We start from the raw sequence: 62,235 nt of genomic DNA on the forward strand, positions 1-62,235 counted from the left end.
GCAGATGGGTCGAGTCTCTGATATTTATTTAACAACAAGGGGCAGGCAAGAGGCAGGTCGAGGACAGTCATAAGTTCATAAACCCGGTCAGAGTTCCAAACGGTACAGGGCAGCAAGCAGGCTCGAGGCCAGGGCAGGCTGAATGGTCAGGCAGGCGGGCTTAGTGTCAGGGCAGGCAAGAGGTCAGAACCAGGAGGACTGGAAAACATATCTACATAGGCGTACAGAGGCCCATTATCAGCAACCATCACTCTGGTACAACGCTGCAAATAAATGCTCTAAATGACAATATTTTTATTTGGAATTTGGGAGAAATGTTGTCAGTAGTTTATAGAATAAAACAAATATTTTCATTTTACCCAAACACATACCTATAAATAGTAAAACCAGAGAAACTGATCATTTTGCAGTGGTCTCTTAATTTTTTTCCAGAGCCATATATACAGTCGTGGCCAAAAGTTTTGGGAATGACACAAATATTAATTTTCACAAAGTCTGCTGCCTCAGTTTGTATGATGGCAATTTACATATACTCCAGAATGTTATGAAGAGTGATCAGATGAATTGCAATTAATTGCAAAGTCCCTCTTTGCCATGCAAATTAACTGAATCCCCCAAAAACATTTCCACTGCATTTCAGCCCAGCCACAAAAGGACCAGGACATCATGTCAGTAATTCTCTCGTTAACACAGGTGTGAGTGTTGACGAGGACAAGGCTGGAGATCACTCTGTCATGCTGATTGAGTTCGAATAACAGACTGGAAGCTTCAAAAGGAGGGTGATGGAATCATTGTTCTTCCTATGTCAACCATGGTTACCTGCAAGGAAACACATGCCATCATCATTGCTTTGCACAAAAAGGGCTTCACAGGCAAGGATATTGCTTGTGTAAGATTGCACCTAAATCAACCATTTATCGGATCATCAAGAACTTCAAGGAGAGCGGTTCAATTGTTGTGAAGAAGGCTTCAGGGCGCCCAAGAAATTCCAGCAAGCGCCAGGACCGTCTCCTAAAGTTGATTCAGCTGCGGGATTGGAGCACCACCAGTACAGAGCTTGCTCAGGAATGGCAACAGGCAGGTGTGAGTGCATCTGCACGCACAGTGAGGCGAAGACTTTGGAGGATGGCCTGGTGTCAAGAAGGGCAGCAAAGAAGCCACTTCTCTCCAGGAAAAACATCAGGGACAGACTGATATTCTGCAAAAGGTAAAGGTGTTGGACTGCTGAGGACTGGGGTAAAGTCATTTTCTGAATCCCCTTTCCGATTGTTTGGGGCATCCGGAAAAAAGCTTGTCCGGGGAAGACAAGGTGAGCGCTACAATCAGTCCCGTGTCATGCCAACAGTAAAGCATCCTGAGACCAATCATGTGTGGGGTTGCTTCTCAGCCAAGGGAGTGGGCTCACTCACAATTCTGCCTAAGAACACAGCCATGAATAAAGAATGGTACCAACACATCCTCCGAGAGCAACTTTTCCCAACCATCCAGGAACAGTTTGGTGACGAACAATGCCTTTTCCAGCATGATGGAGCACCTTGCCATAAGGCAAAAGTGATAACTAAGTGGCTCGGGGAACAAAACATCGATATTTTGGGTCAATGGCCAGGAAACTCCCCAGACCTTAATCCCATTGAGAACTTATGGTCAATCCTCAAGAGGTGGATGGACAAACAAAAACCCACAAATTCTGACAAACTCCAAGCATTGATTATGCAAGAATGGGCTGCCATCAGTCAGGATGTGGCCCAGAAGTTAATTGACAGCATGCCAGGGCGGATTGCAGAGGTCTTGAAAAAGAAGGGTCAACACTGCAAATATTGACTCTTTGCATCAACTTCATGTAATTGTCAATAAAAGCCTTTGACACTTATGAAATGCTTGTAATTATACTTCAGTATTCCATAGTAACATCTGACAAAAATATGTAAAGACACTGAAGCAGCAAACTTTGTGGAAATTAATATTTGTGTCATTCTCAAAACTTTTGGCCACGACTGTATATATATATATATATATATATATATATATATATATATATATATATATATATATATATATATATATACACATATATATATATATATATATATATATATATATATATATATATATATATATATAAATGATATATAACCAGCCGTATATACACTGCTCAAAAAAATAAAGGGAACACTTAAACAACACAATGTAACTCCAAGTCAAATCACACTTCTGTGAAATCAAACTGTCCACTTAGGAAGCAACACTGATTGACAATAAATTTCACATGCTGTTGTGCAAATGGAATAAACAACAGGTGGAAATTATAGGCATTAGCAAGACACCCCCAATAAAGGAGTGGTTCTGCAGGTGGTGACCACAGACCACTTCTCAGTTCCTATGCTTCCTGGCTGATGTTTTGGTCACTTTTGAATGCTGGCGGTGCTTTCACTCTAGTGGTAGCATGAGACGGAGTCTACAACCCACACAAGTGGCTCAGGTAGTGCAGCTCATCCAGGATGGCACATCAATGCGAGCTGTGGCAAGAAGGTTTGCTGTGTCTGTCAGCGTAGTGTCCAGAGCATGCAGGCGCTACCAGGAGACAGGCCAGTACATCAAGAGACGTGGAGGAGGCCGTAGGAGGGCAACAACCCAGCAGCAGGACAGCTTCCTCCGCCTTTGTGCAAGGAGGAGCAGAAGAAGCACTGCCAGAGCCCTGCAAAATGACCTCCAGCAGGCCACAAATGTGCATGTGTCTGCTCAAACGGTCAGAAACAGACTCCATGAGGGTGGTATGAGGGCCCGACGTCCACAGGTGGGGGTTGTGCTTACAGCCCAACACCGTGCAGGACGTTTGGCATTTGCCAGAGAACACCAAGATTGGCAAATTCGCCACTGGCGCCCTGTGCTCTTCACAGATGAAAGCAGGTTCACACTGAGCACGTGACAGACGTGACAGAGTCTGGACGCCGTGGAGAACGTTCTGCTGCCTGCAACATCCTCCAGCATGACCGGTTTGGCGGTGGGTCAGTCATGGTGTGGGGTGGCATTTCTTTGGGGGGCCGCACAGCCCTCCATGTGCTCGCCAGAGGTAGCCTGACTGCCATTAGGTACCGAGATGAGATCCTCAGACCCCTTGTGAGACCATATGCTGGTGCGGTTGGCCCTGGGTTCCTCCTAATGCAAGACAATGCTAGACCTCATGTGGCTGGAGTGTGTCAGCAGTTCCTGCAAGAGGAAGGCATTGATGCTATGGACTGGCCCGCCCGTTCCCCAGACCTGAATCCAATTGAGCACATCTGGGACATCATGTCTCGCTCCATCCACCAACGCCACATTGCACCACAGACTGTCCAGGAGTTGGCGGATGCTTTAGTCCAGGTCTGGGAGGAGATCCCTCAGGAGACCATCCGCCACCTCATCAGGAGCATGCCCAGGCATTGTAGGGAGGTCATACAGGCACGTGGAGGCCACACACACTACTGAGCCTCATTTTGACTTGTTTTATGGACATTACATCAAAGTTAGATCAGCCTGTAGTGTGGTTTTCCACTTTAATTTTGAGTGTGACTCCAAATCCAGACCTCCATAGGTTGATAAATTGGATTTCCATTGATTATTTTTGTGTGATTTTGTTGTCAGCACATTCAACTATATAAAGAAAAAATTATTTAATAATATTATTTAATTCATTCAGATCTAGGATGTGTTGTTTAAGTGTTCCCTTTATTTTTTTGAGCAGTATATCTAACCAGTCAACATTTTGGACACACCTACTCATTTATTTTTACTATTTTCTACATTGTAGAATAAGAGTGAAGACATCAAAACTGTGAAATAACACGTATGGAAATGTGTAGTAACCCAAAAAGTGTTAAACACATGAAAATATATGTAATAATTGAGATTCTTCAAAGTAGCCACTCTTTGCCTTTATGACAGCTTTGCACTCTCTTGGCATTCTCTCAACCAGCTTCATGAGGTAGTCACCTGGAATGCATGTCAATTAACAAGTGTGCCTTGTTAAAAGTTAATTTGTGGAATTTCTTTCCTTCTTAATGCGTTTGAGCCAATCAGTTGTGTTGTGACACGGTAGGGTTTGTATACAGAAGATAGTCCTATTTAGTAAAAGACCAAGTCCATATTATGGCAAGAACCGCTCAAATAAGCAAAGAGAAACGACAGTCCCTCATTACTTTAATACGTGAAGGTTAGTCAATACGGAAAATTGCAAGAACTTGTGCAGTCGCAAAAACCATCAAGTGCAATGATGAAACGGGATCTCATGAAAGGAAGACCCAGAGTTACCTCTGCTGCAGAGGATAAGTTCATTAGAGTTACCAGCCTCAGAAATTGCAGCCCAACATGTTCAAGTAACAGATACATCTCAATATCAACTGTTCAGAGGAAACTGGGTGAATCAGGCCATCATCAAATCAAATCAAATCTTATTGGTCACATACACATATTCATGGTCTAATTGTTGCAAAGAAACCATTACTAAAGGACACCAATAATAAGAAGAGACTTGCTTGGGCCAAGAAACACGAACAATGGACATTAGACCGGTGGAAATCTGTCCTTTAGTCTAATGAGTCCAAATTTTTGATTTTTTATGTTTTTTTGTGAGACGCAGAGTAGGTGAACCAATGATCTCTGCATGTATGGTTCCCACCGTGAAGCATGGAGGAGGAGGTGGGATTGTGTTGGGGTGCTTTGCTGGAACTCTTAACCAGAATGGCTACCCCAGCATTCTGCAGTGACATGTCATCCCATCTGGTTTGCGCTTAGTGGGACTCTCATTTGTTTTTCAACAGGACAATGAACCATTATATTAATTTTGACACATGAAATAGTATTTTCATATTAATGCAAAATTCCTGTCCTTTTCCCAAGATTTCTCCAAAAAACAAGTGTATCGCTGTAAAATGTCAACGGAGCACTGAGCGTACCACAAGTTTTTTTATTTTCAAAACATTTTACATTTAATTAAGCTTGTGTCATGCTAATTTGGCTTTGAACACAACCGCCACAACATGTAAAATCCTCAAAGTTGCTGGCTCAGTTGGTAGAGCATGGTGTTTGCAATGTCAGGGTTGTGGGTTCAATTCCCACGGGGGACCAGTATGGGAAAAAAATGTATGAAATGTATGCATTCACTACTGTAAGTTGCTCTGGATAAGAGTATCTGCTAAATGACTAAAATGTAAAATGCATGTAATTGTCATGATGGGGGTAAACATACATTTTATGCTTTGTTTTCTTCAACAATACTATATAGTGAGGTATTATTTACTGCTGCATCAAGAAGACAAATACATTTAAAATGTTGCTATTAATACAGTATTTCAGGATATGTTTAGGTTTACTCTCCATGTAATGGGAAAAGCTTTCTTGGTTGGTGCAGGAATGTGTGGCATAGGGCCTCCCGAGTGGCGCAGTAGTCTAAGGCACTGTGCCACTAGAGATCCTGGTTTGAGTCCAGGCTCTGTTGCAACTGGCTGCACCCGGTAGACCCATGGGGCAGTGCACAATTGGCCCAGCGTTGTCTGGCTTAAGGGAGGGTTTGGCCAGAAGGGATGTCCTTGTCCCATTGCACTCTAGCAACTCCTGTGGTGGGCCGGGCACATACATGCTGACACTGTTGCCATGTGTACGGTGTTTCCTTGACACAATGGTGTGGATGGCTTCCAGGTTAAGCAGGAATTGTGTCAAGAAGCAGTGCGGCTTGGTTGGGTTGTGTTTCGGAGGACGCACGGCTCTCGACCTATGCCTCTTCTGAGTCCGTACAGGAGTTGCAGCGATGAGACAAGACTGTAAGATGAATGCTTCTATTTGCAGATGAATGCTTCTATTTGCAGAAGAATGCTTCTATCATTTGTAACTGTATTATATTGTAAATGTATCATACCTGTACTAAAAAGAAATACAATTTTGGGTGTACTGTTTGCTTCTCTCTGTAGCACCTGTTATGTACATAATCATAATATTAACTGTATTGATCTTGATCAGGTATGTTCGGTGGCAATTTTAGCATGTAAATCTTGTGGGATGCATGCCAGCAAATCCACTGCACAATACAACACTAAACAATATATTAATTGCACTATAATGGTGTAAAACGGTGCCCACAACCTGTTAGGGCCTACATAAAGCTGTGCCAACAGCAGAGTTCCAACAGCAGTCCCAACACCTTACCACTGCTACACCTGGCTGTAAGCGGAGCCTTGTCTGGCAGCGAAACAGTTCATTCAGCCTCATTTACTGCCTTTTAAAAAAACATAGCTAATACGGCTGACTTGCTTAAACAAATGTGGTTTCTACTGACAATTGAGATGTATAAACTATGGCGTAAGGGGATGACAAGCGAATAAGAGGCAATCCGTAATTTCGATTAAGACATTAATGAGCGAGCTAGGACAGATGTAGTCAATATAACTATTTGTTCAGCACTTTTGAAATGTACAGCAACAGAATTCAGAACATGGGTCTTTCTTACAGTGTTCTCCCTGTAGACCAAGTCAGAACAGTTGGCAAAATTAAGAGGAGAAAATAGACCAAATTATTAGGGTGAGGTACATGGGCTACTAACAGTTTACAACACAACATACACTTAATATTACTTTCTTAGCTACAGTAAACATAGCTCCCTGGTATATTACATAATTGTTGTGTTATCAAAGTCTGCCATTTTCTGGATTTATGGTGCTTTCTGGGAATTCGAAAAAACAAGGTTGAATCATGATGACGTCAGTGATCTTCAGGTCGTAGCTCTAGAAAGAGGCCCGAGTTCCGGATTTACAATTCCGAATTGGATGAAAGTTCAAAACGTATTTTCCCAGTTGTAGCTTGTTTTTCCCAAGTTCCCAGTTGTCTTGAACTCACTAAAGTCTGATTTTGCAGTTCCGAGTTAACAGTTGTTTTGAGCGCAGTACAAATCATGCTTCATTGGCACCGATAGAGATGGCAGCTTTGCTTCTAATCCTTAGAAAACTGTGCAGTATTTAGTATTTTTATGTATTATTTATGACATTGTTAGCCCAGAAAACCTTAAGTGTTATTACATACAACCGGGAAGAGCAATTGGATATCAGAGAGACATCAACTTACCATCACAACCAACACTACGACCAGGAATACGACTTTTCCGAAGCGGATCCTTTGTCGGCACCTGCCAGGGCATTGGAACTGTTTCCAGAGGCCGACCCAAAACAACGCCGCCGGAGGAGAGGGTGTTGAAGCGGTCTTCTAGTGAGGCTTTGATGCGCGCACACCACCCACCGGTCCCAAGTATATTACTCGCTAATGTCCAGTCCCTAGTGAACAATGTCAAAAAAATCTGGGCAAGGGTTGCTTTACAAAGAGATATCCAGGATTGTAACATACTCTGTTTCACAGAAACATGGCTAGCTGGGGACATGCTGTCGGAGTCCATACAGACAACAGGATATTCAGTGCATCGCGCCGACAGGATTCAACATCTCTCCGGTAAGAAGAAGGACGTGGGTGTATGTTTCATGATTAACGACTCATGGTGTAATTGTAACAACATACAGGAAGACAAGTCCTTTTGTTCACCTGACCTAGAATTCCTTACAATCAAATGCCGACCGCATTATCTACCAAGAGAATTCTCTTCCATTATAATCACAGCCGCGCATACACCCCCCCCCCCCCTCCCCCAAGCATACACCTCGACGGCCCTGAAAGAACTTCATTGGACTCTATGTAAACTGGAAACCACATATCCTGAGGCTGCATTTATTGTAGCTGGGGATTTTAACAAAGCTAATCTGAAAACAAGGCTCCCCAAATTTTATCAGCATATTCAATGTGCAACCAGCGCTGGCAGCATTCTGGATCATTGCTACTCTAACTTCCGCGACGCATACAAAGCCCTCCCTAGCCCTCCTTTCGGCAAATCTGACCACGACTCCTTTTTGTTGCTCCCAGCCTATAGACAGAAACTAAAACAGGAAGTGCCCGTGCTCAGGTCTGTTCAACGCTGGTTCGACCAATCTGATTCCACGCTTCAAGATTGCTTCGATCATGTGGACAGGGATATGTTTGGGATGTGTTCCCGGATAGCATCGGAAAACAACATTGATGTATATGCTGACTGGGTGAGCGAGTTTATTAGCAAGTGCATCGGTGATGTTGTACCCACGGTGACTATTAAAACCTTCCCCAACCAGAAACCGTGCATTGCTAACTAAAAAGCAGCATTCCCCAAGAGAGGATGGCTTTCACTTCAGCAGTAATAAATTCATGAACTTCTTTGAGGAAAAGATCATCATCATTAGAAAGCAAATTACGGACTCCTCTTTAAATCTGCCTATTCCTTCAAAGCTCAGTTGTCCTGAGTCTGCACAACTCTGCCAGGACCTAGAATCAAGTGAGACACTCAAGTGTTTTAGTACTATATCTCTTGACACAATGACGAAAATAATCATGGCCTCTAAACCTTGAAGCTGCATACTGGACCCTATTCCAACTAAACTACTGAAGAGCTGCATCCTGTGCTTGGCCCTCCTATGTTGAACATAATTAACGGCTCTCTATCCACCGGATGTGTACCAAACTCACTAAAAGTGGCAGTAATAAAGCCTCTCTTGAAAAAGCCAAACCTTGACCCAGAAAATATAAAAACTATTGGCCTATATCAAATCTCCCATTCCTCTCAAAACATTTTGAAAAAGCTGTTGCGCAGCAACTCACTGCCTTCCTGAAGACAAACAATGTATACGAAATGCTTCAGTCTGGTTTTAGACCCCATCATAGCACTGAGACTGCACTTGTGAAGGTGATAAATGACCTTTTAATGGCGTCAGACCGAGGTTCTGTCACACCCTGACCTGAGAGAGAGGGTTTGTTTCTCTATGTGGTTAGGTCAGGGTGTGGGATGGGCATTCTATGTTTTTCTTTGTGTTGGGCCGAGTATGGTTCCTAACCAGAGGCAGCTGTCGATCGTTGTCTCTGATTAGGAACCATACTTAGGCAGCCTGTTTTTCCTTTGGTTTTGTGGGTAGTTGCTTTCTGTTTAGTTGTAAGTACCTGACAGAACTGTCGGCTGTCATTTTTGATTCATTTGTAAAGTGTTCATTTTTGCATTAAACGACAAGATGAACATATTCCACGCTGCACCTTGGTCTACTCATTTTGACGCCTGTGACAGGTTCTGCATCTGTCCTCATGCTCCTAGACCTTAGTGCTGCTTAGGATACCATCGATCACCACATTCTTTTGGAGAGATTGGAAACCCAAATTGGTCTACATGGATAGGTTCTGGCCTGGTTTAGATCTTATCTGTCAGAAAGATGTGAATGGTTTGTCCTCTGACAAATCAACTGTAAATTTCGGTGTTCCTCAAGGTTCCGTTTTAGGACCACTATTGTTTTCACTATATATTTTACCTCTTGGGGATGTCATTCGAAAACATAATGTTAACTTTCACTGCTGTGCAGATGACACACAGCTGTACATTTCAATGAAACATGGTGAAGCCCCAAAATTGCCCTTGCTGGAAGCCTGTGTTTCAGACATAACGAAGTGGATGGCTGCAAACGTTCTACATTTAAATTCGGAGAAAACAGAGATGCTTGTTCTAGGTCCCAAGAAACAAAGAGATCTTCTGTTGAATCTGACAATTAATCTTGATGGTTGTACAGTCGTCTCAAATAAAACTGTGAAGGACCTCGGCGTTACTCTGGACCCTGATCTCTTTTTTGACGAACATATCAAGATTGTTTTAAGGACAGCTTTTTTCCATTTACGTAACATTGCAAAAATCTGACATTTTCTATCCAAAAATGATGCAGAAAAATGAATACATGCTTTTGTTACTTCTAGGTTAGACTACAGCAATGCTCTACTGTCCGGCTACCAGGATAAAGCACTAAATAAACTTCAGTTAGTGCTAAATACGGCTGCTAGAATCCTGACTAGAACCCAAAAATTTGATCATATTACTCCAGTGCTAGCCTCCCTACACTGGCTTCCTGTTAAGGCAAGGGCTGATTTCAAGGTTTTACTGCTAATCTACAAAGCATTACATGGGCTTGCTGCTACCTATCTTTCCGATTTGGTCCTGCCGTACATACCTACACGTACGCTACGGTCACAAGACGCAGGCCTCCTAATTGTACCTAGAATTTCTAAGCAAACAGTTGAAGGCAGAGCTTTCTGCTATAGAGCTCCATTTTTATGGAATGGTCTGCCTACCCATGTGAGAGACGCAGACTCGGTCTCAACCTTTAAGTCTTTATTGAAGACTCATCTCTTCAGTAGGTCCTATGATTGAGTGTAGTCTGGCCCAGGAATGTGAAAGTGAACGGAAAGACACTGGAGCAACGAACCACCCTTGCTGTCTCTGCCTGGGCGGTTCCCCTCTCTCCACTTGGATTCTCTGCCTCTAACCCTATTACAGGGGCTGAGTCACTGGCTTACTGGTGCTCATCCATGCCGTCCCTAGGAGGGGTGCATCACTTGAGTGGGTTGAGTCAGTCGTGGCGGAGATCTTTGTGGGCTATACCCAGCCTTGTCTCAGTATTGTAAGTTGGTGGTTGAAGATATCCCTCTATTGGTGTGGGGGCTGTGCTTTGGCAAAGTGGGTGGGGTTATATCCTGCCGGTTTGGCCCTGTCCGGGGGTATCATCGGATGGGGCCACAGTGTCTTCTGACCCCTCCTGTCTCAGCCTCCAGTATTTATGCTGCAGTAGTTTATGTGTCGGGGGGGCTAGGGTCAGTCTGTTATATCTGGAGTATTTCTCCTGTCTTATCCGGTGTCCGGTGTTAATTTAAGTATGCTCTCTCTAATTCTCTATTTCTCTCTTTCTTTCTTTCTCCCTCTCTCTCCCTCTCTCTCTCTCTCTCGGAGGACCTGAGCCCTAGGACCATGCCTCAGGACTACCTGGTGTGATGACTCCTTGTTTTCCCCAGTCCACCTGGCCGTGCTGCTGCTCCAGTTTCAACTGTTCTGCCTGCGGCTATGGAACCCTGACCTGTTCACTGTGATTACTATTATTTGACCATGCTGGTCATTTATGAACATTTGAACATCTTGGCCATGTTCTGTTATAATCTCCACCCAGCACAGCCAGAAGAGGACTGGCCACCCCTCATAGCCTGGTACCTCTCTAGGTTTCTTTCTAAGTTTTGACCTTTCTAGGGAGTTTTTCCTAGCCACCATGCTTCTACATCTGCATTGCTTGCTGTTTGGGGTTTTAGGCTGGGTTTCTGTACAGCACTTTGATATATCAGCTGATGTAAGAAGGACTATATAAATACATTTGATTTGATTTGATTGATGGCAGCATTTGCGCAAAAATGAAAGCACAAACCACTGCTTTTAATCATGGCAAGGCAACCGGAAAAATTACCGAATACAGACAAGGATCATATCACCTCCACCCTACCTGACACCCTAGACCCACTCCAATTCGCTTACCGCCCCAATAGGTCCACAGACAACGCAATCGCAATCACAATCACACTGCAAACTGCCCAAACCCATCTGGACAGGAGGAATACCTATGTAAGAATGCTGTTCATCGATTACAGCTCAGCATTTAACACCATAGTACCCTGGGTCTCGTCCCCGCCCTGTGCAACTGGGTCCTGGACTTCCTGACGGTCCGCCCTCAGGTGGTGAGGGTAGGAAACAATATCTCCATCCCGCTGATCCTCAACACTGGGGCTCCACAAGGGTGCGTTCTCAGCCCTCTCCTGTACTCCCTGTTTACCCATGATTGCGTGGCCATGCATGCCTCCAACTCAATCATCAAGTTTGCAGACGACACTACAGTGGTAGGCTTGATTACCATCAACGACGAGATGGCCTACAGGGAGGAGGTGAGGGCCTTCGGAGTGTGGTGTCAGGAAAATAACCTCACACTCAACGTCAACAAAATAAAGGAGAAGATCGTGGACTTCAGGAAACAGCAGAGGGAGCACACCCCTATCCACATCGATGGGACAGTAGTGGAGAAGGTGGAACGTTTTAAGTTCCTCGGCATACACATCACAGACAACCTGAATTGGTCCACCCACACAGACAGCGTGGTGAAGAAGGCGCAACAGCATCTCTTCAACCTCAGGAGGCTGAAGAAATGTGGCTTGTTACCAAAAACACTGAAACTTTTACAGATGCACAATTCAAGAGAATCCTGTCGGGCTGTATCACCGCCTGGTACGGCAACTGCTCCGCCCACAACCGCAAGGCTCTCCAGAGGGTAGTGCGGTCTGCACAACGCATCACCGGGGGCAAACTACCTGCCCTCCAGGACACCTACACCACCCGATGTCACAGGAAGGCCAAAAATATCATCAAGGACAACAACCACCAGAGCCACTGCCTGTTCACCCCGCTATCATCCAGAAGGCGAGGTCAGTACAGGTGCATCAAAGCTGCGACCGAGAGACTGAAAAACAGCTTCTATTTCAAGACCATCAGACTGTTAAACAGCCATCACTAACATTGAGTGGCTGCTGCCAACATACTGACTCAAATCTCTAGCCACTTTAATAATAAAAAAATTGGATGTAATAAATGTATCACTAGTCACTTTAAACAATGCCACTTTATATAATGTTTACATACCCTACATTACTCATCTCATATGTACTGCATATACTGTACTCTATACCATCTATTGCATCTTGCTAATGCCGCACGGCCATTGCTCATCCATATATTTATATGTACATATTCTTATTCATTCCTTTACACTTGTGTGTATAAGGTAGTTGTTGTGAAATTGTTAGATTACTTGTTAGATATTACTGCATGATCGGAACTAGAAGCACAAGCATTTCACTACACCCGCATTAACATCTGCTAACCATGTGTATGTGACCAATAACATTTGATTTGATAACATGATTTGAAGTCATTTTATCTGTGGCCAATGACCTTGAGCCTTCTTGGATGGGCACTTCTAATGTAACTGTATGGCAGCACCCAAGGGGCTAGGGTGGGTTTCACCAACATGGATTAACTCTTAAACTGGGTTAAATCAAGGTTTATCTTTTTGCACCAAATTTTAAAACTAGTTTTAAATGAATCCTAGTTTAATTAAATCCTTCCTCTAATCTAAGTTTAGTTTTCATTTTAAACCTAGATTAATTTTAAGCCTGTTGCTCAATGAATAAAAAAAGATATAAACTTAAATTGGAGATTAATTCTAAACTGCCACTTGAGGTGGTTTAACTGATAAAACGGCAGCATATCTACTGTGGAGAGACCAAAACGAGTTCCTCAGAGAATAATTAGAGACAGGTTGAATCCTGTTGAGTTTTATGATAATTAACTCATTATTCAGTGGGCTACTTACGTGCCCATTTTGTACAATTGAATTGGGGCTTTTGATATGACCAGCTTTGGTACAAATGATGATGTTATGCAACATGCTGTAACGGGTCTGATAACAGTAACATATTAGTGAAGTAGCATTAACGCTAGGTTTAACGTGCATTATAGGCATTGATATTTACCAGTTATTTATGTTTACTAAATATTCGTAGGTAAAATTGTCCGTCATCATCATAGGCGTTATGGAGAGGGGCAAACTGCTGGGGAATCATCTTGCATATCTTCTGGGTGAGAAGATCAATTCCCTTGGATGGAGGCCCCCCTCCGCCTCTGGTCTGAAATAGCCCCCGCCTCTCCTCTGCCGCATCCTTTTTCGCTTTGGCTTTTAATTTTTTTCCAGCATCCTTTCATCCTTTCACTCTTCTCTTTAATCCGTATCAATCCATTACATTTGTCGCATAAAATTGCCCAGGTGTCTTCCTTCTTTTTGACAGTCGTGTTGTCTGTCTTTTAATCCTCCAGTCTTTTAATCCTCCAGTATGTTACTAAATTCCTCCATCAGCTCCGACAATAGTTTTTTCATGAGCAGAGAAATTTGAACTTCATTGACTTGCCATGATCATGTGGCTAGCAGACATATAATAAATGGCTAAATAACGTTAAGCAACGACAATAATAAATAATATTGTATGCTAGCTAGCTTGGTTTATAAACTAGCTAGCTACAGTAGCTAACAAATTAGTTTTCTGTCTAGTACTGGCAAATAACGTCTTTTATTTCAAATCCGCCAAGCCATGAGAACCTTTCCCGATGGAGTTGCAGTTGTTCTAACGTTACATTGTTATTATTTTATCAAGGAACAGCAACTTTGTGGCCTCATATGTCAAGTAGGCTAGCTACTTCATTTCAATATGTCACTAATCATAGTTTAAAACCGTTAATCATAGATTTACTGATCCAGATTTAAAATTAAGTGGTGCAACACATCTCTGATTAATTATAAACCTAAATTTACAAAACCTAGATTAGCTCTAATACTAGATTAATTTAAACCATGTTGGTACAACCCACCCTTAGATTTGGCAGTGACATAGTGTCCCCATGAGTAATAGAAAACTGAGCCAATCACGGCGCAACGCTCAATATTTTCTCCTGGCTTATCCCACCACCACAGAAAGCACTGAGCTAGGCTGAAACACCTGCATTTTGGAGCTGCTTTACCCAAGAAAACAAAAAAGAGACGATGCTTGTGTCATGTCTGCTCCCGTTCTTCCCTTTGAGGGCGCCAGATTACCCTGCATCACACGCTCCTGCCATCCATCACTCACACCTGCCCTCTCTCGACACTGGCATCAGCGTTATTGGACTCACCTGGACTCACTTGTCACATGTTATTTTCCTCCCCTATATTTGTCTGTTCCCCGCTGCTGCATTGCATTGTTTTTGTCTTTTGAATTTGTTTCTGACGCTGTTCCTGTCTCGTCTCTGTCCGTTATAATTAAATGTTATACTCCCCGTACCTGCTTCGTCTCTCCAGCGTCATTCCGCGTGACAGAATGCAGCAGCCCACTGTCACGTCTGCTCCCGCTCTTCCCTTCCCCTGGCGCTTGAGGGCGCCAGATTACCCTGCATCACACGCTCCTGCCATCCATCACCCACACCTGCCTTCCCTCTTCACTCGCATCAGCATTATTGGACTCACCTGGACTCACTTATCTCCTGTTTATTTCCTCCCCTATATTTGTCAGTTCCCCAGCTCTGTTCCCCGCTGCTGCATTGATTGTTTTTGTCTTTAGTTTATTGATGCTGTTCCTGTCTCGTCTCTGTCCGTTATAATTAAATGTTTTACTCCCCATACCTGCTTCGTCTCTCCAGCGTCAACACATGTGACAGAATGCAGCAGCCAACATACGAAGCATCGGGGAGTACTGGTGTTCCGGTTGGAATGGTGGCAGCAGCTCTGGGTCGCCATCGATGGGACCGGGGGTACCTCAGCCAGCCGGTTGGGCTTTCACGCCCTGGCTGGCTCGAGAGGTTTCGTTACCTCGGTTGGCTCGAGAGGTTTCGTTTCCAACAACATTTTTTGAAAACAACTTCCCTGAATAAACATCCCTGAATGACGGGTCACCACAGGATATGTGATTTAATTAGCTAGTTCTATACGTTCTCTTTCTTTCTCATACCCTTTATTTAGGGTTATATTCCACCGAAGTTGCATTACTTTTCAACGTTTTGTACAATAATTGTGTAGTAGTACACCACCAATACATTGGTTAATCAACCAAACATTTTGCGTTTTTTATAGAGGTTACCAAGCTTTCTTATTTTCGGGAAATGAAACCGAAAGTTCTTATATATGCTCTGCTGAAACGGAATTGGTTAGATCGGCATATAATGCTGGCATGATCTGACAGGACGTTGCTACAAAAAGTTTCAGCACCCATTTTTGATTTTAAATTAGCTCTTTAGTTCTGAAGATGTCAATATTCAATTACAAGGAGCGTTATGGTTGCCGAAAGCTGTTGGCGATGATGACAAATGATGACATATCCTCACTTCGATTTACTGTCACTAACAAAAAGAAGGATATTTTCGAGAGTACATCAGGTAGGGTCGGGAGTCCAAGTTTTTTCATCCTTCATTGAAGCTAGAATCCTTAGTTACTACATCCATATTTGGACTTATACATTAATTCTATATACCCATTGATTCATGAAGAATATAACTTAAATGCCCCATGAGCGTAGTTAATCAGAAACCAAAGTACAAGTGTGTTTTACTCTGATGTTTGTAAACGATGTAAATGTCAACAGAAACTGTATAGCCTAAAACTATCATTTGATATCATGGATGGTCAGTACTTGCATCCATAGATCTGAATTTGTGAGTGGTTACATTTCTCCGGGGTGTCAGATTTGTATTTGTTTCGTTTAACGATTCTAGCTTTAAAAACACATCTGTATTAAAACATGTGAATACATTGTTATACAATTCATTAATTTAGCCTGCAATTGGTTTTAGAACATGTGGATAAAATGTACTTTCTTAGCTCCATGTATTGAAGGTAGACTCAGCAATATCTTCATAGCAGGGTGACTGTTTGCAGACATCAACAACAGAATTCACATACGTGCCATTGCCAAGATTGCCAGACAGTTATTGTTCCCTACCTTGAGGCATACCCTATACTCACATCACCAGATAAATCATGTTTGATGACTTTGAAACCATGAGTGTGTTCAGAATGTGCCGTGTTGTAAAAAAGTATTTCCATAATATACCAATGAATATCCAGTGGTGGTGTGAAAAGCTTTATCTGTAATTGTGCTGCTCAGATATGTGATATCTCATTAGAGTCCTTTGGGTCATATTCTTATGTTACAGAATCAATGAATACCATCCTTTCAAACACAGAGAATGCAGAGGCATTCCTGAAACGCAGGAAAGTTCAACGTGACTTCATATTCAGATACCTGACGGAGGACGAGGGGGTTGTGATACCCAAAAGCAGCAACAAAGACCAGCTAGTGAAGAAGGCCCTTGAGATCTGGACTATTAAGAAGGTATTTTTAGAGCAGATACATTTATTCACTTGGGGAACTAAGAGGTAAGGTAAATAAACCACTTTCTATTGTCTCAATTATCTTCAGGTGCGTCCACAAGATGTCTGCTTCAGTGCTTTAACAAGAGCAGCAGATTCTCAGATAGGAATGAGGTTTCCAACAGCACATGTCCCCCCTCAGCCTGTCTACTCTAAGCCGCACTACACATCCCAGGTAATAATAATATCAATCCTAATCCTGTGGCATGAAGTAATGCAGTGTAAAAAGTATTTTGTATTGTAGCGAACAAAGAAATTTCACCTCAGTTCTTAGAAATGCGAAGCTTTGGCCAGAACATTTATTCCATTTTTTAAAGAGATATGTTCTTGTCTGTAGATGTTGGACCTTCAAAGCCCAGCAGCTGAGACCAATCCAGGACCAGCTGTGACTATTCTGAGACAAATTGAGACCAGTTTGAGACCAATTGGTCTGAGAACAAGTGAGAGCGTCTCTGTTTCCTCTGAGGCGACATACAGTGGTGGCTTTGACCACCTGGCCTTGGCCAGACAGTTTTGTCAGTGGTTCTTCAAGCTTCTCAACAGTCTGAACCCCTCCCTGGGCCAGCCTCCTCAGGAGTGGGGACCACAACACTTCTGGGCGGATGTGAGGCTACGTCTTCTCTCCAGCGCCGGAGAGCAGTATACAGAGGAATACGAAGGAGCAGCAATGACCAGCCTGCGTCTCCTGGCCCTGGTGAGGGACGAGAGGCTATTGTTGAGCCCCAACCTGGAGCCTAGTGGCCTGAAGGCCCTGTCCTCCCCCCACGGCCTGGCGCTGGTTGCTGTGGCAGGGACCATCCACAGAGACAGAGAATGTATCGGCATTTATGAGCAGGCGTTTGGCTTGTTACGCTCCCCACTGGACCAGAACAAATGGAAGATCAAGTTCATGGTCTTGAAGGTGAAGGGCCAGGAGGCTCTCAGGGTGGGAGAGAACCTGCTGTCTCCAATATTAACATGGGATTCCAATGACCTGCAGCTCCTCTGTAGATGATGGGGGACCTGGTGTGATCGTCAGCAGGGGTCTTCAACCGAGGGTCCGCAGGTCTGGATGCTAACTATGGAGACATTTTAAGTTTCATTTAGCTTTATAAAATGGTACAGTACATTTATTATCATGTAATGCTTCATAAGTTGCCTACTTCTAGGTTTACTCATTGTCAGAAAATGACTATTTAACTGTTTTCTAGTTTCGTACATTTTCCCCCCAGCTAATCAATCATGATACTGTAATTGACCTCAGTAACTTCTGATCTATTTATTCTAATTATTTGTTGCCTTTATTTAGGAATGAAGTCATTGAGACCAAAATCTATTTTTTCAAGGGAGTCCTGCATAGATACACATTTTACATTATATCAACAAAGTCCAAAGGCTGTGAAAACTAGGCCACCACTCCCTTTTTCATTTGTGTTCTTTCACCCTCAATCTCTCTCTCCGTCGCGCTGTCCTCTCTCACTCTGTGTGAGAGTGTAGCCCATAGGCCTGGCTCTGTGTGGTAGGGTAGAGAATGCAGCAGTGACTGTGATTTTGGTTGGAAATGTTACATGTGGGTTATTCTTGGCATTCCCTGCAAAGGAACTGAGCTAGTTAATGTCTCTGTCGGTCGGGGCTCTGCGCTTTACTGGGCCATAGTTGTGGCAGAGGAAACCACCACGGCCATTGTTCTCTGGCTGTTCATCTCACAGAAAGAATAATAACAAGTTGCCTGCCTTTATGGCACTTGGCTTCCCTCCGTTTAATAAGCGGTTTGGCCCATGGAATGGCTCTGACGCAAGAGCTTAAAAGATACCTCTCAAAAACGACACATAATTGGTTAGTAAAGACCCTACTTAGTATTTCCCACCACACTTTAGCTGAGACAGGTATTAAAGTTCTCTCTACTGCCCAATATTCTCAACATACCAGTATCAATTATTAGTCTTAAAAAAAGTGATTTGTTTTCATATATTACTTTTAGCCTTTTCATGTTGGCATAAAAAAAGTGTCCATTGATAAAAATTCCATATCTTTTGAATGAGTTATCCACATTTCAATGTTTTGAAAGGTTTTCTCATTACCATACTAACATGACGTCATAATTTGTGCTGCTAGCAGTTGCTACGGAAAGTTTCAGCACCCATTTCTGATTTTAAATGAGCTCTTTGTAGATGGCATGATTGAATTACAAGGAGCGTTATGGTTGCAGACAGCTGTTGGGGATAATGACAATGCATGACATATCCTCACTTTACTGTCACTAACAAAAATATGGATATTTTTCGAGAGCACATCAGCCAGGGTCAGTAGTCAAGCTTCGTTTTTTTTCTTGGTCATTAAAGCTGGAATCCTTAGTTTCTGTATCCATTTTTGACTTAGAAATGAATCATATCCCTTCTTGAAGAATATAACGCAGGCAGCCTAGTGGTTAGTGTTGGGCCAGTAACCGGAAGGTTGCTGTATTGAATCCCCGAGCTGACAAGGTAAGAATCTGTCCTCCTACCCCTGAGCGAGGCAGTTAACCCACTGTTTCCCAGGTACCGTGGATGTTGATTAAGGCAGCCCCCCGCATTGATTCAGAGGGGTTGAGTTAAATGCAGAAGACACATTTCAGTTGAATACATTCAGTTGGACAACTGACTAGGTATCCCCCTACCCCACCAGAACCCAAAATATAAGCAATGTTTATAAACGTCAACAAATACTGTATAGCCTCAACATGGTTAAGGACTATAATTTTGATGTCATGGGTGGTCTGTCTTTGCATCCATAGCTCTCTATGAATTTGAGAGTGGGTTTGAGGACCTTTTAACTGATGATTGTGTTTTACTTTTCGTGTATTGACGTGTTTATGGATGTCTATTATTGATGTGTATAGTGTGTGTTGATGTGTATGCAGGGCTCATCTGTAAAATAGACCTTGTTCTCAACATGACTTCTTGTCGAAATAAAGGTTGAATCAAAACAAGTAAATGGTGAGAGACTGTATGGTGGAACCATCATCCTTTCTCATACACTTTCTGCCAAACTGATGGTTTACTGGTGAAACGGAAGTTAATTCTTTAGATATAGTAAAACGTATCCTGTCTGTTTTTAACGTGGGTTGCTGTTTCATGCTGGTGTAATATATGAAATAGTATGACATTATATACCGGATAATTGTGTCCTAATATTTGAAATTATGTAATGTCATCCTGAAAGAATGAAACCGATCTTTGTTCCCCTTTCTGACTTTCAGATTGACAAAGTCCCAACATTCCACAAGGGGGCAGGCATGCTACATCAATGAGAATTTATATTTTGATCCTCAGCCAAGTCGAATGCTTTTAAAGCGATTACGTGGGGAAAGTAATCAATTCCTAAGCACAGCCTGGGCTACTTTATGTAAGCTGGCAGTGTCTTGTAGCCTAGATCGTGAACAAAACAGTCAATTTGAGAGTTTACCGTGAATTGTCTGCCATTAAATTAATAGGGTTGTAAACTATTGCCTTTCAAAGGTATGAAAACACATATTTGACTAGTTATTGAAGTGCCAGTGAAGTGGATTTATGTTGTAGAACTATAATCAATCAATCGGCAATATTTCTCAACGTTGAGTAACAAATCACATTAAGAGGTAAATTCAAAGTTTTTTTCAATGTGATTGCCGTCTTCGAAGTGCTACTCATTCAGAGCATTTCCAACATATACAAGCTTTGACAAACTATTGTTGAGAAGAATAGTATAAAAAATATAACAAACTTGTATAGGAAAAATGGGGGTTAGGGTGATGGTCAACTAAATTCTGGGCAAGGCCTCTATAGATTGACATATGATGTCACCTCTCTTCCTTTCTTCCCTTTATGTTAGCTAAATAAATGCATCTATTTACAGCTGACATACTTTTTCTGTTTCAGGGTAAATTGATGTGGACTAGATAGGCAGATATCAGAGTTTCTAACAGTGCTCTGTGCTGCGGCCCGGTGTAGTTTTACACTCACATGATTAGCTCGCATAAACACTGGAAACGTTAGACCACAGGGCAATGCACAGGATCCCAGGAAACAAACAGGCGAATAGTGAGAGGATCCCGTTGCTGTGACGGTTTAGTTTAGCATCAATTAACCCAAACAACATCTAGAACACTTTTTACAGGAAAATAACTGTGTATTTATAAAAGGGGAAAATACAGGGAGAAATGTACCTAAATAGATTAAGCTAACATGGAGGTTTCAATCAGAAGAGCTTAAAATAAACCAGGAAACAATCACTGCTCTCCATCATCCTATACAGTGGTTGAATTGGGGTGGGTGGGGCTGGTACGTTGAACCAGTAACTCAGATTTTCTACTGCTTGAATGCCAGCTCAAAATTGGTTAATCCACAATACATATCAGGGAGTATTAGTGTACAACTTTATTTTTCAACACACAGCCCTATAGAACATACAGCCCCATCCCACCATTTCCTCCATACTGCAGTGTTCCTCTCTGATAGCCAGGCCTTCACCACGTAGCGCAGGGCCCTTACGGTTCTCTCAGCTTGGCTCTAAATAGAGATGATCACGTTATCAGAGCGTTGCCAGGAGGTTGTCAGCTTGCGTTGGGCCTGCTGGCCATCCTGAACAGAGTGGCCGGTTGGCGGATGTGTGTTGATGCCAGCCTCCCAGCACCCGTCCTCCAGGACATCTGCAGCTGAGAGCTGCCTGCCCACGCTGCATCTTAATCCCCATCTCTCTCAGCCTCTCCAGCCTCTCCCTCCAGCCCTCAGCCCACTGCTCGCCGGTTTGTATTAATTGCCCTTGCCTCGCTCGCTGTTTGCTTCTGATTACACTCATTAATTTCAATTCCCAGGGAACCCAGCCGCCGATTTAGACACACACACACACAAACACACACACACACTATGACATCAGTGCCTGGACATTTGGATGCTATTAATTGTTATTAATAGCAGCAATGTTCGCTCCCCGCCTCTCTCTGTCTGAAAGTAGACTGCCAGCGTGAAGGGTGAAGATGGGTACTGACCCTATGACCTTATGTCCCTATGCCCATAGCCCAGCCTCGAGATACCCAGGAGGTGGCTCAGATCTGGACCCATGCTAAATCTATATTACCTTGAGAAGTATTCAATATCCTATATAACTACTGCTGTACACACCTTTTCTACTCACATACTGTCAATACTTTCTTAGAAAAAAAGGTGCTATCTAGAACCTAAAAGGGTTCTTCATCTGTCCTCATAGGTGAACCCTTTGAAGAACCCTTCTTAGTTCCAGGTAGAACCCCTTTGAGTTCCATGTAGAACCCTTTCCACAGAGGCTTCTACATGGAACCCAAAATAGTTCTACCTGTAACCAAAAAGGATTTTACCTGGAAACAAAAAGGGTTATCCTATGGGGACACCCGAAGAACCCTTTTGGAATTCTTTTTGAAGAGTGTACTCTCTATAGACACCATTCACACACACATATATTTATATTCCGGACTCTGGTCCGGAAGCTCATTTCCTGCAATTCTGTCAGTTTTCCAATGGGCTTTGTACTGCATATTTGAATACTGTATTCTTGACAGCTGTCTAATATTTTTGCTACTGTACATTGTATTTTAGTTACACCACTTATTTATAGGTATACTGGATTTTTGACATAGCTCACTCTTATAAACTCAGCAAAAAAAAAGCTGGACCCTGTCTTTCAAAGATAATTCGTAAAAATCCAAATAACTTCACAGATCTTCATTGTAAAGGGTTTAAACACTGTTTCCAATGCTTGTTCAATGAACCATAAACAATTAATGTGCATGCACCTGTGGAACGGTCGTTAAGACACTAACAGCTTACAGACGGTAGGCAATTAAGGTCACAGTTATGAAAACTTAGGACACTAAAGAGGCCTTTCTACTGACTCTGAAAAACACCAAAAGAAAGATGCCCATCTGCATGAAAGTGCCTTATGCATGCTGCAAGGAGGCATGAGGACTGCAGATGTGGCCAGGGTAATAAATTGCAATGTTCGTACTGTGAGACGCCTAAAACAGCACTACAGGGAGACAGAACGGACAGCTGATCATCCTCGCAGTGGCAAACCACGTGTAACAACACCTGCACAAGATCGGTACATCCGAATATCACACCTGCAGGACAGGTACAGGATGGCAACAACAACTGCCTGAGTTACACCAGGAATGCATAATCCCTCCATCAGTGCTCAGATTGTCTGCAACAGGCTGAGAGAGACTGGACCGAGGGCTTGCAGGCCTGTTGTAAGGCAGGTCCTCACCAGACATCATCAGCAACAACGTCACCTATGGGCACAAACCCACCATCGCTGGACCAGACAGGACTGGCCGGACTGACGAGTCGCAGTTTTGTCTCACCAGCTGTGATGGTCGGATTTGCGTTTATCGTCGAAGGAATGAGCATTACACCGAGGCCTGTACTCTGGAGCGGGATCGATTTGGAGGTGGAGGGTCTGTCATGGTCTGGGCCAATGTGTCACAGCATCATCGGACTGAGCTTGTTGTCATTGCAGGCAATCTCAACGCTGTGTGTTACAGGGAAGACATCCTCCTCCCTCATGTGGTACCCTTCCTGCAGGCTCATCCTGACATGACCCTTCAGCATGACAATGCCACCAGCCATACTGCTCATTCTGTGTGTGATTTACTGCAAGACAGGAATGTCAGTGTTCTGCCATGGCCAGCGAAGAGCTCGGATCTCAATCCCATTGAGCACGTCTGGGACCTGTTGGATCGGAGGGTGAGGGCTAGGGCCATTCCCCCCAGAAATGTCTGGGAACTTGCAGGTGCCTTGGTGGAAGAGTGGGGTAACATTTCACAACAAGAACTGACAAATCTGGTGCAGTCCATGAGGAGGAGATGCACTGCAGTACTTAATGCAGCTGGTGACCACACCAGATACTGACTGTTACTTTTTGACCCCCCCTTTGTTCAAGGACATATTATTCAATTTCTGTTAGTCACATGTCTGTGGAACTTGTTCAGTTTATGTCTCAGTTGTTGAATCTTGTTATGTTCATACAAATATTTACACATGTTAAGTTTGCTGAAAATCAACGCTGTTGACAGTGAGAGGACGTTTCTTTTTTTGCTGAGTTTATGTCTCCTGTTGTACATATCATTCTTTGTATATCTCGTGTAAATCATCCGGTGTATACTGTATATGTATAGATTGCATTTGGATTACTCTTACTCTGCTATTTGGTTGTTAATTGGATTCTTCTTGATTTTTTTAAATGTTGTATTATTTTGTACTGTTTGACATTTTATTGCATTGTTAGGAGCTACATTTGCTAAACTGTGTACACGACCAATACTCTTTGACTTGATTTGAATGTAAAGCCATGACAAATGTTGTAGCTTTCTCTCTTTCGCTCCCTCTTCCTCCAGCTCTCCTCTCTCTCCTGCTGAGTGGAGGAGAGATTAGGACAAATGGAAAAATGGAAGTTTTAACAAATAATTCAGCTAAAAGTTATGATGTATAAGTAGGATGCAAGTTCCTGTGAGAGTGTGTGGGGGTAGCTACCACTCTGCTACAGCTGCCTTGCTACTTCTACAACTGTATCATCAACTGCTGGACTGTTCAACTACCACTCTGGCCCTGTTCTACTGAACCTACCAGCGGAAACTCATTCCCTGTATTTCGCCTACCAGAGGAGCAGGGAAAGTCTCACCTCCCACCCAGCTGCTGCTCCTCTCACTCCGTCACCTCACAGCCTGGGGCTTTCTGTGAAAACGAGTCTGCAGGAGTGATTCATGTTGCGGCTGTACCCTAACAGGCCTCCAGGGGGCAACACCTCAGGGGTCAGTGCTTTCTGCTCAAATCCCTTGCAGCCTGACTGACTTCCTCACACAACACAACCCACACACTGTAAGCCAATTAAAGAACAGAGCTTGGATGGAAAAATTCAAATGTTCCGTTCTCGATTTCCCAAGAGAAGAGTGCTATTTTTTTAAATCTTTTTTTTCAAGGGTTGTTTCGGCATTTCACCTATAGTGACTCAACAAACCGGATGAATGTCACAGTGAGTGGATGTGTGACATCTGGGACATCTTAGACATCTGGGACATTTCCTGCTTACCTCAAGACTGTTGGGGTACAACGTATCTCTTCAAGTCTCAGGCAAGGTTCCTCACCACTGAACCACCTCTATTATACTTGATTATCCTTTCAAGGGTTTTCATACTGTATCTGTCACTCTCCAGTACCTTTCTAAAAGACCAGATAAAGAGCTCAGATTGTCTCAGCTCTGTGGGTAGTAAAAGACAGAGGGCCTTCTGGGGGATGCTGGGGGATGTAGGCAGTTAGAAGGGAGGATATGTGATCTTGTAGAAGAGCATATTGATTGATAGCTGGCCCCATGGCTGGTTTGTGAGTTATGAGTTGTGTTCCCCCTAGTCTTCTGCTGTGCGATGGTGTTGGAGGCCAGACTGCTGCCCACAGGGCCTGGTAACACCAGTTAGAGAAAGGAGAGGAAATCAATAGCTGCCCTGTTCACTCAGAACCCAGCAGTGCATCTCAGTAGTCTAATAGTCTACGTTTCTCCTCTCCTCTCCTCTCCTCTCCTCTCCTCTCCTCTCCTCTCCTCTCCTCTCCTCTCCTCTCCTCTCCTCTCCTCTCCTCTGTCTAGATATCTACATGCTGCTGCTGACATCCAGGAATGTTCTCATTCATCCTCATCATCCTCATCTCCTCCACCAGAAACCCTATTTCCCCAGAGGACCCTACCAAAACAGATCTCTCCCCCCCCAGCAAGCAGTGAGGGAGCTGCATGCCTCCATGGAGCATTTGTCAGTATGTCATTGTATAAGCCAGTTGGCACCGCAAGCTGAGAGGAGAACAGCAACCTGGTCTCTGAGCATTTAATATTATTCTGTAAGTAAAAGTAGTGATGGAGCCGGAGGGTAGGGATGCCGTCATATCGGCTCTCACCAATCATGATATATATTTTTTCTTTCAAATTGTTCGTAACTTGTTTTGTACATAATGTTTCTGCTACTGTCTCTTATGAACGAAAAGAGCTTCTGGACATCCGAACTGGGATTATTCACCTCAAATTGAACGAGGAGTTTTTCCAATGAGTCGGACGCGAGGGATATACCGCAGACACCCGACCAGGCCCCGATCCCTGTGATTCGCTGGTGAAGAAAACAGAGATTTCAAGGCAAAAGATCAGGGTGCCTTGCGAGGATCAGGCGACGAGTGGCTAATCTGCCTTTGCGTTCCGTTCTGCTAGTTAATGTTCAATCGCCGGAAAATAAATGGGATGAACTGAAAGCACGTATATCCTTCCAATGGGACATTAAAACTTTAATATTTTATGTTTCACCAAGTCATGGCTGAACGACGACATTAAGAACATACAGCTGGCGGGTTAAACACTCTATCGGCAAGATAGAACAGCAGCCTCTGGTAAGACACGGGGTGGGGGCCTATGCATTTATGTAAACAACAGCTGGTGCACGATATCTAAGGAAATCTCAAGGTTTTGCTCGCCTGAGGTAGAGTATCTCATGATAAGCTGTAGACCACACTATCTACCTAGAGAGTTTTCATCAGATTTTTTGTAGCTGTCTACATTCCACCACAAAGCAAGGTTGACACTAAAACTGCACGAAATGAGCTGTATTCCGCCACAAGCAAACAGGAAAATGCTCATCCAGAGGCGGCGCTCCTAGTGGCCGGTGACTTCATTGCAGGGAAACTTAAATCAGTTTTGCTGAATTTCTATCAGCATGCTAAATGTGCAACCAGAGGGAGAAAAAAATTGAGATCACCTTTACTCCACACACAGAGATGCGTACAAAGCTCTCCCTCACCCTCCATTTGGCAAATCTGACCAGAACTTTATCCTCCTGATTCCTGGTTACAAACATAAATTCAAGCAGGAAGCACCAGTGACTCGGTCTATAAAAAAGTGGTCAGATGAAGCAGATGCTAAACTACAGGACTGTTTTGCTAGCACAGACTGGAATATGTTCCAGGATTCTTCTGATGGCATTGAGGAGTACACCACATCAGTCACTGGCTTTATCAATAAGTGCATCGAGGACGTCGTCCCCACAGTGACTGTACGTACATACCCCAGCCAGAAGCCATGGATTACAGGCAACATTCACACTGAGCTAAAGGGTAGAGCTGCCGCTTTCAAGGAGCGGGACTCTAACCCGGAAGCTTATAAAAAATCCCGCTATGCCCTCCAACGAACCATCAAACAGGCAAAGCATCAATACAGGACTAAGATCGAATCGTACTACACCGGCTCCGACGCTTGTTGGATGTGGCAGGGCTTGTAAACTATTACAGACAATGAGGGGAAGCACAGCCGCGAGCTGCCCAGTGACATGAGCCTACCAGACGAGCTAAATAAGTTATATGCTCGCTTCGAGGCAAGTAACACTGAAACATGCATGAGAGCATCAGCTGTTCCGGATGACTGTGTGATCACACTCTCTGCAGCCGATGTGAGTAAGACCTTTAAACAGGTCAACATTCACAAGGACGCTGGGCCAGACGAATTACCAGGACGTGTATTCTGAGCATGCGCTGACCAACTGTCAAGTGTCTTCACTGACATTTTCAACCTCTCCCTGTCTGAGTCTGTAATACCAACATGTTTCAAGCAGACCACCGTAGTCCCTGTGCCCAAGAACACTAACGTAACCTGCCTAAATGACTACCGACTCGTAGCACTCACGTCTGTAGCCATGAAATGCTTTGAAAGGATGGTCATGTCTCACATCAACACCATTATCCCAGAAACCCTAGACCCACTCCAATTTGCATACCACAACAGCAGATCCACAGATGATGCAATCTCGATTGCACTCCACACTGCCCTTTCCCACCTAGACAAAAGGAACACCTATGTGAGAATGCTATTCATAGACTACAGCTCAGCGTTCAACACCATAGTGCCCTCAAAGCTAAGGCCCCTGGGACTAATCACCTCCCTCTGCAACTGGATCCTGGACTTCCTGACGTCCCGCCCCCAAGTGGTAAAAGTAGGTAACAACACCTCCGCCACGCTGATCCTCAACCCTGTTCACTCATGACTGCATGGCCAGTCACAACTCCAACAGCATCATTAAGTTTGCTGATGATACAACAGTGGTAGGCCTGATCACCGACAACGATGAGACAGACTATAGGGAGGAGGTCAGAGACCTGACCGTGTGGTGCCAGGACAACACCCTCTCCCTCAACGTGATCAAGACAAAGGAGATGATCCCTGGACTACAGGAAAAAGAGGACCGAGCACACCCCCATTCTCATCGACGGGGCTGTAGTGGAGCAGGTTGAGAGCTTCAAGTTCCTCGGCGTCCACATCACCAACAATCTAACATGGTCCAAGCACACCAAGACAGTCGTGAAGAGGGCACGACAAAACCTATTCCCCCTCAGGAGAAAGATTTGGCATGGGTCCTCAGATCCTCAAAAGGTTTTACAGCTGCACCACTGAGAGCATCAAATCAAATCAAATCAAATTTATTTATATAGCCCTTCGTACATCAGCTGATATCTCAAAGTGCTGTACAGAAACCCAGCCTAAAACCCCAAACAGCAAGCAAAGCATGTGAAAGAAGCACGGTGGCTAGGAAAAACTCCCTAGGAAAAAGTCCCTAGAAAGGCCAAAAACCTAGGAAGAAACCTAGAGAGGAACCAGGCTATGAGGGGTGGCCAGTCCTCTTCTGGCTGTGCAGGGTGGATATTATAACAGAACATGGTCAAGATGTTAAAATGTTCATAAATGACCAGCATGGTCAAATAATAATAATTATAGTAGTTGTCGAGGGTGCAACAAGCACGTCCGGTGAACAGGTCAGGGTTCCATAGCCGCAGGCAGAACAGTTGAAACTGGAGCAGCAGCACAGCCAGGTGGACTGGGGACAGCAAGGAGTCATCATACCAGGTAGTCCTGAGGCATGGTCCTAGGGCTCAGGTCCTCCGAGAGAAAGACAGAAAGAGAGAAAGAGAGAATTAGAGAGCATATTTAAATTCACACAGGATACCGGATAAGACAAGAGAAATACTCCAGATGTAACAGACTGACCCTAGCCCCCCGACACATAAACTACTGCAGCATAAATACTGGAGGCTGAGACAGGAGGGATCAGAAGACACTGTGGCCCCATCCGATGATACCCCCGGACAGGGCCAAACAGGCAGGATATAACCCCACCCACTTTGCCAAAGCACAGCCCCCACACCACTAGAGGGATGTCTCCAACCACCAACTTACCGTCCTAAGACAAGGCCGAGTATAGCCCACAACGATCTCCGCCATGGCACAACCCAAGGGGGGGCGCCAACCCAGACAGGAAGACCACGTCAGTGACTCAACCCACTCAAGTGACGCACCCCTCCCATGGACGGCATGGAAGAACACCAGTAAGCCAGTGACTCAGCCCCTGTAAAAGGGTTAGAGGCAGAGAATCCCAGTGGAAAGAGGGGAACCGGCAAGGCAGAGACAGCAAGGGCAGTTCGTTGCTCCAGCCTTTCCGTTCACCTTCACACTCCTGGGCCAGACTATACTTAATCATAGGACCTACTGAAGAGATAAGTCTTCAGTAAAGACTTAAAGGTTGAGACTGAGTCTGCGTCTCTCACATTGGTAGGCAGACCATTCCATAAAAATGGAGCTCTATAGGAGAAAGCCCTACCTCCAGCCGTTTGCTTAGAAATTCTAGGGACAATTAGGAGGCCTGCGTCTTGTGACCGTAGCGTACGTGTAGGTATGTACGGCAGGACCAAATCGGAAAGATAGGTAGGAGTAAGCCCATGTAATGCTTTGTAGGTTAGCAGTAAAACCTTGAAATCAGCCCTTGCCTTAACAGGAAGCCAGTGTAGGGAGGCTAGCACTGGAGTAATATGATCACATTTTTGGGTTCTAGTCAGGATTCTAGCAGCCGTATTTAGCACTAACTGAAGTTTGCATCCTGACGGGTTGCATCACTGCCTGGTATGGCAACTGCTCGGCCTCCAACCGCAAGATACTACAGATGGTAGTGCGTACGGCCCAGTACATCACTGGGGCCAATCTTCCTGCCATCCAGGACCTCTATACCAGGCGGTGTCAGAGGAAGGCCCAAAAAATTGTCAAAGACTCCAGCCACCCTAGTCATAGACTGTTCTCTCTGCTACCCCATGGCAAGCGTTACCAGAGCGCCAAGTCTAGGTCCAAGAGGCTTCTAAACAGCTTCTACCCCAAGCCATTAGACTTTGTTCCCCCCCCCCCCACACTTTAATAAACCTACCTGCATGTACATAATTACCTCAATTACCTCAACACCGGTGGCCCCGTACATTGACACATTGACTAAGTACCGGTACCCCCTGTATATATGTAACCGATGTGAAATGGCTAGTTTGTTAGCGGTGGTGCGCGCTAATAGCGTTTCAATCGGTGACGTCACTCGCTCTGAGACTTGAAGTAGGGTTTCCCCTTGAGTTGCAAGAGCCGCGGCTTTTGTGGCGCGATGGGTAACGATGCTTCGTGGGGTGTCAGTTGTTGATGTGTGCAAGGGTCCCTGGTTCGAGCCCGGGTTGGGGTGAAGAGAGGGACGGAACCTACACTGTTACATTGATGCTGTTGACCCGGATCATTGGTTGCTGCGGAAAAGGAGGAGGTCAAAGGGGGGGTGAGTGTAACCGATGTGAAATGGCTAGTTAGTTAGCGGTGGTGCGGGCTAATAGCGTTTCAATCGGTGACGTCACTCGCTCTGAGACTTGAAGTAGGGTTTCCCCTTGCGTTGCAAGAGCTGTGGCTTTTGTGGCGCGATGGGTAACGATGCTTCGGTGGGTGTCAGTTGTTGATGTGTGCAAGGGTCCCTGGTTCGAGCCCGGGTTGGGGCGAAGAGAGGGACGGAACCTACACTGTTACATATAGCCCCGCTATTGTTATTTACTGCTGCTCTTCAATTATTTGTTTTTCTTATCTTTACTTTTTTTAAGGTAAAGGGCTTGTAAGTAAGTATTTCACTTAACACGGAACCCAAACCGGCTGCGCGCGTGCGCCATTGTGCATACATTTATTTTGTCCCCCCACACCAAACGCGATCACGACATGGAGGTTAAAATATCAAAACAATCTCTGAACAGGTCTTAAGCATTAAACATTTATGGCAATTTAGCTAGCTAGCTTGCACTTGCTAGCTAATTTGTCCTATTTAGATAGTTTGCTGTTGCTAGCTAATTTGTCCTGGGATATAAACATTGAGTTGTTATTTTACCTGCAACGCGATAAGAGCGATGTAGTCAGCCTGTTAGGTCTATACCTGTGGTATTCGGCGCATGTGACAAATACAATTTGATTTGATTTGAAATCCAAGACACTCCATTTAGTATGTTATGTTACATTTCTTATGGTATGTATTATTTTGTGGATGTCCATCATCCATTTTTTATGATATGTTATGAATTACAATTTGTAGGATATGTTACAAATTTGCAGAACGTTCAATATGTTATGAATTTGAAAAAGTACAATATATTCTGAATTTGCAAAATGTATGATATGTTACGAATTCCAGTTAGGTGTGTCTATAGTTAGCTAGGTGGCTAACTCTAACGTTAGTATCATGGCTGTTCGAATGATCGGACCAAAATGCAGCGTCGGTTTCGTTCCATATATTTATTGGACAGTGAAACCCTCTCTGGGCTAGGCGGGACGAATTCGTCCCACCTACGCAACAGCCAGTTGAATCCCGTGGCGCGATTTTCAAATACCTTAGAAATGCTATTACTTCAATTTCTCAAACATATGACTATTTTACAGCATTTTAAAGACAAGACTCTCGTTAATCTAACCACACTGTCCAATTTCAAAAAGGCTTTACAACGAAAGCAAAACATTAGATTATGTCAGCAGAGTACCCAGCCAGAAATAATCAGACACCCATTTTTCAAGCTAGCATATAATGTCACAAAACCCAGAAGACAGCTAAATGCAGCACTAACCTTTGATGATCTTCATCAGATGACACACCTAGGACATTATGTTATACAATACATGCATGTTTTGTTCAATCAAGTTCATATTTATATCAAAAAACAGCTTTTTACATTAGCATGTGACGTTCAGAACTAGCATACCCCCCGCAAACTTCCGGGGAATTTACTAACAATTTACTAAATTACTCACGATAAACGTTCACAAAAACAAAACAATTATTTTAAGAATTATAGATACAGAACTCCTTTGTGCAATCGAGGTGTCCGATTTTAAAATAGCTTTTCGGTGAAAGCACATTTTGCAATATTCTCAGTAGATAGCCCAGCCATCACGGCTAGCCATTTAGACACCCACCAAGTTTAGCCCTGACCAAAGTCAGATTTACTATTACAAAAGTTTGATTATCTTTCTTGTCTTCGTCAGAATGCACTCCCAGGACTGCTACTTCAATAACAAATGTTGGTTTGGTCCAAAATAATCCATCGTTATATCCAAATAGCGGCGTTTTGTTCGTGCGTTCCAGACACTATCCGAAATGGTAAATCAGGGTTACGAGCATGGCGCAATTCGTGACAAAAAAATTCTAAATATTCCAATACCATACTTCGAAGCATGTCAACCGCTGTTTAAAATCCATTTTTATGCCATTTTTCTCGTAAAAAAGCGATAATATTCAGACCGGGAATCTCCGTTTAGGTAAACAGAGGAAAGAAAACAAAGCATTCGGTCAACGAGGGCACGAGCCCGAGTCTCACAGTACTGTAACCAGCCACTACCCAAACGCGCTACTTTGTTTCAGCCAGAGCCTGCAAAGCCACGATTCAGCTTTTTGCCGCCTTCTGAGAGCCTATGGCAGCCATAGGAAGTGTCACGTTATAGCAGAGATCCTTTGTAATGGATAGAGATGGCAAAGAAGGCCAAGAAATGGTCAGACAGGGTTCTTCCTGTACAGAATCTTCTCAGGTTTTGACCTGCCATTTGAGTTCTGTTATACTCACAGACACCATTCAAACAGTTTTAGAAACTTTGGAGTGTTTTCTATCCAAAGCCAATAATTATATGCATATTCTAGTTACTGGGCAGGAGTAGTAACCAGATTAAATCGGGTACGTTTTTTATCCAGCCGTGTCAATACTGCCCCCTAGCCCAAAATAAACTGAAGGAACAAAACAACAAACCATGACGCAGGAGGAACAAACACACTCACAAAATATAATCACCCACAAAACACAAGTGGGACAAACATCAACTTAAATATGGCCTCCAATTAGAGACAATGACAACCGGCTGCCTCTAATTGGAGGTCAAACAAAACCCAACCTAGAAATACAAAACTAGAAACTAAACATAGAAATACAAAAACGGACAAACACCCCCCTGTCACGCCCTGACCTACCCTACCATAGAAAATATCAACTTACTATGGTCAGGACGTGACAGTTAGTTACAGTGAGGGGAAAAAGTATTTGATCCCCTGCTGATTTTGTACGTTTGCCCACTGACAAAGAAATGATTAGTCTATAATTTTAATGGTAGGGTTATTTGAATAGTGAGAGACAGAATAACAACAACAAAAAAACAGAAAAACGCATGTCAACATTTTTATAAATTGATTTGCATTTTAACGAGGGAAATAAGTATTTGACCCCTCTGCAAAACATGACTTAGTACTTGGTGGCAAAACCCTTGTTGGCAATCACAGAGGTCAGACGTTTCTTGTAGTTGGCCACCAGGTTTGCACACATCTCAGGAGGAATTTTGTCCCACTACTCTTTGCAGATCTTCTCCAAGTCATTAAGCTTTCGAGGCTGACGTTTGGCAACTCGAACCTTCAGCTCCCTCCACAGATTTTCTATGGGATTAAGGTCTGTAGACTGGCTAGGCCACTCCAGGACCTTAATGTGCTTCTTCTTGAGCCACTCCTTTGTTGCCTTGGCCGTGTGTTTTGGGTCATTGTCATGCTGGAATACCCATCCACGACCCATTTTCAAAGCCCTGGCTGAGGGAAGGAGGTTTTCACCCAAGATTTGACGGTACATGGCCCCGTCCATCGTCCCTTTGATGCGGTGAAGTTGTCCTGTCCCCTTAGCAGAAAAACACCCCCAAAGCATAATGTTTCCACCTCCATGTTTGACGGTGGGGATGGTGTTCTTGGGGTCATAGGCAGCATTCCTCCTCCTCCAAACACGGCGAGTTGAGTTGATGCCAAAGAGCTCCATTTTGGTCTCATCTGACCACAACACTTTCACCCAGTTGTCCTCTGAATCATTCAGATGTTCATTGGCAAACTTCAGACGGGCATGTATATGTGCTTTCTTGAGCAGGGGGACCTTGCGGGCGCTGCAGGATTTCAGTCCTTCACGGCGTAGTGTGTTACCAATTGTTTTCTTGGTGACTATGGTCCCAGCTGCCTTGAGATCATTGACAAGATCCGCCCGTGTAGTTCTGGGCTGATTCCTCTCCGTTCTCATGATCATTGCAACTCCACGAGGTGAGATCTTGCATGGAGCCCCAGGCCGAGGGAGATTGACAGTTCTTTTGTGTTTCTTCCATTTGCGAATAATCACACCTACTGTTGTCACCTTCTCACCAAGCTGCTTGGCGATGGTCTTGTAGCCCATTCCAGCCTTGTGTAGGTCTACAATCTTGTCCCTGACATCCTTGGAGAGCTGTTTGGTCTTGGCCATGGTGGAGAGTTTAGAAACTGATTGATTGATTGCTTCTGTGGACAGGTGTCTTTTTAAACAGGTAACAAGCTGAGATTAGGAGCACTCTCTTCAAGAGTGTGCTCCTAATCACAGCTTGTTACCTGTATAAAAGACACCTGGGAGCCAGAAATCTGTCTGATTGAGAGGGGGTCAAATACTTATTTTGCTCATTAAAATGCAAATCAATTTATAACATTTTTGACATGCGTTTTTCTGGGGTTTTTTGTTGTTATTCTGTCTCTCACTGTTCAAATAAACCTACCATTAAAATTATAGACTGATCATTTCTTTGTCATTGGTTAAACGTACAAAATCCGCAGGGGATCAAATACTTTTTTCCCTCACTGTAGCTGGCTAACATTAGCTAAGCTAAGGATTAGGGGTTAGGGTTAAGATTAGGAGTTAGGTTAAAGGCTTAACGCTAGGATTATGCTATGGGAAGGGTTAGCTAACATGCTAAGTAGTAAGCTAAAAAGTAGTAAGTAGTTGAAAAGTTGCTAGTTAGCTAAAATTGTCCTTAATGAGATTCGAACACACAACCTTTAGGTTGCTAGATGTTCACATTATATGACTACCCATCCATCCTGACCATCCAAAATCTTTTAGTTTTTTGCCTTAAGTAACCTTCTGTCTTATGTAACCATACAAAACATAACATATCATACTCATTTGAGCGTTCCAGATTTATGTTTACTATGTTACTTCTATGATACCAGGCTGAGCAGAGAGGAACAGAGCTGTAAGCAACAGAGATTTGTGAGCAGATCTATTCCTCTAGCTTGCGTCTCTCTCTCTCTCTCTCTCCACACACACACACACACACACACACACACACACACACACACACACACACACACACACACACACACACACACACACACACACACAAAACCCTCTTTGTGTTCTCTGGGAGAGAAACATATAACTCAGCCGTGTCCTGGTGGAGTTGGACTCATGATTAGGTTGTCTCTGTTCAGTAACTCTGTTACTGTAATGGAGAGGTATTTGTGATGAACAGACACGTGGCCATCTGAGACACAGCGAGCTGTGTGTGTATGTGTTTGTGTGTAGAAGCAGTGAGACACAGAGAGCTGTGTGGCTGTATGCAGCAGTAGTAAGCACTTCTGGCCTAAACTAGGTGTGCTGACAACAGTGTTTCAGCTAGCAGAGAAAAAATAGCGGATTCCTCAGATGATACCTCTTCAATACAAATGTAGGACATCAATAATTCACCTGTTTGTCTTTGTGGTGCAGTGGCTCACTATGAGGGAAGAGGCAGGGTTTGGCTCTGTGTTAGCCTCTTTAAACTCATCCTTTATCTTTATTCACAACATCACTCCTGCCCTTTGGATGCTGAGAGGAAAATACACGCATCAGGGCCTGTAGGAGCATCCAGTGTAAGCCCCAAATATTGAAACAGTGATGAATGTTAGTTGTGAGTTTGAACTGTGAATGTGCTGCTCTGGCTCTTTTAGACTACTTCCCAGCCAGCACTCGGCTCTGCTTGTACTCTGTTGAAAAAAACATTCTGTGTTATGCTGTGTGCATGTAAACAATAATCATCCATTAATTGAAACCAGACATGATGTACCATACTGTCAGTTGAGTCTGCTGCAGTATAGCAGGGCAGCATTTAAGTAATAAGCTATAACCTTGCTATAGTAGTTGAGAGGAATTTCTTTGTCATTATTTGGGTCTGAGTGACAAACAGAATCAGAATCAATCTCACAGTTTGTCATCCGAATCCATTGTGTCAGGGTTAGGACAAAGAGAAGTGCCAATTTGTCTACAGTTCAGAAGAGAAGAGAGAGGGAGGGGAGGAGGAGTGGAGGAAAGGGGAACAGAGGGAGGGAGAATTCTCCCTCCCCACTGAATGCCCAGCAGCTACCCCCTTCCTGCTAAATTACAGGAAATTGCAACTTTGCTGCTGTTCTCCTGAATTAATTCTGTGTATTCAGGAGGAGATCTGAGTGAGAGCAGCACACATGTTGGCCTAGCCTCTGTAGACTAGATGATAATGCACATCTAATGGGGAGGAAAATGAGAGTAGATTTCATTGGAGGAAAACACAGCGGTAATGACAGAGATGATGACTGTGATAATATCAGTAACAATTGGATTTTAAATATTTTGTTTGCTTCCTCTTAGCTGAGTTGACTCACTTAATCCCATTGCTGTTGTTTTTTTCAAACATTGTGGTTGTAATGGAAACCATGTAACCTACAGTAGTGGGTGGACAGCTGTACAGGGCCCAGTCTAACTTGAGATACACATTTCCCGCAAATCTCCCATTCACATCAATGCATGGTCAACATATTAGTGGAATAAATATACTCTATCAAAGTTATGGATATGTCATTGGCTTACAATGCATTCTAGATCTGTGATAACATTTGGATTGCGTGGCTTTTTCCAAAGGGAGAGTCATCCATCTTAATTTTCTCCTTGTCCATTACTTTACACCATAACAGCAAGTCAAACAGCTTGCAGTGTTTGCATAACTCACTGAACTGGCCTAATCACAGAAAACTGTCTGGAATGACGTCCATCAATCAAACACGATTACTAGAGTATCAGGTTCTCTCTCTCTCTCTCTCTCTCTCTCTCTCTTTCTCTCTCTCTCTCTCTCTCTCTCTCTCTCATCTTGCAGGAATTGTAAAAAAAAAATGTTTTCAATGAAAGTACAGTAGTTGCACAAAAGCAAAGTTAAGTAGAGTGCTATTTTAAATTACAACAATAACCCTGCATTACAATAAGTCCAGAAAATGTTTGTTTTGTCATTCAGTAGACAGTCTTATCCAGAGCAATGAGGTTAAGTGCATTTCTCAAGGGCACATTGACAGATTTTCCACCTAGTTGGCTCAGGGATTCAAACAGTGACCTTTCAGTTACTAGCCCAACAGTCTTAAAGTAGACTACCTGCTGCTACTTCACCAGATAGTGAGACTTATGTGGGCTACTAGGCAGCCACACTGCCCTTTATCAATCTGATTTTCAATCTGAGTAAACTTGAAAGATTTAGCGCCACCCGTACCTGGAAGATACCAAAGACAGGTAAGTAAGTCACATGATTAGGCTTTTTTAAAACATGAATATTTTCACAAAATAGAATGGATTTTGAATTATCTTCACGTTTAGATTATTTATTCAACATAGAAACGCTGAGCATAAAAGTTTTATCACTGGGAAAATCATTTCTAAACCCCAAAATACCACCCTTCTCCAAGTATAGAGCAGCATCTGCACAGTAAAAATGTGCTCAGTTGCGCACATTCTCTGTGGAACACACCGGGTACATGCAGCTTTCCACTTGGCAAGAAACTCAAACAATAAAGACAAGATGCAAGTTAAGGCCAATGTAAGACAATATAAACAAATGTATTTTACAGTTGTACATATCAAGCATTGATCAGGCTCTTGCAACCATTTAAATTTAACAGGTTCTCTGGCACAAAATGCGTATCAGCCAATTAAAATAGTTGATTTCCTTGCACTTAACAGAACACTAAATTCTAGGTCTTCCCATCAGATAACAAGGCACACGTTAGCCCTATGCTAACCTCAGCAGGTGGCACTGATTATATCCTGGCACAAGTTCTGCATCATCCAATCAAATCGTAGATGTGGTTGGACGTGTTCCAACACTTGTTCATGGAAGAGTCCTCAGTCCAACAGCACGTTCTGATCATCAAAGCAACTATCACGTGTATTTGACTGACTGGTCAAATTGCTCTCTGTGCAAAGCAGTTGGGTAAAGCACTTAACTATAAATACTTTAAAGTACTACTTAAGTCGTTTTTTGGGTATCTATACTTTACTTGACTATTTATATTTTTTACAACTTTTACTTTTACTCCACTACATTCCAAATGTAAATAATGTACTTTTTACTCCTTACATTTTCCCTGACACCCAAAAGTACTAGTTACATTTTGAATGCTTATTAGGACAGGAAAATTGTCTAATTCACACACTTATCCCTGGTCATCCCTATTGCCTCTGATCTGGCGGACTCACTAAAAACAAATGCTTCGTTCGTAAATGATGTCTGAGTGTTGGAGTGTGCCCCTGGCTATCCGTAAATTTAAAAAGCAACAAAATCGTGCTGTCTGGTTTGCTTAATATAAGGAATTTTAACTGATTTATACTTTTACTTTTGATACTTAAGTATATTTTACTGATTACATTTACTTTTGATACTTAAGTACATTTAAAACCAAATACTTTTAGACTTTTACTCAAGCATTATTTTACTGGGTGACTAACTTTTACTTGAGTCATTTTCTATTAAGTTATCTTTACTTTTACTCAAGTATGACTATTGGGTACTTTTTCCACCACTGTTGCAAAGTGCCTAGTCCACATAAATGTCACAGATTGTGGCAAGGGTTAAAATATCACATGAGTCCCCCCCCCCCCCCCCTTTTTGTAATGTAGATTTGCATGTATTGTGTTACGAAAAGTTGGTGGTTTACCCAATATATTACTGGGTGCTTGTATATAGAGTGTGCAACTCTCTTTATTTATTTTATACCCTACTGTTTACTCGCCTTTGGTCAGCATCTCTACTAACTTCTTTGGGTGTGCGCCAGCTCATGCTATTTATTAGTGTGTTGAAAAGGGACACCTACAGCCAACAGTTTGAAAATTAACATTATGAATGAATTTAATAACGAGCTACCTCTTTCTTCAGCCTTGCACACCACACACTGCTATTGCTTAATAATCATAGGCTATATTACATGAACATGTACACCTAAATGTAGTCCTACAACGTTTTACATGTATTTTGACAATCATTTGCTTTGTCACATATTATTTGACTCGAGGAGGATCAGCATTACAAAGTGTACAATAGGATTGTAGTTATCATCCTACATAAGGCAGTATTGCTATTATTTTAAAGAAGTTTATTGTGAGTCCACAGGACTCGAATCGACATTCCCACTTGGCAAAAACTGGTTGAATCAACATTGTTTCAACGTAATTTGTCAATGTATTTTGATGTGGAATCTACATGGAAAAACAGTGCCTTCGGAAAATATTTAGACCGCTTGACTTTTTCCACATTTTATTACATTACAGCCTTATTACATAATGGATTAAAAAAAATCCTCAGCAATCTACAGACAATACCCCATAATGACCACACAAAAACAGGTACATAGAATCTTTGGCAAATTTATTAAAAATAAAAGCAGAAATACTTTATTTACATAAGTATTCCGACTCTTTGCTATGAGACTCGAAATTGAGCTCAGGTGCATCCTGTTTTCACTGATCATCCTTGAGATGTTTCTACAACTTGATTGGAGTCCACCTGTGGTAAATATAATTGATGGGACGTGATTTGGAAATGCACACACACCTGTCTATATAAGGTCCCACAGTTGACAGTGCATATCAGAGCAAAAACCAAGCCACGAGGTCGAAGGAATTGTCCATAGAGCTCAGAGACAGGATTGTGTCGAGGCACAGATCTCAGGAAAGGTACCAAATAAATCTGCAACATTGAAGGTTCCCAAGAACACAATGGCCAAGACTTCCTAGAGCTGGCTGCCGGACCAAACTGAGCAATCTAGGGAGAAGGGCCTTGGTCAGGAAGGTGACCAAGAACCCGATGGTCCCTCTGACAGACCTCTAGAGTTCCTCCGTGGAGATGGGAGAACCTTCCAGAAGGACAACCATCTCTGCAGCACTCCACCAATCAGGCCTTTATGGTAGAGTGGCCAGACGGAAGCCACACCTCAGTAAAAGGCACGACAGCCCGCTTGGAGTTTGCCAAAAGGCACCTAAAGACTCCCAGACCATGAGAAACCAGATTCTCTGGTCTGATGAAACAAAGAACTCTTTGGCCTGAATGCCAAGCATCACGTCTGGAGAAAACCTGGCACCATCCCTACGGTGAGGTGAAGCATGCTGGTGACAGCATCATGCTGTGGGGAGGTTTTTCAGCGGCAGGGACTGGGAGACTAGTCAGGATTGAGGCACAGATGAATGGAGCACAGTACAAAGAGATCCTTGATGAAAACCTGCCCCAGAGCTCCCAGGACCTCAGACTGGGGCGAAGGTTCACCTTCCAACATGACAACAACGCTAAGCACTCAGCCACGTCAACGCAGGAGTGGCTTCAGGACAAGTCTCTGAATGTCCTTGAGTGGCCCAGCCATAGCCCAGACTTGAACCCGATCAAACATCTCTAGAGAGACCTGAAAATAGCTGTGCAGCAATGCTCCCCATCCAACTTGACAGAGCTTGAGAGGATCTGCAGAGAATAATGGGAGAAACTCCCCAAATACAGGTGTGCCAAGCTTGTAGCATCATATCCAAGAAGACTCGAGGCTGTAATCACTGTCAAAGGTGCTTCAGCAAAGTATTGAGTAAAGGGTCTGACTACTTATGTAAATTAGATATTTCAGTTCTTTATTTTTAACAAATTAGCTAAATTTCCTAAAAACCTGTTTTTCTTTGGCATTATGTGGTATTGTGTGTAGATTAATGATGGAAAACAATAATTTAATCCATTTTAGAATAACGCTGTAACATAACAAATTGTGGAAAAAGTCAAGGGGTCTGAATACTTTACGAAGGCACTGAATTTGAAAAAAGTTATCAAATGTTGTTTTGAGGTTGGAATTTCAACCACAGGATTATGTCATCATTGTAACACATTTTCTTCATAGACATCATAGACATAGACATCATACCCACTATCAGAAAAAAAACAATAGGCTAAGCAGCACCTCCTACTGGGGAGTTGATCTATCGACAGCTGTTCATTTGGTCTCCCATCCAGAGTTTTAATCAAGCCCTACTTAGCTTTGACATTGTGTCACTGACTACTACTAATGTGCTATTGTGAGAATGACTAGTGTGAGATCTCTTAATAACTAAATATATAAAAGAAAAGGAGAAAAAAATTAGAATGGACTTTATCTACATGTGTATTTATCGTACTGTTTTTACCAAACAAATGTCAATTATATATATTTAGTAACTGCAAATGAAATATAACCATACTTTTTAAGTCATATCATCAATTATTCTACAGTATTGAGACCTTTACAGCATTTGCAAAGTCATCAACAGCTTTTGTTTCAATTCAACCCAGGGTTCAACTAAAAACAGACAATACATATAGGCCTAGGGTTTCAATTGAAATCAAATTTAATCTTCAAGTTAATCATTAATATGTTGGATTCACGTCTCCTATTCTTTAACTTCAATTTTAGGTTGAGATGGAGACATGAATCCAACATATGAATTATTAATTTGTAGACCAAATAGATATTGAATTATGTTTGGTTGTCAACGCAAGTTTTAATTCACTTTTATTCTTGGTTGAGATGGAGACGTGCATCCAACATATCAATTATTAATTTGTCGATAAACTGGAATTAAAGTGAGACTAAGTCAGTGGCACAAAAGATATCTCCTTCAAATGTTGATATTTGCTTCCGTTAACAACCAAGCGCAATTCAATGTAACTTTTGTAATACAGTAAACTAATGGAACAGTATTTATTCAACATTAAAATGAGTAGCACATCCATAGACACATTTTGAGGTCAGCCTACAGTAACTAACAAAACTATAAATGTGGCATTCACAGGTCACAGGTCTGTGGAGATCTTCACAATTGTTGTAATAATCTGTGCAGAATCTCGTACGGCATTGATCTCTTGCACTATGTACTTTTAATGTAACCTCAACTGTAATCCAGGTCCTTTCTTTATTCTATTGGATGAAGAACAGTTAACACATTACATTTAAATACAATTGTATATATACTATCATTCAGAAGTTTAGGGTCACTTAGAACTGTCCTTGTTTTTGAAAGAAAAGCACATTTTCTGTCCATTAAATTAACATTGAAATTTATCAGAAATACAGTGTAGACATTGTTCATGTTGCAAATGACTATTGTAGCTGGAAACAGCAGATTTTTAATGGAATATCTACATAGGTGTACAGAGTAGAGGTCGACCGATGATGATTTTTCGACGCCGATACCGATGCCGATTATTGGAGGACCAAAAAAAGCCGCTGCCGATTAATCGGACGTTTTTATTTATTTATTTGTAATAATGACAATTACAACAATACTGAATGAACACTTATTTTAACTTAATATAATACATCAATAAAATCAATTTAGCCTCAAATAAATAATGAAACATGTTCAATTTGTTTTAAATAATGCAAAAACACAGTGTTGGAGAAGAAAGTAAAAGTGCATTATGTGCCATGTAAGAAAGCTAACGTTTAAGTTCCTTGCTCAGAAATGAGAACATATGAAAGCTGGTGGTTCCTTTTAACATGAGTCTTCAATATTCCCAGGTAAGAAGTTTTAGGTTGTAGTTATTATAGGAATTATAGGACTATTTCTCTCTATACGATTTGTATTTCATATACCTATGACTATTGGATGTTCTTATAGGCACTTTAGTATTGCCAGTGTAACAGTATAGCTTCCGCCCCTCTCCTCGCTCCTACCTGGGCTCGAACGAGGAACACATCGACAACAGCCACCCTCGAAGCAGCGTTACTCATGCAGAGCAAGGGGAACAACTACTCCAAGTCTCAGAGCGAGTGACGTTTGAAACGCTATTAGCGCGCACCCCGCTAACTAGCTAGCCATTTCACATCGGTTACACCAGCCTAATCTTGGGAGTTGATAGGCTTGAAGGGGTGGGTATAATTTGTGGAACGTTCCAACAGGAATCCGTTCCAAAAAACATTAAGTAAAAGGTTGCCAACCAACAATGCATACAAAGTAGCAACGCATACAAACTTAGCTAACTAGCTGCCGAATAGGCATCAACTCACCACGTAGCTTATTCTTAATGTTTGTCCATAGGCAACCAGAGTGAGGACAGACATTTTTCGGAATAATTGTGATGTGTGAAAAACGCAATGAAATAGACCGCTCCCTACCCGGTATCTTATTCTGCCGCTATACAACTTTGTAAGCGTTGTTTTTTGGAAACCTTGTTATTTACGAAGTTTTTGGAATAGATTCCTGTTGGAACGTTCCACAAATGATATTAAATTATAGTTGATAGGCTTGAAGTCATAAACAGCGCAATGCTTGAAGCACAGTGAAGAGCTGCTGGAAAAACACACGAAAGTGCTGTTTGAATGAATGCTTATGAGCCTGCTGGTGCCTACCACCGCTCAGTCAGACTGCCCTATCAAATCATAGGCTTAATTATAATATAATAAACACACAGAAATACGATCCTTAGGTGATTAATATGGTCGAATCCGGAAACTATCATCTCGTTTTTTCTTTCAGTGAAATACGGAACCGTTCCGTATTTTATCTAACGGGTGGCATCCCTAAGTCCAAATATTCCTGTTACATTGCACAACCTTCAATGTTATGTCATAATTACGTAATATTCTGGCAAATTAGTTCGCAACGAGCCAGGTTGCCCAAACTGTTGAATATACCCTGACTGCGTTCAATGAACGCAAGAGAAGTGACACAATTTCATGTTAGCAGGCAATATTAACTAAATATGCAGGTTTAAAAATATATACTTGTGTATTGATTCTAAAGAAAGGCATTGATGTTTATGGTTAGGTACATTGGTGCAACGACAGTGCTTTTTTCGCAAATGCGCTTGTTAAATCAACACCCGTTTGTCGAAGTAGGCTGTGATTCGATGAGAAATTAACAGGCACCGCATTGATTATATGCAACGCAGGACACGTTAGATAAACTAGTAATATCATCAACCATGTGTAGTTAACTAGTGATTATGTTAAGATTGATACTTTTTTTAAGATAAGTTTAATGCTAGCTAGCAACTTACCTTGGCTTCTTGCTGCCCTCGCGTAACAGGTAGTCAGCCTGCCATGCAGGCTCCTCGTGGAGTGCAATGTAAGGCAGGTGGTTAGAGCATTGGACTAGTAACCGGAAGGTTGCAAAAACGAATCCCCGAATCCCCCCTGAACAAGGCAGTTAACCCCCGTTCCTAGGCCGTCATTGAAAATAAGAATGTGTTCTTAATCTGACTTGCCTAGTTTAATAAAGGTGTAAAATAAAAATAAATAAAAATAAATAAAAATATTGGCAAATCGGTGGCCAAAAATACCGATTACCGATTGTTATGAAAACTTGAAATCGGCCCTAATTAATCGGCCATTCCGATTAATCAGTCGACCTCTAGTACAGAGGCCATTATCAGCAACCATCACTCCTGTGTTCCAATGGCACGTTATGTTAGCTAATCCAAGTTTATCATTTTAAAAGGCTAATTGATCATTAGAAAACCCTTTTGCAATTATGTTAGCACAGCTGAAAACTGTTGTCCCGATTAAAGAAGCAATAAACTGTCCTTAGGCTAGTTGAGTATCTGGAGCATCAGTATTTGTGGGTTCGATTACAGGCTCAAAATGGCCAGAAATAAAGACCTTTCTTCTCAAACTCATCAGTCTATTCTTGTTCTGAGAAATGAAGGCTATCCATGCGAAAAATTGCCAAGAAACTGAAGATCTCGTCCAACGCTGTGTACTACTCCCTTCACAGAACAGCGCAAACTGGCTCTAACCAGAATAGAAAGAGGAGTGGGAGGCCTCAGTGCACAACTAAGCAAGAGGACAAGTACATTAGAGTGTCTAATTTGAGAAACAGACGCCTCACAAGTCCTCAACTGGCAGCTTCATTAAATAGTACCCGCGAAACACCAGTCCCAACGTCAACAGTGAAGAGGCGACTCCGGGATGCTGGCCTTCTAGGCAGAGTTCCTCTGTCCAGTGTCTGTGTTCTTTTGCCCATCTTAATCTTCTCTTTTTATTGGCCAGTCTGAGATGTGGCTTTTTCTTTGCAACTCTCTTTTTTCCCTCTTTGGGGTACAGCACACACACATAGAGACACCACACACACACACACACACATACACACATTAACTTTAACCAAACAAACAAAACAATGCTGCATGGTGCTAGCTGGCCTTTACCACGGTTACCAGTAATTAGAACATTGGAATGTGTAGGCCTAAAAGTCATGTAAAATGTATAGTCAGTGGAGGAGCGATACAGTATGTACTTTTCCTTACCTCTCTCCCTCCATCCCTTCACAGGTTCTAATCAGTTAATGGAATGTTTTTTGTTGTTGTTCTAGCCAGAGAATTATCGAGAGGAACATTGAGGAATTACATTTAACAGGTGTCAGAAACCACCAAGAAACCACTGAAGAACTGAGAAGTCAATGGAGGTGAGACACGTTATGAGGCAGACTGTACCAGCAGAGAGAGTCAAGGTGAGTTTGGCTGTAGTGATTGAGTGAAAGGCTCTCCCGCCAAGATTGTTGTGAAATGGCTGCTATATAAATGCATCCTGGCGGGCCAGGCAGACAGTATTATTTGTTGAGTCTTTAAATCAGATGGTGATATAAAGTCAACTGTCCTTGGAGGTGCTGTAAATCTCAGGACATTAACAAAGTGAGGGGTAATCAAAATGGCCGTCAACATCAAGTCCTCAAGGACAGTGATTGACATTATATGCAGCGCCTGCAATTTAGAGGTATTGATGGCATTTCATTTAGCACTAGAGGTTTTCAATAAAGGCACCGTCAGGTGTCTGTTGTTTTCTGAGTGCTGGTTAAGAGAGTGGAGAGAGAGATGGCAGAGAGAGGAATGGAGAAAGGTCAGAAAGCAGGGATGCACTTTTTTTTAACACCAATCAGGATGTCTACTCTTTCACAAGTCTATAAAAAGACCGACTAGACAGCCCATTGAAGCAATGAGTATAGGCTCGTCTCCATTGGCTGTGTTTCAGCCAGGCTGTGGCTTGGCTGGCAGACAGACATGGTAAGGGCAAAGGGCACACAGGGCTCTGGTCAGAAGTAGTGCACTATATAGGGAATAGGGTACCGTTACAGACACAGTCTATGTTTTATTAATCCACTCACTCCCCAAAACTAGGCCAGTTACGTACGGCCCTCTCCACTCTGCCTGTGGATTGTATTAATGTCTTTTTGTGCTGGCTACAAAGGCACAGAAATTGGGTTCCTCCGAGCGATTTAGAAGAGGAGAAATTAACATTTTCCTTGGTTTGCCTTCTGGACAAAGCACCATGAACTGGGCAATGGGTACACATTGTATAATGCTGAGAATATGCTCATATGAATATTAGAGTGCTGTGCTGTGCTAGAAATATGACAATGCCCTTCCATTTCCATTCCTAATAATGAGCATATGTGTGTGGTATATGAGCTTGGCAGGGTTGTGTAACACCACATCTTCTCACTGCACAGCATAGCACAAGGCTCTAGATGCTTGACCACACAGGGTGACATTGGTACCAATCAGGGGGCCTGCCATCTGTGAGTATGTGTGTGTGTGGTGTCTCTGTGTGTGTGTGTGCTGTACCCCAATGAGGGGAAAAGAGACCCATGAGCCACACATGTGAACCTTGAATCAGAATGAGAGAGAGAGATGTAGAGAGAGGTGGAGAGAGGTGGAGGGAGGGAGAGAAAGAGAAAGAGAGAGCTAGAGAGAGCGAGAGGGAGAGATGGAGGGAGAGAGAGAGAGAGAGAGCGAGAGAGAGAGATGGAGAGAGAGTCAGGCCCCCTGGGTGAAGGGGATCTGTTTCCAAGCTGGCAGACAGTCACACAGACCCTGGCTACTGCTTTAATTAACACACTAATGATACCCTCTCTAACGAAAAGCAACTTATCATCCCACTTAATCACTGAGAGTCTAGTTTAGTTAACAGGGCCTGGATTGTAACCATCTGGTCCTTAAAAACACATTCTCATCATTCCTCCCGCAATACTAGTAGTGTAGAATACGGTGGTATTTTAAGAGAGCCCCCACTGGAAGCTGGTGATTATATTGGACATCAATGGGACATCTGCAGTTAGGCGTTACGATATGCAGCGGAGGAGCACAACTTTGGAGTATTTGACTCTTTATCAAACAGCTCAATTCAGGCTCTTGACTACGTATTATTTTATTGCTAGAATAACACAAAAAACTGCAGCCTCTTGTGAGATTTTAGCCGAGTCACATTGGGTTCAGTCAGGGATAGATTTTGTTGTGGTGCCAGGCTCTCTGAGCCTATAGATTGGTATAAAGATGTAGCTGACAGACACGTTTCTACGACAACTACTGTTATTCTACTGGAGAGTTAGATGACTAGAACCACTACTAATGGGTGTATGGTATAAGTGCTGCCACAGCAGCATGGGGTATAGGCCACAGTGATGACAGGTGACTGGGTCTGTAACACCCTGATCTGTTTTGATCTCTGATCAAAGGCAGAGAGAGGGGGGTAAGAGACAGAGAGAGAAGGGAAAGAGAGAGAGAGAAGGATAGAGGGAAAGAGACAGAGGTAGAGAGAGGAGATGCGGATGAGAAGGAAGGTGAGGTGAGAGGGAGATTAAAGCTGCCTCTTCAAGAGAGCAATGTGTTTCTGCCGCTATGGACTGACCTCCTGACTGATAATCTGCTGCTGCTGAATAGAAGCTGGGACAGTGTGTGTGCGTGTGTGTGCGTGTGTGCGTGTGTGTGTGGCGCAATGATGGAGAGCATTCAGTAGATAAGCACCACACACACACAAACACCATCCCATCTCCATCCCCTGTCCATCAGCAGTAGCAGCAGTTAGCCTGACAGCAGTTAGCCTGACAGCCTCTCAGCCTGGTTAATTGGGGTGATAGATACTCTTGACATGCATCTAAGCGCTACTGAGAAGATGAACACATCGTTTTCTTTCCTCCTGCATCCCTCATATTAGAGGAGGTCACAATCCCAGGTCTTTTTAAAAGCCTATGCAATTAATAAGGCCTTAATTCTGCCCCATATCTCTGCTTGTTTAAAGTTCCCTTTCAAGAGCCTGATAAACCCCCCTCTCTCTCCCTCTGCTGTTTGCTGCAAATTAGACTAATCTCCTTCAAGTTCACCCTCCGGCACTACACTTTCTCCTCTCTTCTTTTCTTCCTATCCTCTCACCCAGTTGAAAGTGAACACTGGCTGACATCAACAGTAAGGTTAATGTGTCCAGTGTTTTACAAAGCCTCCTCTAGGGATGGTTAATCACCACAGTAACACCTACCTGATATCTCTTATCATCTACCTCTGTATTGAGGGGTTTCTTTAATCAATTAATGAATGGTCTTACACACAGTACGTTTCAATTAGGCCTGCTTTGACTGGTGGCCCTCTAAGCAGGTCAGTGTTTTAAAGTACGTATGTAGTCGTTGGAGTAACTGGCACTCTTTCCCCTGTAGGCTCTGTGACTGCTTCTTATATTGCTTTTCCCTGTAGGCTCTGTGACTGCCTCTTATATTGCTTTTCCCTGTAGGCTCTGTGACTGCCTCTTATACTGCTTTTCCCTGTAGGCTCTGTGACTGCCTCTCATACTGCTTTTCCCTGTAGGCTCTGTGACTGCCTCTTATACTGCTTTTCCTTGTAGGCTCTGTGACTGCCTCTTATACTGCTTTTCCTTGTAGGCTCTGTGACTGCCTCTTATACTGCTTTTCCCTGTAGGCTCTGTGACTGCCTCTCATACTGCTTTTCCCTGTAGGCTCTGTGACTGCCTCTTATACTGCTTTTCCTTGTAGGCTCTGTGACTGCCTCTTATACTGCTTTTCCTTGTAGGCTCTGTGACTGCCTCTTATACTGCTTTTCCCTGTAGGCTCTGTGACTGCCTCTTATACTGCTTTTCCCTGTAGGCTCTGTGACTGCCTCTTATACTGGTTTTCCCTGTAGGCTCTGTGACTGCCTCTCATACTGCTTTTCCCTGTAGGCTCTGTGACTGCCTCTTATACTGCTTTTCCTTGTAGGCTCTGTGACTGCCTCTTATACTGCTTTTCCTTGTAGGCTCTGTGACTGCCTCTTATATTGCTTTTCCCTGTAGGCTCTGTGACTGCCTCTTATACTGCTTTTCCCTGTAGGCTCTGTGACTGCCTCTTATACTGCTTTTCCCTGTAGGCTCTGTGACTGCCTCTTATACTGGTTTTCCCTGTAGGCTCTGTGACTGCCTCTTATACTGCTTTTCCCTGTAGGCTCTGTGACTGCCTCTTATATTGCTGCTAGACTGTATCTCCTCTGGCCTTACCTTGACACTATAAAATATCTCTTTTTTATTGTGCTTAACATTTTCATGTTTATTTGTTTTCATGTTTTATTTAAGTTTTACATACTTTTGGAAGTTACTGCGACCCCTTTTCTCTAATGGGGGATGTCTAATATTGCGCTGTGTTCAGTAATGTAGGCCTAACAACAGAGATCCTGTTGTTATTTGTTATATGTACATTCCTCTGCATCACCACAGCACTGTCCCGGCTGGCTCCTATTATGCCTCATAACATCCATTTGACTCTGTGGTCACAGATGGTCTGATCTTCCTTTCCTCCTCTTTAACTGGGCTGTTAGTGATGGGATCCAGAGATGAGAGGAGCAGACAGTGCAGTAGGATAAACGGTAAACAGTAAATGTTCAACAGTAGCGGTTCAGCTGAGTTGAGTTGTGCCCTGGAGAGAGGGAACTACAGTGTTATCAGATGGAGATCAGAGCACAGGGATAATTCACTTATCACATCTGCTGTGATTAGGAAGCAGGACGCAGCCGGCTGATTGGCTGATAGGCTGATAGGGATCTGTGGGCTGCTGGGATCCGGAGTTCTCTGGGTTTACTAAAGGCCACCGGGGCGTAGATACTCTGATTCTCCCCCCTTCTCTCTGAAGTCATTCCCTCCCACTTAAGAATTTAAAAGCATTGGATTGGTAGATGGAGAACATAAATCAAGTGCTTTTAAATCCGTGAGGGGGAGTGAACTAGTGTATACTTCATAGAGAAGGAGGCAGAACAATTGAGCTTTGGTGACACCATCACAGAGACTCTGAGGAGTAAACAGAGTGACTATCAAATGAAGAGCAGGCCTGTTTCAGAAAACAGATAAAGAAACACCTCACGGCACAACGTCTCTCCCCTATTTGACCTAGATAGTTTGTGTGTATGTATTGATATGTAGGCTATGTGTGCCGTTTTTAAATGTATGTAGTTCTGTCCTTGAGCTGTTCTTGTCTATTAATGTTCTGCAATATGTCATGTTTCATGTTCTGTGTGGACCCCAGGAAGATTAGCTGCTGCTTTTGCAACAGCTAATGGGGATCCTACTAAAATACCAAATACCGCAAGACCAGCCATCTCCTGTGTCTGTCCTGTTTTCATACCACTCAATTATTCAGTATTTTTCTCAATGAATTTCAAACTCTTACCAACGTGTAAAAGTTAAAGTTCCCATCAAGTGAAGGAATTCTGAAAATACTGAATATATATCCAAACTATCCTCAGTGAATTAAAATGAGTTTATATAATTTTTGTCCTGCCCTGAAAATGTACAGAGTAGATATCTCCCAATCAATGCCTTTTATTGTAGAGAAAATTACAGCATGGTTTCTGTCCACCATGTCCAAAAAGTGTAATTAAAACAGTCATCATCATCAACCCAGACAGGTTACCATTATCAGACACACACACATTGTTGCTTTGTGTGTGTGTGTGTGATACCATTGCTACCCTCGTTCTAAAGGACTCATTCCTCAGATTGTCCTCTCAGAAAGAGATGTAGGCTAATTATCTCTCTCTCCCACCTGCTGTCCTGATGAGCCTCTTGTTCTCTATATCCTCCCCTCCTCTCTCTATCCTCCCTCCCCTCTCCCCCCTCCCTCACTCACTCACTCACTCACTCACTCACTCACTCACTCACTCACTCACTCACTCACTCACTCACTCACTCACTCACTCACTCACTCACTCACTCACTCACTCACTCACTCACTCACTCACTCACTCACTCACTCACTCACTCACTCACTCCTTTCCTCCCTCTCTCCTCCTGCTCTGATCACCTCAATCATTAACTCACACATTTCTGTGTCTGCACACCGAACACACACACAAACAGATGCAAACACACACTCAGATCTGTTAGGATGAATGGCAAAGTGAGACAGATAATGACATCATCATCAGCAACAACAATAACAATAATAGTAATACAAATAGTGATTAAAGAAAAAATAATAGTAATAATAATTATGTGATAATCAATAAGTATGATGTGATAATCGATAAGTAATCAAAAATAAAGATATAGTGTAAATTTCACCTAATTTTAACATTTTGTCATGAATCACATGTACGTACAACTTAATAAAAAACGTTTTCCAATTTCAAAATGACTATAGTAAGTGCCTATTAGAGTGGCAATCAGCAGTAGAAACAATAACCAAGCTGTTGCCCCACCCCTGACTGGGTAAAACGCTGAGAGATGGGGCTGGAGTAATGTAACCATTCTCAAAGTCATAGACAGAGCTATGGATGCAAGGACTGATCATCCATGATATCTTGCTACGGGTGATTCCCTGATCCACCTCTACGCAGATGACACCATTCTGTATACATCTGGCCCTTCTTTGGACACTGTGTTAATAAACCTCCAAACGAGCTTCAATGCCATACAACACTCCTTCCGTGGCCTCCAACTGCTCTTAAATGCTAGTAAAACTAAATGCATGCTTTTCAACCGATCGCTGCCGAACCTGCCCGCCGACTAATATCACTACTCTGGACGGTTCTGACTTAGAATATGTGGACAACTACAAATACCTAGGTGTCTGGCTAGACTGTAAACTCTCCTTCCAGACTCATATTAAACATCTCCAATCCAAAATTAAATCTAGAATCGGCTTCCTATTTCTTAACAAAGCATCCTTCACTCACGCTGCCAAACATACCCGCGTAAAACTGACTATCCTACCGATCGTTGACTTCGGCGATGTCATTTACAAAATAGCCTCCAACACTCTACTCAGCAAATTGGATGCAGTCTATCACAGTGCCATCCGTTTTGTCACCAAAGCCCCATATACCACCCACCACTACGACCTGTATGCTCTCGTTGGCTGGCCCTCGCTACATATTTGTCGCCAGACCCCCTGGCTCCAGGTCATCTATAAGTCTATGCTAGGTAAAGCTCCGCCTTATCTCAGCTCACTGGTCACCATAGCAACACCTTCCGTAGCATGCGCTCCAGCAGGTATATCTCACTGGTCATCCCCAAAGCCAACACCTCATTTGGCCGCCTTTCCTTCCAGTTCTCTGCTGCCAATGACTGGAACGAATTGCAAAAATCGCTGAAGTTGGAGACTTATATCTCCCTCACTAACTTTAAGCATCAGCTATTTGAGCAGCTTACCGATTGCTGCAGCTGTACACAGCCCATCTGTAAATAGTCCATCCAATCTACCTACCTCATCCCCATATTGCTTTTATTTACTTTTTTGCTCTTTTGCACACCAGTATTTCTACTTGCACATCATCATGTGCACATCTATCACTCCAGTGTTAATTTGCTAAATTGTAATTAGTGAGCTACTATGGCCTATTTATTGCCTTACCTCCTCACGCCATTTGCTCACACTGTATATAGACTTTTTCTTTTGTGTTATTGACTGTACGTTTGTTTATTCCATGTGTAACTCTGTGTTGTTTGTGTCGCACTGCTTTGCTTTATCTTGGCCAGGTCGCAGTTGTAAATGAGAACTTGTTCTCAACTGGCCTACCTGGTTAAATAAAGGTGAAAAAATATATATTGTCAAGGATATCCTTGGTAGCAGGAAAGGGGCAGAGTCAAGTGCAGGAGACTGAGGTCCGTTAACACAGATGTTTAATAAACACCGAATAAATAAAGTCGCCACAAGGCAGGGTGCGCAGAACACAAGACAGGAGGACAGCTCCAAAATCAAAACGCACGGGGCGCAGCCCGGCAAACCTAATGCCTAATCCAAAATTACGCGGTGTAGCTAAAGCAGCGCAAAAACACCGACTGCCACACATAACATGACATGTAATAATCCCGCATAAATTCCCAAACCAAAAAGACAAACTAAATACCCCCCCACTAATGACTAACAAGGAACAGGTGCGGACCAAGACAGACAAAACCAAAAGACACAGAAACGTAGATCGGTGGCAGCTAGTAGGCCGGCGACGACGACCGCCGAGCACCGCCCGACCGGGGAGGGGCGCCACCTTCTGTGGACGCTGTGATAAATATATATATATACTGCTCAAAAAAATAAAGGGAACACTTAAACAACACATCCTAGATCTGAATGAAAGAAATAATCTTATTAAATACTTTTTTCTTTACATAGTTGAATGTTCTGACAACAAAATCACACAAAAATAATCAATGGAAATCCAATTTATCAACCCATGGAGGTCTGGATTTGGAGTCACACTCAAAATTAAAGTGGAAAACCACACTACAGGCTGATCCAACTTTGATGTAATGTCCTTAAAACAAGTCAAAATGAGGCTCAGTAGTGTGTGTGGCCTCCACGTGCCTGTATGACCTCCCTACAACGCCTGGGCATGCTCCTGATGAGGTGGGGGAGGGATCTCCTCCCAGACCTGAGGGATCTCCTCCCAGACCTGGACTAAAACATCCGCCAACTCCTGGACAGTCTGTGGTGCAACGTGGCATTGGTGGATGGAGCGAGACATGATGTCCCAGATGTGCTCAATTGGATTCAGGTCTGGGGAACGGGCGGGCCAGTCCATAGCATCAATGCCTTCCTCTTACAGGAACTGCTGACACACTCCAGCCACATGAGGTCTAGCATTGTCTTGCATTAGGAGGAACCCAGGGCCAACCGCACCAGCATATGGTCTCACAAGGGGTCTGAGGATCTCATCTCGGTACCTAATGGCAGTCAGGCTACCTCTGGCGAGCACATGGAGGGCTGTGCGGCCCCCCAAAGAAATGCCACCCCACACCATGACTGACCCACCGCCAAACCGGTCATGCTGGAGGATGTTGCAGGCAGCAGAACGTTCTCCACGGCGTCCAGACTCTGTCACGTCTGTCACGTGCTCAGTGTGAACCTGCTTTCATCTGTGAAGAGCACAGGGCGCCAGTGGCAAATTTTCCAATCTTGGTGTTCTCTGGCAAATGCCAAACGTCCTGCATGGTGTTGGGCTGTAAGCACAACCCCCACCTGTGGACATCGGGCCCTCATACCACCCTCATGGAGTCTGTTTCTGACCGTTTGAGCAGACACATGCACATTTGTGGCCTGCTGGAGGTCATTTTACAGGGCTCTGGCAGTGCTTCTCCTGCTCCTCCTTGCACAAAGGCGGAGGTAGCGGTCAAGCTGCTGGGTTGTTGCCCTCCTACGACCTCCTCCACGTCTCCTGATGTACTGGCCTGTCTCCTGGTAGCACCTCCATGCTCTGGACACTACGCTGACAGACAGAGCAAACCTTCTTGCCACAGCTCGCATTGATGTGCCATCCTGGATGAGCTGCACTACCTGAGCCACTTGTGTGGGTTGTAGACTCCGTCTCATGCTACCACTAGAGTGAAAGCACCGCCAGCATTCAAAAGTTACCAAAACATCAGCCAGGAAGCATAGGAACTGAGAAGTGGTCTGTGGTCCCCACCTGCAGAACCACTCCTTTATTGGGGGTGTCTTGCTAATTGCCTATAATTTCCACCTGTTGTCTATTCCATTTGCACAACAGCATGTGAAATATATTGTCAATCAGTGTTGCTTCCTAAGTGGACAGTTTGATATCACAGAAGTGTGATTGACTTGGAGTTACATTGTGTTGTTTAAGTGTTCCCTTTATTTTTTGGAGCAGTGTATATATATATATATATATATATATATATATATATATATATATATATATATATATATATATATACACAGTGGGGAGAACAAGTATTTGATACACTGCCGATTTTGTAGGTTTTCCTACTTACAAAGCATGTGGAGGTCTGTAATTTTTATCATAGGTTCACAACTGTGAGAGACGGAATCTAAAACAAAAATCCAGAAAATCACATTGTATGAGTTTTAAGTAATTCATTTGCATAAAAATTACAGACCTCTACATGCTTTGTAAGTAGGAAAACCTGCAAAATCGGCAGTGTATCAAATACTTGTTCTCCCCACTGCATACAGTTTTAACCATGTTTTGATGCTAAACAGTGTTTGTTAAAATGTTCTTTGTTTACAAACATTGGAGTAAAATAAGCTTATATTTTAGGTTCTGATGGGGTATAACAGTTGAACTAAGCTCATTAGGCATAAGTTACATTCTTCAAGAATCAATGGGTACATATCATTCATGTATAAGTCCAAAAACGGATATAGCAACTGCTGATTGCCACTAAGTGCCAAATAAAGTAACAGGCTTGACCGTAACAGGGTTAGTGATTTCATGTTAAATCACCCATAAATCCCCTTGTGACACAGGGAATGGAAGCTCAGTTTCCCACCACAAAACACCAGAAAATGGCCAAAAATAGTAGAACCAGCTCACCTGCTTTTACATATAATAATTTGACTATTAGATGTTCAATGTTTCTTTTGAACAAATTATTTAAAATGGAATAGATTCACCATATTAAAATGAGAGTTTCGTTCATATAATAGGGTTGACCATAAAATGAGGGACAGGTCTTGTTTAACATTAAAATCTCATTATAAACCTTAAAATCACATGAAATAAATAACAGAGATGACTTTTTCCAAAGTAACAAAATAACTAGGGCTTTACAATGACAGTGAAAACTTGGAGAAATGTTGGGGTTACAAGTATATTAAACCCTTCCTGGAAGTCACAGACGTTGCACAGAGAGACATGTCAAAATGCTGATTTTTGGCACTTTAGCAAGTGTGTTCTATATTAAAGGGCTCTTCATTTAATATAACAGGCATTTAAAATGCAAAAGGGACTTATTTCCTGGACCGACTCAGGTGTACTTTCAGGTGTCAGTTGTCAGTAGTGGGTTTCCGTTAGCTTTTGTACGCACACACACACACGCACGCACGCGAGCACACACACGCGCACATGCACACGCACACACACACACACACACACACGCACACACACGCACACACACGGACACCTCTCTCAGTAAGATCACCTAGAACACACACATGCATTTAAAAAATATAGTATTTCTCTGAATCTTCTGAAAGGCTGATTTGATCGTCCACTTCATCAACGTTGGAAAGCTGTGACATGTCTCTGAGCCAGCAGCACGTCTTCTCCTGACGCAAATGAAAACACAGAACAGACTAACTCGCACCATCGCCAGTGGAGCCAAGTAGACAAATAGGCCGACTCTGTCTCTTTCAGGTACCCACCTGACATGCAGCTTGTTGTCCAGACTGAGGTGGGAGGCAGTGCAGGTGTAGTTGTGTCTCTCTCTCAGTTCCTCTGTACTGATCACCAGACTCTTCCTCAGCTGGTACGTCCCGTCTCCATTGGGCAGCAGCTGCCTCTCAGCAGGGTCAGGTTGATGCGTCTGGGGTAGAAACCAAATGCGGCGACTCCCGAGTGGCGCAGCAGTCTAAGGCACATCGCAGTGCTTGAGGCGTCACTACAGATCCAAGTTCGATCCCGGGCCGTGTCGCAGCCGGCCTTGACCGGGAGACCCATGAGGCGGCTCACAATTGGCCCAGGGTCGTCCGGGTTAGGGGAGGGCTTGGTCGGCCGGAATGTCCTTGTCCCATCGTGCTCTAGTGATTCCTGTGGCGGGCCGAGCGCAAGCAGTTGTATGGTGTTTCCTCCAACACATTGGTGCGGCTGGCTTCCGGGTTAAGCAAGAAGTGTGTCATGAAGCAGTGCGGCTTGGCAGGGTCGTGTTTCAGAGGACGCATGGCTCTCGACCTTCTCCTCTCTGTATGTGACTGTATGTGAGTTTCAGTGATGGGACAAGACTGTAACTACCAATTATGGAGAAAAAGGGGTAAGATGACCCCAAAAAAAATTGAAACCAAATGCCAGGCAGCTCACCTGGACCCCTCCAGAAATGTCTCTGTTTATTATCCTGACTCTGGGATAAACTTTACGATTGTCACGTCCTGACCAGTAAAAGGGGTTGTTTGTTATTGTAGTGTGGTCAGGGCGTGGCAGGGGGTGTTTGTTTAGTGTGTTTCGGGGTTTTGGTTTAGTTCTATGTTATGTATTTCTATGTTTGATATTCTAGTATTCTATTTCTATGTGGTAATTGTTTGGGATTGGTCTCTAATTGGAGACAGCTCCATCTCGTTGCCTCTGATTAGAGGCCATATTTAAGTAGGGGTTTTTGTCTTGTGTTTTGTGGGTGGTTGTTTCTATGTATAGTGTGAGCACCTTACAGGACTGTCGTTCGTTTTCTTGTTTTGTTTAGTGTTCACGTTTAAAAAAAATTTAAGTATAAGTATGGACACTTACCACGCTGCGTATTGGTCCAATGATTTCTCCTCATCAGAAGACGAAGATTATGACAACGATTCATACAATTATTTTCTTTCTCCAGTTATGCCTTCAATGATCTTAAGCAAATAGGAAGGCAAGAGTTCTAAACAAACATTTTTACATCTGCTAGCTTTATCTCATCCCACCATGGTAGCTCTTTTGCTAGTTCATACAGTAGCTCCATTCTGTTTCTTTTTTATCCTGAAAAAAGTATTTGATGATTACAAGCATACCCATAACAAGATGGGTATGCTTGAAAATATGGATAGTGATATTGAGTAATGTGTTGCATTGGATTTGCCCCAACCATAACACTTTGCATACAGGACAAAAAGTTATTTGCTTTGCCACATGTTTTGCAGTATTACTTTAGTGCCTTTTTGCAAACAGGATGCATGTTTTGGAGTATATTTATTATGTACAAGCTTACTTCTTTTCACTCTGTCAATTAGGTTAATATTGTGGAGTAATTTCAAAGTTGTTGATTCATCCTCAGTTTTCTCCTATCATAGCGATTAGACTCTACCACTGATATAAAGTCACCATTGGCCTCATGGTGAAATCCCTGAGTGGTTTCCGTCCTCTCCAGCAACTGAGTTAGGAAGAATGCCTGTATCTTTGTAGTGACTGGGTGTACTGATACACCATCCAAAGTGTAATGAATAACTTTTTTTTCCTATCTACCATAAGCGCCCTTTGCGAGGCATTGGAAAACCTCCCTAGTCTTTGTGGTTGAATCTGTTTGAAATTCACTGCTCGACTGAGGGGCCTTACAGATAACTATATGTGTAGGATACAGAGATGAGGTATTCATTCAAAAATCATGTTAAAGTCCATGCAACTTATTATGTGACGTGTTATGCACATTTTTACTCCTAAACTTATTTAGGTATTCCATAACAAAGGGGTTGAATACTTATTGACTGAAGAATTTACATTTTTTATTCATTTTTAAACATTTTGAAAAACCACTTTGACATTATAGGTTATTATGGGTAGGCCACACCAAAAAATCTATTTAATGCATTTTAATTCATGTTGTAATACAACATTTAGAAAAACTCAAGGGGTGTGAATACTTTCTGAAGGCGCTGTATGTACCTCATCTCAAACATCAACGTATTTTGAACATTATCATCTTGCAGGATATAGCATGTAATGTGTTGTTATTGTTTATAATATTACAGAGTAAGGAACAATATGCTTGGAAAGTGGATTGCATCACAATCACTATGAAAACACAATTGGAGACACATCATTTTTGGAAACATGTTATTGACAAGGCAGCGTTATGGTAGCTAGCAAATGAGTGTAGGAGCGGTTACTAACTAACTGTAACTAACTACTTAACTAACTAACTAACTTGGCTAACTGAGGTTGAACAATTCCCCTATTTACAGCTAGTTAGCCACTGCACAAATTTTAGCTCGCAATTGTAACACTGTTTCCAAAACTGATAAGGCGTCTCCACTAATGTTTACTTTTTTACGTTTGTGACGTCTCCAATTTCCAAGCACATTATTACTCACTGGGGATTTATGATATCATTAATGACTTATTATGACATGAGATTAAGTAAACAGTCCGCCTTACCTGCATTTACAGTGGTGTACAATGAAAAAACAAAAAGACAAGCAGTGTGCCCATGGTTTGTGAGTGTTCCTCACTTTTCCAGTAGCCTTAAGTACCTGGTTTCTAAGCTCTCAAATAAGCCTGGCAGACTTTAATTTTCTCTTACCAAAAGAAAGATACATGTGGGATAGTTGAACTGGTCAAACAACATTATGGTCCAAGTATCGAGTGGACGAAGGGATCAAGCCGCTTTAGAACATTCGACACCAGAAAATATAGGTTTCAATTATACATTTTTCGCTAAAATGTCCCTCTGTTGGTTTAGGCATTTAGTGCACAACTATGTGCCCATTGACCAGTTTGCTCATCATGTCTTAATGCACACCATGTCTATAAGCTGACCATGTCTAAATGCTTAATGTGTATTCTCCTTGAGGATCATGATGAGTCAGAGATCTGTACTACCTGAGCAAACAAACCCGCACGCAGCTCACCCTCCTTTGGCCTGTTCGTTAATAGGTGCTAAGTCCCTGAGTCATCCTGGCCTGTCATATTACAGCAAGGGTAGGAGGGGAGAGGAGGAAGGAGTTGAAGGCGGGTGGAGGCGAAGGAGGGAGGTCCTGCCTGGAGAGCATAGGGGCGGGGTCCACAGACTGTTCTCTAACTGGAGCAGCAGTCATCCCGGTGCCTTGCAGCAGTTGCCATGCAGTGACAGCGTGTGTGTTTGTGCAGCAAAAGGAGTGACATCACGCTCAAGGGAGTGACCAGTAAAGATTAGTGTAGTCTGATGCATAGGAAATCAGATTAGTAGAATCAGTAGAAATCAGATCAGTATAATCAGTAGAAATCAGATGAGTAGAATCAGTAGAAATCAGATGAGTAGAATCAGTAGAAATCAGATGAGTAGAATCAGTAGAAATCAGATGAGTAGAATCAGTAGAAATCAGATGAGTAGAATCAGTAGAAATCAGATCAGTAGAATCAGTAGAAATCAGATGAGTAGAATCAGTAGAAATCAGATGAGTAGAATCAGTAGAAATCAGATCAGTAGAATCAGTAGAAATCAGATTAGTATTATCAGTAGAAATCAGATGAGTAGAATCAGTAGAAATCAGATGAGTCGAATCAGTAGAAATCAGATCAGTAGAAATCAGATGAGTAGAATCAGTAGAAATCAGATGAGTAGAATCAGTAGAAATCAGATGAGTAGAATCAGTAGAAATCAGATCAGTAGAATCAGTAGAAATCAGATGAGTAGAATCAGTAGAAATCAGATCAGTAGAATCAGTAGAAATCAGATCAGTAGAATCAGTAGAAATCAGATGAGTAGAATCAGTAGAAATCAGATCAGTAGAAATCAGATTAGTATAATCAGTAGAAATCAGATCAGTAGAATCAGTAGAAATCAGATTAGTATTATCAGTAGAAATCAGATCAAACATACAGATTCAGGTGAGTAAGGCTGACACTGCCTGGGAAAAGGGGCATGAGGATTGGCAGACAGGCAAGCAGATAGGCAGTGCTGTACTTTTTCGCTCTCTTTCTCTCTCTCTGTCTCACAGTTGTGAAGAGGGCACGACAACGCCTCTTCCCCCTCAGGAGGTTGAAAAGATTTGTCATGGGCCCTCAGATTCTCAAAAGTTCTACAGCTGCAACATTGAGAGCATCTTGACTGGCTGTATCACAGCTTGGTATGGAAACTGCTCGGTATCCGACCGCAAGGCGCTAAAGAGGGTAGTGTGTACATCCCAGTACATCGCCAGGGCCAAACTCCCTGCCATCCAGGACCTCTATACTAGGCGGTGTCAATGGATCACTGGGGCCAAACTCCCTGCCATCCAGGACCTCTATACTAGGCAGTGTCAGAGGAAGGCCATAAAAATTGACAAAGACTCAAGGCACCCAAGACATAGACTGTTCTCTCTGCTACTGCACAGGAAGTGGTACCGGAGCACCAAGTCTGTGACCAAAAGGCTCCTGAACAGCTTCTACCCCCATGCCATAAGACTGCTGAACAGTTAATCAAATGGCTACCTGGAACATTTACATTGATCCCCTTATTACATTTACCCATTGACCCCCTTTATAATTGTATTGCACTGACTCCCTTGCACTGGCTCTATGCACAAACACTCAACTCTATCCACATACTCACACATACTACACTGACACTCCAACAGCACACACACACACACACACACACACACACACACACACACACACACACACACACACACACACACACACACACACACACACACACACACACACACACACACACACACACACACACACACACACGCTGCTGCTACTCCCATTTATTATATATCCTGATTGCCTAGTCACTTTAACCCCTACCCACATACTGTATTACCAATTACCTCATACCTCTGCACATTGACTCGTACGGGTACTCCTTGTGCATAGACTCATTATTGATTTTACTTGTGTTACTTTTTCCTTTTTTATTTAGCAAATATTTGTCTTACTTTTTAACTCCGCACTGTTGGGAATGGGCTCGTAAGTCAGCATTTCACTGTAAAGTCAACACCTGTTGTATTTGGCGCATGTGACCGATAAAATTTGTCCTGCAGGCTTGCCTGCACTTAGCTCAGAGCTCTCAGCCTCCCGCTGGTCCTTGTCTTCGGCAGCAGTGCCGTGCCTCCATCCGCCCTCCTCCCTCCCTCTCTCCCTCCCTCTCGTCTGTCTGTTATGGTGTTGTTGTGGTCTGCTGATCGCTACCAGTTTCCTGCAGCCAAAACAGGAATTTGTCAGAGCTCTCGGCCCCATGAAACCTTATCGAAATACATCAACCGTGACCACTTAGGGGGCAATTGTGACAGTTGGTGAGGAG

At 43.0% G+C, this 62,235-nt stretch overlaps 1 protein-coding gene across 2 annotated transcripts; it reads left to right on the forward strand.

Moving 5' to 3' along the window:
* Window positions 1-15,327: 15,327 nt before the first annotated feature.
* On the forward strand, window positions 15,328-20,745 carry LOC106582055 (uncharacterized protein C3orf38 homolog). Of its 2 annotated transcripts, XR_001323235.3 has the most exons (5): window positions 15,328-15,895; window positions 16,673-16,851; window positions 16,939-17,064; window positions 17,227-17,934; window positions 20,107-20,745. XR_001323235.3 is itself a non-coding variant. In XM_014164750.3 (4 exons), the coding sequence occupies exons 1-4, from the start codon at window positions 15,766-15,768 to the stop codon at window positions 17,881-17,883; spliced, it is 1,092 nt and encodes a 363-aa protein (XP_014020225.1). In that variant the 5' UTR covers window positions 15,328-15,765; the 3' UTR covers window positions 17,884-20,745. The 2 variants fall into 2 exon arrangements, 1 of the variants encoding a protein (XP_014020225.1); XM_014164750.3 differs by having other exon boundaries at window positions 17,227-20,745.
* The last annotated feature ends 41,490 nt before the right edge of the window (window positions 20,746-62,235 follow it).

This window comes from Salmo salar, chromosome 21 (genome assembly GCF_965601325.2).
Source record: "Salmo salar chromosome 21, fSalSal1, whole genome shotgun sequence".
Taxonomy (NCBI): Eukaryota; Metazoa; Chordata; class Actinopteri; order Salmoniformes; family Salmonidae; genus Salmo; species Salmo salar.

Bases quoted from the DNA above. Each gene is read 5' to 3' on its own strand.
- LOC106582055 (XM_014164750.3), top strand. From the start codon at position 15,766: ATGTCAATATTCAATTACAAGGAGCGTTATGGTTGCCGAAAGCTGTTG. The intron at 15,896-16,672 runs GTAGGGTCGGGA...CTTATGTTACAG, and splicing joins TATTTTCGAGAGTACATCAG to AATCAATGAATACCATCCTT. The intron at 16,852-16,938 runs GTATTTTTAGAG...AATTATCTTCAG, and splicing joins AGATCTGGACTATTAAGAAG to GTGCGTCCACAAGATGTCTG.